The 55,754-nt window shown below is 40.2% G+C and overlaps 1 protein-coding gene across 5 annotated transcripts; it reads left to right on the top strand.

Moving 5' to 3' along the window:
* Positions 1-29,496: 29,496 nt before the first annotated feature.
* On the top strand, positions 29,497-51,676 carry IFNGR1 (interferon gamma receptor 1). Of its 5 annotated transcripts, none has more exons than XM_032160060.2 (7): positions 29,497-29,670; positions 41,888-42,002; positions 42,627-42,799; positions 44,738-44,910; positions 45,566-45,752; positions 48,239-48,366; positions 50,518-51,676. In XM_032160060.2, exons 1-7 carry the CDS (start codon positions 29,586-29,588, stop codon positions 51,124-51,126), a joined length of 1,470 nt encoding a protein of 489 aa, XP_032015951.1. In that variant the 5' UTR covers positions 29,497-29,585; the 3' UTR covers positions 51,127-51,676. The 5 variants fall into 5 exon arrangements, with proteins under 5 accessions (XP_032015951.1, XP_032015983.1, XP_032015975.1 ...); XM_032160092.2 differs by having other exon boundaries at positions 29,515-29,639; XM_032160084.2 differs by lacking the exon at positions 29,497-29,670 and adding an exon at positions 29,752-30,243.
* The last annotated feature ends 4,078 nt before the right edge of the window (positions 51,677-55,754 follow it).

Here is a 55,754-nt window from a genome sequence, read left to right as displayed (position 1 = left end):
AATTTAAACATAAGTTTAAAGATCACAGACAAAGTGGTTTTCCTTTTTTTTTTTTTTTTTTTTTTTTTTAGTTTCAGTGTTCTTGATTATAAAAAACATTGTATTTAAAAGCATAGTCAAGCAGTAATAATGACTAACAACTCCTGGGTGCTTGCTTTTTGTCAGGCAGGGTTCTGAGTGTCATACATGCACCCTTAGTCCTTTTGTCATGACTGAAACCTACAAGATAGGACTATTAGTACCTTTTTATAGATGAGGACACTGGAGCATAAAGAAATCAAATCACTAGGCAGTGGTGGAGCTGAGCTAATGTCCTTCATGCCTGTGGCCTTGAAGCTGCTTGTTCTAAGGGGTGGGATGCCTGCCCACAGCTCCATCTCTTCCATCTTCTCCTCAAGCAATGGGGCACCCTAAAAGAGGGCCTGTGGAACTCAAAGAACTATGTGGAACACAGTTTGAAGTCTACTGACTTAGAGGTCAAGAAGAACATAATAACATTCAGGAAAATATTGGAATTGAGTATTTCATTTGATACAGGGCTTCCCAGCAGCCAAGAAAAACTGGGAACTAGCATGGCTTAGATAAGGATTTCTTAACCTATGACTCATTGAAGGCCCTGAAGTCAAAGGTAAGCTCCTGTTCATGTGGTTACCTAAGTGTCCTAGACACCCTTGCCCATGGAACTGTTTCCCTTTAATGTCCAAGTCAGGAATAATCTGAGTCTCCAGCAGGGTTGGGTGACCAAAGTCCAGTCTTTATCCAGCTTCTGATAAATGGAATCTGGGAATTTCCAGGCAAGGCCATATGTGCCAAAGATCATCCTGATTGTAGCTTGCCATCCCAATCAGACTTCTGGCTCTACAATGTAGTTCCTCCCAATTTCTTACCATTTTATGTGAATAATTCTACACATATAGCATAATTACAATATAAAACATTGGTTAAGGCCACAAACTTAGAGATCTAACAGACCTCGGTTTGAATCTTGTGTCAAGCACTTATTAGGTGTGAGCAAGTTGTTTAACATAGCTTCGGTTTCTTCATATGTAAAGTAAGGATTATAATACACACCTAAAAGACTATAGTGAGAATTAAGTTCAGTAAAGCATGTGCCTGGGTTATCCGATGTATTCTCTGAATGGTAGCTCTTGCAGAATTATTAATTTTTGCAACAGAGTCTTCTAAAAAGATGCAGAAACCTTAATTCCATAGGACCATTTCTCATATCAGCATTCAAGAATGCCAAAGACATTCAAATAAGGCAGATTAACTTACATTAGTAAAGGCAACTTTACAAAGAGTTACGCTAAATAATTCTGGTGATCTAATTTGATAAATATGGTGATTTAATTTGAAACAAGCTAGAACCTGAAATCGTACTAGGGATGAATGGTTAATATTTTACTTAAACTGTCATCAATATCAGTTACCTTAATTGCACTTTTCTCATGAATTAAGTCAATTCAAAACTGAGCTTTCTGATAAGTTCATAGAATACAAATATTATTTGTTGTAAACTGAGACTAGATGCACAGTTTCCAGATGTGTAGATGGCAAACTTAACTTCTTATTTGGAAATTATGAAGTATGTTTTGCTTGCTAAATAAATGGGAATTTGTTCCAATCTTGTAAGGAGGGGGAAAACAAGGGCAGTGAAATTCGTCTCTCAGAGAGCACTTCTCCTTTTGCTTCCCAAAATATCACCAAGAAGGGCATGTAGATCTTCCTTAAAACAGGACGAGAGAGTTTTTGCCTCATAATCAAAACTTCTGCATTCAGTTTTACAAAGCTCACTCACAAACAATTAGTGGTGTTTGGGTCAAAATTGAGAAGTTAAAACATTTTTGAAATAACAAATCCCAAACAATAAGCAAATGTATTAAAGGATTTGTTCAAATCAACCTTTAGTAATCTGTTCTTCTCTTTAAGTAGCAATTAACTGCTGCAGCACTGAGAAATAATGCTGTCACAGTGGTGTGCAGCCTACTCCAGCTGCTCATCCAAAGTCGTATTTATTTAGCGGTCATTTACTTCACAGTTATTATGCATTAAATTATACTAACAAGTATAGCATATTATATATTTATATTTTTCTAACATAGTTTTTCCTCACAATGAAACAGACTTGTCCTTCATACTAAATTTTGTGAGGCAGTCCAGGTCAGTGTTCTAGGACAGGTGCCCCCATCCCCCAGGCCGTGGACCAGGGCCAGTCCACGGCTTGTTAGAAACCAGGCTGCACAACAGGAGATGAGCGGCAGTGAACATTACCACCTGAGCTCCACCTCCTGTTAGATCAGCAGGTGGCATTCAGTTCTCCTAGATGCACGAACCCTATTGTGAACTGCACATGTGAGGGATCTAGGTTGCATGCTCCTTATGAAAATCTGCACCCTGATGATCTGAGGTGGAACAGTTTCATTCCGAAGCCATCCCCTGCCCTCATCTGTGGAAAAACTGTCTTCCACAAAACTGGTCCCAGGTGCCAAAAAGGTAGGGGACTACTGTTCTAGGACATATCTTAAGCATCTTAAGGAAGGGAATATAAAGATGCATAAAAGATTCTAGTTCCTCACCAGATGGTGAACTAATGCTGAATACCATCATTCCTCCCCAAACTGAGCCCAGAAGTGTCATGGCGAAAAGAAAGTAGATGATGGATCAGGACATAAAGACTCTGAGAAACCCTAGACAAGATTAAAAAAAGCCTGTATCCCAGGGTTGGAGCCGAAGAGACCACAGGTGCAGCAGGCGGGGATGGGCTGTGGAGAGCTTTCTGGTGGTGGCCATTCTCCACCGCGTGTGCCCTGCTGGATCATCACCAGCCAGGATCTATGGCACTTGTCAGAGGCTGTGACATCACATCAGGACAATCCTGAAACCAGGTCACTGAGAAGAGTAACAGCAGGCAAGGAAGACCAACTGCTTCCTGATCATTCTTCCCCCAGTCCCACTCAGGCCACCCCTTGGGACCAGGAGATGACAGCCCAGGAGGCAGCTTTGGGGAAGACCTGTGCAAAGTGAGATTCAGAAAGGTCCCCAGAGAAACAGCATAAGGAGTGTTGAGGGCATAATAAATGAACCTCACCTCACATCAGAACTCTCCAAGCTGAGAAAGCACACGCACACTCACTCCTTAAGCATACTTGGAAAAGCAAAAGTTAGGACGTAAGCCTCTATTCGTTCTCCCAGGCATACACAACAGCCAACAGCAATGTGTTAGCTTCCTGGGAAAATAACAGGGTGTTTGATGAGCCATGCGCACTTCTCCTGAACTTATCAGTTGTTGTTTTATATAGCTTGATGCTAGATTGATTGGTGCATGAATGGGTAGGGAAAAATAAAACCCCAATATGTAGTTGAAACAGACCCCTATTACAAAACACAGATTAACAAACAGACATTTATTAACATGTATATTTCATATATATGTGGAAGACACCCAGAGAATGAGTAACTCTCAAAGAGGTGTTTGGAATTTCTGCTTCTACAGTGAAGAAGTGAAGGAAACATCATCCCCAAATAAAACAAATTGGTATATTTTGAGCTAAAAAGCATTGGAAAATTACAGTTTCAGAAACAGTCTAGTCACCCCGTCTTTTCCTGCATGTAGCAAGCCAAAAAGATTCTTTTGAGAGGGCTGCCTTCTCCTTACCTAGGTAAAAGAATATTCCTTATCACTGGAGACTGAGATTTGGTGCTGCAACAGGCCTAGGTAAATAAACTTCTGGAAGTAACCCTTATCTTCCACTAGTTTTACATACTCCAAATATCTCCTAGTGACTTCCCTAGAATTTACTATCCCTAGCCAGATCCCCTTTCCCCCCTGTCATTTCTTCACAAATTTATTGTTGTTTATCTAAAAGGTATAAAACCATCTTATTTTGGCTGCTTCTTGAGACTTCCCTCTCTTGTGAACATCCCCATGTGAATGTAAAATTCATAAAACTTGCATGCTTTTCTCTTTTTATTCTTCCTGTCTCAATCTGTTTGGGGGCAGGGAACGTATGTCAAGACTTTTGTATTGAGTGATGCATTTTGTAGAATGGAACAACCCAACCGAGGTAGGCCCACCAAGGGCTCAGACACTTCAGGAATGAAGGTTTGAAAACAATCAAGGGCCGGGCATGGTGGCTCATGCCTGTAATCCTAGCACTTTAGGAGGCCGAGCCAGGTGGATCACTTGAGGTCAGGAGTTCGAGACCAGCTTGGCCAACGTGGCAAAACCTCGTCTCTACTAAAAACACAAAAATTAGCAGGCGTGGTGGTGCACACCTGCAATGCCAGCTACTTGGGAGGCTGAGGCAAGAGAATCGCTTGAACCTGGGAGGCAGAGGTTGCCGTGAGCTGAGATCGTGCCAATGCCCTCCAGCCTGGGTGACAGAGCAAGACTTTGTCTCAAAAAAAAAAAAAAGAAAGAAAGAAAGAAAAATAAGAAAAACGATCAAGTAAAAAAAGCATTTAGTCATATAAAGAATCCCAAGTAGCTAAGGTGCTGGCTAAAGGTAAAGGGAACATGAATGTGTAGAAGGTGAAGGAAAGCATAAATATCAACTAGCTTTGAGATAATTTGCAACAAGAAGTACCAGATTGCCCCACAGGTATTGTTGTATGGCTGGGAAGGAGATTACTTGTCATCTTTGCGCATCGGTTACCTGGCCTATAGGATGCAAGCTGAGAATAATCATGTCTACTGTGCGAGGTTATTTTCAGGATTATAATCAAGACATAAATATTTGGCACTTAGTAGGTGTTCAGGACATGATGATCATCCTGTAGATAAGAAGTAGGATACAGTGTAGAGGGCTAAGAGCAGAGACTTCGGGGTTAGAGTAGACATTGGAATCTCATACGTTTACAGACCTGGTGCATGTTGTTTAAGTTCTCAAAGTCTTAAATTTTCACTTCTTCAAAATGGACTTACATATACTTATTTAATGGTGTTCTAAGTAACACACAATAAGTAGAATACAGCACTTGATAGTACTCAAAAATAGTAGCCATTATTTTTTAGTGAGGTAGAGTCCAAGTTTCTCAAATCAAGTAGGGAAACACACATAGGCAGATGTGTTCAATATAATGCCGTAAGTGGGGAGAAATCGATAGGTAACCAGGGTGCAATGGGAACAGGAAGAGTAGAGATAGTGGGAGCATCTAGCCCAACCTGGTGATGCTGTTAACAGAACTATATCCAGAAAGGTAAACATAAATGTGCTCATGGACCCAGACATAATCAAGGAGAGAGGTGGGACTGGGATCCAGAACTTCCAACCCTTGTATCAATTTATTTTTGTAACAAAATGTTATATTTGTATGAAATATAAGTACAGATTACTTATTTTTCCTACTCAGAATTCTTATGCAGAAGATAAGACATAACCACCATATAATTATAACTTTCAGGGGGTAATAGCTAAAATATAAGATTTTCTTGTTTGAAACTCCTATCTCTCATTCAAACCCATCTTTTAAACACAATACCATATGGTAGGACCCTTAATAGTTACAGGAGCTACAACGGAAGACAAAGACACTAATTAACTCATTGAACAAAGATTTCAGTGTCTTTTATATACCAAGTACTATTCTAGGTGCTAAGCATACATAAATTAATAAAAACACACAAAATTATAGGGAGAGATAGTAATAAATAAGTAAAATATATAGTACTGTCTCTGCTTTTATGGTATTAATGGTAAAATGGGCCAGTATAGTGATAGCATGTATTTCTCTATTTCCAAATCTTACTGCTTAAAACATAATTGCTTAAATATACATTTTAAAATTAGAGTTTGTCACAACTGTGTTTTCTGTAGATCCACCCTCTGAGAGAGGCAACTGTGAAGTGACTCTTTAGTATACATTAGGGAAATAATAAAGCTGGAGCTACGGTTGAACAAAGAGAAAGGATTTTCTAATTAGTTAAACTATATATATATATATTAGTTTTAACAGGGAAACTGTAAAGCCTTTCATAGGCGGATACAATTGTCTCTTTCACTTCCATGTGGAAGGAATAATAAAGAAATTCCAATTTTCAAATTTCAAAGGGAATGAAACCCTCTGGGAATTACCTTAGAACTAAGACTTGAGGAAGCCTTAGAAAAAGTGGCAAGAATTTTAATATTCAAGAATATGAAAGTAGCAAGAAAAATATTAGGAATTCTGCCCTCATGAATTGGGTAGAATCCTCAAAGCCCTGAATCTGTGCATAGGATGGGAGAATTTGGGGCAAGAAGTATTGAGATTTAGAGTAAAGCTAAACAAGTATTTTTCTAAGGGAGAAATGAAGAATGAATGGAGCACCAGTATCTGTGAAATAGGGATGAGATTTTTCTAAGGGAGAAATGAAGAATGAATGGAGCACCAGTATCTGTGAAATAGGGATGAGAATGGTAATTATATTTAAGTTTTTGTATTTCTTTGGTCCTTGTTCTAATTATATTTTTTAATCACAATCCCTATGCTTAAAGCTTTATGATTTCCTTAGAAGCACATGACAAAAAAAAATAAAAAGGCAGAGCTCTCATCTGAATCTTATCTCTAATATGGCCAGTGGTGACTCCTCATCTGGACTGTGAACCAAGGCAAAGTTGATTCTGGTATGTGCTCATTTCAACACACAAGTATTCCCAGCACAGAGCTGGTACGTTCCATTTTGCTTTAATCTTTTTTTTTTTTTTTTCTATTTTGCTCCCTTGTGGGATCCAATGAGCTGGTAAATTCTAGCAAACACAGAGCAATAGCAATTGTCACAGCCAGTCAGGATAATCTACAAGCAAAAAGAACTTCCAGGAAGCCAACATAATTCTCTATATAAACCCTCAAATATTTGACTAATGTACCATAGACACTGTACAAATAAGCATAGTCCCGCATTGCCATCTCTGGCTAGATACAGAACTCTTTCATTGCCAGTTAGCAATGAGCACTAAAAGTGAATATAACGCAATGTGTGTCCCACATCCTGATCAGCCATTTCTAATAGGCAGTACAGGAGTACTAAGAAAAAGACTAGGTTAACGAACATTCTTTTCTGGTTTTGAAAAATCATAACCAGAAAAGCAAATCATGTCCTAGGGATAATGAGTCAATAGTAAAGACTTTTTCAGTGGCAGATAGAACATTTATTCGGGGCATCTTTCCAAAATCTAAAGTTCATATCTTCTGGAATGTCAAAGTTAATGGAACTTGAATAAGAGCCTTTGTCGCCTCTCTTTCTTGATAACTATGGCTGATGTTTCTGAAAAGTTATCCCTAAATATATCCTTGTATAAAATAATAGAGAATAAAGCCATTATCCAGTTTTTGATAAAGAAACATCCAGTATAAGGATTAAAGGGTTCACTTTAGAGACAAAGTGAAGGAAATAAGTCATGTTGCATATTCTAGTCTCTGTAATAAGAAAAGGCTGCCAATCTGAAGCATTTCTATTCGAAACAAAAAGTACAGCTGAACAACAATTCAGAAACTTGCCAGTTTTTCTCAATACCCAGAAATTTGTGTTTTAAACCATACTTTATGTTATTCGAAAATGTTGTGTTGGCCCGGCGCGGTGGCTCACGCCTGTAGTCCCAGCATTTTGGGAGGCCAAGGCGAGCGGATCACCTGAGGTCAGGAGTTAAGAGACCAGCCTGGTCAACATGGTGAAACCCCACCTCTACTAAAAATACAAAAATTAGCTGGGCGTGGGGGAACATGCCTGTAATCCCAGCTATTTGGGAGGCTGAAGCAGGAGAATGGCTTGAACCTGGGAGGGGGAGGTTGCACTGAGCAGAGATCACACCATTGCACTCCAGCCTGGGTGGCGGAGTAAGACTCTGTCTCAAAAAAAAAATTTGTGCTCCAGCTGGGCTCAGTGACTCATCCCTGTAATCCCAACATTTTGGGAGGCTGAGGTGGGAGTATCATTTGAGGCTAGGGGTTCAAGACCAGCCTGGGCAACAAAGTGAGATCCACTCTCCACCAAAAAAATTTTTTTTTTTTTTTAATTAGCCAGGCATGGTGATGCATGCCTGTAGAAGCAGTTACTCAAGAGGCTGAGGCAGGAGGATTGCTAGCCAGGCATGGTGACGCACGCCTATAGTTACTCAAGAGGCTGAAGCAGGAGGACTGCTTGAGCCCAGAAATTTGAGCCTGCAGCAAGCTATGATTGCACCACTGCACTCCAGCCTGGGCAAGAGAAGGCGACTCTGTCTCAAAAAAGAAAAAAAAAGTGTTCCTTGGAACAACAGAGAAACTTTCTTGTAAGGTCAGCATAAAATAAAGTACATGGTGTAACTTCCCCTCAACCAAACCACAAACAATTACAGCATAAACATCCATGTCTTTATAAAGCAACAACTAAAAATGTTACATTCAAAGTTAGGACTATGGAAAAAGGGACAATTTTTTAAATGCAGCTTGATGTATTTTATGGTATGGAATATCTCTTCCTGTAAGTTATCAAAATATGGAATACCATTTATTTACGTGCAAGCTGCTATACTGCATTACATGGGTTAGCTCATTCATTCTTCCCAAAATCCTATGGAAAAATTATTATTATTATCCACCTTTTATAAGTGAGGAAAATAAGGCATAGAGAATCAGTTTCATGGCTGATAAATGAATAAGCTAAAATTCAAAACCATGGCTGTCTGACTCCAGAATTAAAGCTCTTTTTTTTTTTTTTTTTTAGCAAATTGTCTTTCCCTATAGCTATGGATATTTCCAAAAGAAGAGGCTTGAAGGCCTTTGCTCTTTTCTATATACATTCTTTTATTTATTTTACCTATTGCTTAAAAAAAAAAACACACACACAACAACACTTCCCCAAAATGAGTATGTTAGAATTAGAACATTGCCTACCTATAAGACTTTACAACTGGTGCTGTTTGACACATCCTACACTACTCCTCCATGTATGCAACATGTATCCTTAATTTCTTCCTCTCTCTTTTTTTTTTCTTTTGAGGTCTCGCTCTGTTGCCTAGGCTAGAGTGCAGTGGCGCGATCTCAGCTCACTGCTGCAGCCTCTGCCTCCTGAGCTCAAGTGATCCTCTCACCTCAGCCTTCCAAATAGCTGGAACTACATGCCCATGCCCAGCTATTTTTTGTAGAGATGGGGTTTCACCATGTTGCCCAGGCTGGTCTCGAACTCCTGAGCTCAAGTGATATGCCTGCCTTGGCCTCCTAAAGTGCTGTGATTACAGGCATGAGCCATATATCCTTAACTTCTGAGAATTTCTATTTTGAATACCGTGCTCTCAATTCATAACAGGTAGTATATAAGTTTACGCAGGCATTTAATTTATTTTGCTGGCAGATTTTTTAATCCTAGAAATAAGTACATTTAAATGCTCTCTGGTCTACCCTGTACAATTCCATGAGTCTACAAATAGGCCTAAATGCCATTACATTATCTATTATGCCCCAAACAGCTCCTTCCCAATGTCCCTGTTTATCAATGGATATTTAAGCAGGCTCCTGATGGAAACGAGGAAATGAATTGCACGCATATCTAGGTAAAACAATTCAAGTAGAGGAAACAGAATGTGAGGTTGGAGCCTGACTGGTATGTTCAAGAAACCTACAAAAGGCCTTACAAATGGAGCAGAGAAAGCAAAAGAAAAAGTGGCACAAGACGAGGTGTGAGCAGGGCTAGCTGTGCAGATGTGCAGTCACAGAAGGCCATGGGCGTAGAAGGGCACTGCACTTTGTTTAATGCTCTGTCATCAGCACCTTGAATTGCTTCATAATATTTTTAATAAGAAGCCCAGCATTTCATTTGGTACTAGGAAATGCAAATTATGTAGCCAGTCCTGGGTTACAGCAGTAGCAAGAAATCAATTGTTGTAGAATCCTTTAGCCATTGACTATTGTAAGGACTTTAACTCTGAATAAGATAAGAAACCATTGAAGGATTCTGAACAGCAGAATGACAAGCTTAGAGTGCTTTTTCTTTTAAATTACTCTGGCTCCTGCCATTAGGATGGATCTAAGAGGACAAGAGCAAAAACAGAGTTTCAGCAAGAATCCAGTTAGGAGGTAATGATTTTGGTCCACGACGGTGCAGTAGAATCAGAAAGAAATGGTCAGATTCCAGGCATATTTTGGAGGTGAAGCCAGAAACATACGCTGATGGAGATAATGTGGGGCATAAAAGAAAGAGGGACATCAAAGGTGATCTCAAGGTTTTGCACCTGAGCATTTGGAAGAAGAGAGGAAGACTGAAGGAAGCAGGCTTGGGGTTATGGAGATCGAGAGTTTGGTCGTGGATATGTTGAAGTTTGAGATGTTTATTAGACACTCAAGGGGAAGTGTTGAGTAGCTAGGTAGATATGCAAGTCTGGGGTCTGAGAAAAAGGTTTGGGCTAGAGATTTAAAGATTTTGAGGTGGGGAAGATGAGGAGGAACCAGCAAAGGAGAATGAGAAAGAGCAGCCAGTAAAACAAAGGAATCAACAGGAAGTATAACAGTATCCTAAGATTCAGAGAGGAAAGAAGGGACCTTCTTGCGCGTCAGTTAGCCTATGTCAAGATGCTGATAGGTCAAGTAAAATGCAGCTGGAGAAGTGCATGACCATTGGATTTAGCAAGACAGGGACTTGAAAAATGTTGTTTCACTGTGCTATTGGGATCCTTCTCCTTATTGTCTAAATGTGAAACTTCAAGCATGTCAACTCCTTATTTACCCTCATGTCAATAATATTCAGCTACTAATTTTGATAATCCTTTTATCATTTCCACCCTCTTTATACATTTTTTTATTTTATCACACCCAGCCTTTACCAATATTACAATCTAGTTCAGGCCCCTGTTATTTCAGGACTGGATTCCTGAGTACCGCCCCAGGCTGTCTCCTAGTTTAAGCTCACCAGCAACCCATCTTGCTTAGTCATCTGGGAACAAAGCTTTCTTGGGAATTTCCCAGGTTCTTCAGCTCTTAAAAGAAACATACCAATGAGAGACTTCCCTCACCCACTTCCCCACCCCAGTGCACAAACATACCCTCCTGATATACAGCACACTCCCAATACTTGTCAACCCCAAAGGTCTGCCTGAACTCCAAAGAACCCACAGTTAGAATTGCCACCCAGGAATTCCAAAAGGCCTCTTCTAATCATCAGAATTTGAGGGACTGATCCAGTCTCTGTTAATCTATAAGGAAGTGTGAGAGACTGAAATATATCAACACTGATTAAGTTGGGCAAAGGACAGACGCTTTCCAATAAAATATAAGCTCATATACCTATTAGAAAAAAGTAAAACTTTTAAAAACCTGAAAATATTTTACTGCAAGGGCACAGAGCAAGTGGAATTCTCATTTATTGCTGGCAGGAATTCAAAATGGTTCAGCTGCTTTGGAAAATAGTTTGGCAGTTTCTTATAAAGTTAAACAAATTCTTGGCACATGACCCAGCAGTCCCACCCCTAGGTATTTGGCCCAAATAAACTAAAATATATGTCCACATACAGAAAAGTCTAAAAGTGAATGTTTACAGCAGCTTTATTCATAATCACCAACAACTGGAAACAACCCAAATGACCACCAACTGGTGAACAGATCAATCTTTTAAAAATGTTGTACATCCATAAAATGGAAGCCTGCTCTAGAATAAAAAAGAACTAAGTGTTGATGCACGCAACAACACGGATGCATCTCAAAAGCAGTATCCCAAGGGAAGGGGACAGAGACAAAAGGCTAAGTCCTGAATGATTCCATTTCTATGGCATTCAGGAAAAGGCTAACCTGTACAGATGGAAAATAGATCAGAGTTTACTAGGGGCTGGTGGTGGGTGGAGGTAGGTGACTGCAAAAGGACCTAAGGGAACTTCTTGTGAATTAACTTGATTGTGGTTGTACTTAGATGACTGTATAGGTTGTCAATGTCATAAAATGTATGTTGAAAGTGATGCTTTTGACTGCATGCAAATATAAATAATACCTCAATAAATCTGATTTTAGAAAGAAGTGGCCGGGCGCAGTGGCTCACGCCTGTAATCCCAGCACTTTAGGAGGCTGAGGCAGGTGGATAACAAGAGCAGGAGATCAAGACCATCCTGGCTAATATGGTGAAACCCTGTCTCTACTAAAAATACAAAAAAAAATTAGCCGAGCGTGGTGGCGGGTGCCTGTAGTCCCAGCTACTCGGGAGGCTGAGGCAGAAGAATGGCATGAACCCAGGAGGCGGAGCTTGCAGTGAGCTGAGATCGTGCCACTGCACTCCAGCCTGGGTGACTGAGCGAGACTCCATCTCAAAAAAAAAAAAAAAAAAAAAAAAGAAGTAAGTTAGAATCATGAAAAGCAAATGAGGGCAAGTACTTTGGTTTACTCACTGCTTTCTCCCTAGTACCTATAACAGTAACTGGCACATGAAAAGTATTTACAGTAAGGAAGGAAGATAGAAAATAGAGAAAGAAAAAGAAAAAGTGAAGGAAGAAAGTGGGGGAGGGAAAGAGGGAAGCAAACAAAATATTTCTGTATTAAAATGTCAACCACTGCACTACTTGCTTGGCAACAATTTGGAAATCATCTAAATGTTCACCCTAAAGGGAATAGGTAAGTACATGATGGTTCATTTATAAAATGACAATATTCAGCCTTTTAAAATGTTTATGAAGTCTTTAATGAAAAATAAAATGCTGAGTTAAGTATGGTGGCTCATGTCTGTAATCCCAACTACTCAGGAGGCTGAGGCAGGAGGATCATTTGAGCCCAGGAGTTCAAGACTAGCCTGCACAAAATAGGGAGACTTCATCTCTAAAAAGATTTTTAAAATTCAACTGGACATGGGGGTATATGTCTGTAGTCCCAGGTACTTGGGAGGCTGAGGCAGAGGATTGGTTGAGCACAGGAGTTCAAGGCTGCAGTGAGCCGTGATTGCACCACTGCACTCCAGTCTGGGTGACAGAGGCAGATCTGTCACTAAAAATAGTAACAGTAGGAATAATTTTTTAAAAAATAAATGCTAAAATACAATATTAAGCCAAAATAAGACAGAATTCAAAGTTAAATACACAGCACACTTAGCTATGTAAAATTTTTAAACATTTCATATAAAAAGTATTCGAAAAAAATAGCCAAAAATTATAATAGTAGGTCTCTATAGGTGATGAGATTATGCTTACTGGTTTTCAGGTTTTTTCTCACACTTCCCTGTAGGTTCTAGGCTTTCCACATGAGAATAAATTGAAAACAGTATTAAAAAATACTTTAAAAAAATTGATGTTGGCCGAGCACGGTGGCTCACGCCAGTAATCCCAGCACTTTGGGAGGCCGAGGCAGGAGGATCACGAGGTCAGGAGATCGAGACCATCCTGGCTAACACGATGAAACCCCGTCTCTACTAAAAATACAAAAAATTAGCCGGGCGCGGTGGCGGGCACCTGTAGTCCCAGCTACTCGGGAGGCTGAGGCAGGAGAATGGCCTGAACCCAGGAGGCGGAGCTTGCAGTGAGCCGAGATGGCACCACTGCAGTCCCGCCTGGGTGAAAGAGCGAGACTCCGTCTCAAAAATAATAAATAAATAAATAAATAAATAAATAAATAAATAAATAAAATTGATGTTTAGCAAAAGAATCTAGACACCAGACTACATAAAGTAAGATTCCACTTATATAAGGTACAAAACAGGAAAAACTAAGCTCTGCTATTAGAAGTGAGGACAAAGGTTCCCTGTAGGCTAAAGAGAAAAGAATAGCAAGGAGTATAAGGAGGACTGGGGGCTGCTGGTTATTTAGATATACTCAGTTTTTGAAAATGAATAATTACATTCACGTATGTGCACTTTTCTGTATGTATATTATAATTCGCTCAAAGTGATTTTAAGAAAAAGTATTATATTTCTCATCCCAGAAAGAGGCAGAAGTGGATATTTTAAAGATCCTAGAAGTCTTCCTAAAACTATGCCCACAACTAACATTCCCCAATTAATTAATCTATTTTCTTGGTTGAGAACTTAATTCATACCAACAGAACAAGCAACCAAGTTTCTTTTAAAAAGTTCAGGACTTAATATACTAACCAGTCCTCCAGATTCTCACAGATCATACTAAATACCCATAAAAGCATTGAATGGTTGGCAAAGAAATGCCTACTAAACAGGTGTATGCATTAAAGAATTAGGCTACAGAGAGTGCACCACTGCACTCCAACGTGGGCGACAAAAAAAAAAAAAAAAAAAAGGCTATAAATATGACTCATCTACATGTTTCTACTGGTGAAAAAACTCACTGCCATTTCCTTCCTCTCAAGGAAGTAAGGACGCCTTTTATAGCCCTTTCTCGCAGGTGGATGGATGGCTGGAGGAGAAAGAGGATAGTCAAGCAGAAAAGGAAAAGAAGAGTGATGAACCTCAGTGGGGTTTGTCCAATTAAAGCCACATCCGAATATAAGAAAGAAAGGATTCCTGAAAAAAAATACACGTGTACCAGCTACTTATACAAAGGTAGTCAATTAAGGACATGGTATAGAAAGCAAACTGCAATGTTAAGAAATAAAAAGTAATTTTTAACCAATGGGTATTTTTAACAAAAATTTGTTAAAATGAGTAAGAGATATGGCAAATAGAAAATATAATAAGAAGAATGTGCATTCAAAGAGAGAAAGGAAAATAAATACTTGGGTGTGCTTTCTTCCCTTCCTCCACTTCCTTGTTTCTACCATCAATAAACACTGATCCTTCTCCTGAAAAGTCCCCAAGATATAAATCCTTGCTTCCTCAATCTTGAAGCAATGACTCATATTTTCAGCACAGCTCTCCCCTTTCCTTTTCCCACGATTCAAAGTATCTTCAATTGAAAGCAGACCGGATTATTTGGCAACATTAGAAGACAAGCTTTCTTTTCAGTAGTCGGAGCCAAAGGGATTTCCCTGAGGAAAATACTACCAGGAAATGTGCACCAGTAGAAGGAGACTCAGAGACCTGGCCGAGTCCTGCCTGCAGGACAGGCCAACTGAGTCACCTGGCTTGGGACTTTGGGAAGATCAGTTAGTTGATCTGCCTCTCTGTGACCACATCTACAAAATGATAATAAATAACACTGGTGTGCTGCCTACTGCTTACAGTTGTGGGAATCCAATAATGCATTGGTTGTTTAAAAGTTCTCCCTACATTGTACAGCACACAATGATGAGTTCCTGTTACTATTTTACATCAGAAGTCAGTATTGAGAGCTAGCCCATAGGCTCAGGTCAGCTGCAGTGTGAAAGATTAACCGAAAAATTAGATACAGTTCCTAGACCAGGGCTCCCCAGCTGGATGCCATTGATTTAAAATCAGGCTGTCTCCAAACCTTTTGCCCAGCATGGTGGCTCACGCCTGTAATCCCAGCACTTTGGGAGGCCAAGGCAGGCAGATGGCTTGATCTCAGGGTTTGAGACCAGCCCAGGCAATATGATGAAACCCCAGCTCTACAAAAAATAGAAAAATTAGCTGGGTGTGGTGGCGCATGCCTGTAGTTCCAGCTACTACGGAAGCAGTGGTGGAGGATCACTTGAAGCCAGGAGGTGGAGGTTGAAGTGAGCCGAGATTGCACCACTGCACGCCAGCCTGGGCAACAGAGTGAGATCACAAAATAAATAAAATAAAATAAAATAAAACAAAATAAAATAAAATAAAATCAGGCTGTGACAAGTGTCACTCTCTACATGTAGCAGAAACTGATTCATGGGTAAAAATCAGAAGCTGTACAGTGGCTTCTTTAATCACGGACATGGCAACAGAAAAACAACAAAACCATCGCTCCATAGCCCATGGTGCTCTAGTTCCTGCTTCCTTTCCCAAGGCCCAACCTTTGGAGTCCCTGATATAAATTGAAATGCGAATGAATTAAAAACAACATCAAAAATACTTTTAAAAAGCATGGATGTTTAGCAAAAGAATCTAGACACAAAAAAGTGCATACAGTAAGATTCCACTTATCTCTGCCCCCACATCCTTCCAACAAATTTCAATTTTGGACTAAAACAATTTACAATTTAAAAGCCTCATAGTGGTGCAAAGGAGGGCCAGACAGAGGACCTGGAACCTAGCACTTCCCGGTGCAGTCACTGTCAGTGTGAGGCACTGCAAAGACCTGCCAACTGAGGAAGACTTGGCCAAAAAGAACAGACAATGGAGCTGAGCTGAGAATGAACGAAGATCAGATGGCAGGCTGCTGCAGTGACCAAGCAGAAGAGCCCAAGGCCAACACAGTGACCACAGATATGAGGACAAAACGACAAACATGAAGGACATCATGTGCTAGTCCAGCAGATTTTAATGCAAATCACATATATATCATTTTACATTTTCTATTAGCCCCTTTAAATAAGTATAAAAGGTATAAGGAAATAGGTGAAAATTATTTTGGTCATATATTTTATTTAACTCAATATATTCAAATTATGATCATTCAATGTATAATCAATATTTTTTAAACATTAATGAAATATTTTACTTTCATCTTTTGTACATACATCTTCCAGAGCCAGTATGTATTTAACACTTACAGTTCAACACCGTGAGGGCTAGCCACATCTCAAGTGCTCAGAAGACACATGTAGCTAGTGGTCATCATCGTGGACAAGGAAAGCCTAGACTCTTAAAACACCTTTAGATGTTTTAGTCTATCTCATTTCATAACCTACAAACTGGACCAGATTTACTGATTTTTAAATAAAAATCTTTGACTCTTAAAAATGGATTGTATGTCCAGTCCATTTCATGTTCCGAAATCCTCCACTTAGAGAAGAGTCCACTCACATGAATTTGAACTAAAGGCAATGTTCACCGTGAGTGTTCTAGCTAAAAAAACCACAAAATCCCTAACTCGTCTTCACTGCTAAGACATTAACACACTTCTAACCACAGAGCTGAAAAAGCAAACCTTTTGAAGTGATAATGAGGCAATGACTAGAACTTAACACCTTCTAAAAAGGAAGCTCATTGCTACAGCTATCTAAACCGCTAAGTTCTAATTCAAAACGTCTCAATTTTATTTTTGACAGGGAAAATTGGATCAATTTCTACTATCTAAAAGAGTATTGTTTCTGTAATTTCATTCCCTTTTCCTAAAAGAAACATAAAAATAACTGAAATTTAATATAATCATCATCACAGTAACCATTTAATAACAAAACTACTCAGTAGCTGATAATTTTAAGGCAACAATGAAAGATAAAGAATCTGTTTCTCATGAGGTTGGGCATAGCTTCAGGAATGGGGGGGCTTTCTCTTTGCCCTCACCGAGTCAGAAACAGTGCTCATGTCCTGCAAGGCAAGTTCGGGGCTCAATTCACCTCCCTAACTTCTATCTCAGATGCCCTATCTTCCTAAGGCACCAAGCCTAGAGTGTATATGAAAACTATACTGGACACCATTTTTTTTCTTACTGCAGCAGATTCCAACTACTGTGCCTTTTTCTGGAAGTCTTGCCACTCAGAGGCAGTCGGGAGCAAGTTCAACCATGTGGCTAGGTAGTCAGACCTTCTTTTGTGCTACCAGGCCTGTCTCTTGGAACTTGGTACTATGAGAGTCCTTACCTCCTTCTCAGAGACAGGTGCCCCACTCAGAAGCAAGTGCCCTAAAACTGAAATACAACAGAAGAAATTCTGCCAGCAGACGGCCTTGAGACTCGAACTGCAACATCAGTTGCTCTCCGGTCTCTGCCTGGTGGCCCACTCTACAGCTTTTGGACTTACCAGCCTCCATAATCATGTAGGCCAGTTCCTTAAAATAAATCTTTCTCTCCGCAGATACACATCCTATTGGCTCTGTTTCTCTGGAGAATCCCGACTTATACCATCATGTGCAACGTTTCAAAAGTGTAGTTGGTGATTTAATGGACTATGCTGCTAGTGATTTCTGACCAAGCCTAGGAGAGTTTGAAGATTCCTCTTGAATATAGGGTTGTCTCTTAAAATATCCATTCCAGCCCTCCCCAACTGCATAGCAGTCATGGGGTTTGGGTGGAGCGGACCTCACCCCTCACTCCAGGGGGGACCACATTGGTGATCCAGACCTAAGCCATTACTGCCCCTAATTCCCTGCCCAAGGAAACTGGTCAGAGATAGTCTGTTTGAAATTTATAGCAAATGTCCTGTCTCCCTCTGAGTGAGAAGGAGGAGCATCTTGGCTCTGTGGCTTCTGCAATTTACCTTGTGACCATGGGGGAAGTCAGCCTTAAGATGAGGAAGGGACAAAACAAGCACAGAAAAGTGGAGCCGTGCGAATCAGGCCTAAAGCCATCCCTGCTTCTAGCATGTTTACCCATTTGAACCAGTCTTATACCTGACCCAATGGCAGTCTCATCTAATGGCTTTAAGCCCTGTTCCCGCTGGATGGGTGGCTCAGAATATAGACATGATGCCCTACGTGTGGTCTCTCCTTTGCCCCACTCTAGCATTGCTGTGTTTGCAGAGCCCCAGCCTCTCTGGAATTTCCATGGTAAGGGTCCCTGATCCTTAGAACTTTAGTCTGCTCAGCTTTATTAGCACTCTAATTTCTCACCAGAACTGGAGCACTGCCCAGCAAACCAGCCACCTGGCAGGGGTTCTGAAACCCTGCCTTATCTTTATCTCTCTCTCTCCCCCACACCCCATATATATATGACAGCCCCTGACTTCTTCTGAACGACTGTATCAAACAAGAGAGCAGAATCCCTCCACTCACCACCACCCCCAGCCCACGCCACAGCACTACCACCCACCTGATAGTATGTCAGATGAGGACCCTGGGATAGAGATGCTGCTTGGTCAGAGATTGTTTTCCCACCTTCTGGAAAATTTCCTACCTGCCTCAAAGGCCAACTTTAGAGCCCAGTTCTCCCCAGCCCCACCTCTAGTATTTCAACTTTCCCAGCTAAAAATCCAGCACATTCCATTAACACATCTTTTTAGTCTGTAAATTGTGAGAGCATGAGGAGTCTTGTGTGGCTGTCTCCCTTGAAAACAGGGTGAAAGTGGCCTAAATGGAGGAGGATGAATGCAATGTGGATGTGGCAATCTCAGCCACTACCCCCGTACCACCAGAATGCAGCTGCACAAACTCCCTTCCAACTGAAGTCTTGCCATGTGTGTTTGAAGAAATGTAGGCACTTGTCCATACCCAAGATATAAGGGGGGTCTGGGAAATATAGTGTTTGTTTAATTCTCCCTTGAGCAGGCAAAACTTAAGGAATCATCACAATGACTGGAAGTGTCAAAATGCATTGAAAGGTTTTAGACCACAAATAGGACATGTTATCTACACTTGTCCTTACTAAGTGCACAGACACTTAAGATGGGAAAAAAAGTACAATCGATGGAAAGCCAAGCTCAAGTTCACACTTTACCAGAACCACTGGCCCTCACTAATGCCTGGTGCTGCTGCCCAGAATGGGTCACCCTGCCACACTTCACTCCCACAGTGGCTTTCTTCCAGAGGCCAACTGTCCTCTCTGCCATCCTTCATATCTGTTTCTATGTCCCTGAGTCTCAATTGCAGGCAGGATTCAAGGTCATTTCAAGAGATTCCCAGTCCAGTTTAAATCAGGGGATATGGCTCAGCACCTGTGTAAGGCTCCTGTCCATTTCATGGCAGTTAGGAAGTCCCCCAATATTTTGTGACCATTATCAGATTTGCTTGTCCTATGCACTCTGAGGAGCTCTAGCTGGTGATTCTGCTGAACGCCAGCTGTCTGAGTCTCAGCTTTAGCCCCATGAAGGAACCAAAGTTAAAATCAGGAATGTCAAAGTGGAGTGGGCCTTTGTGTGAAATGTGCTGGGATTCAGTGCCAGACGAAACAGAATGAAAATGTGAGCAGACAATGCTGAGCAAAGAGGAATACGAGCCATGATTTACCCAGCACGTTCTCTGTCCCAGGCACTGAACAACTCATATGCCTTCACTGAACCCTCACATTTACCCTATTGAGGTGAGTATTACTGTGACTCCCAATTTACAGATGAGGAAAGTGAGGCAAACAGAGATATAATAACTTACCCAATGTTCTAAAGCTATTAAATGATGGGGCTGGGATTTGAACCCAGTGAGTCTGGTTTCCCGTACTTTTTTTTTTCTTTTTAGAGATAGGGTCTCACTCTGTTGCCAGGCTGGAGTGCAGTGGTGCTCTCATGGCTCACTGTAACCTTGAACTCCTGGCCTCAAAAAATCATCCCACCTCAGCCTCCAGAGTAGGTAGGACAGGTGCATGCCACCGTACCTGGCTAATTTTTTTATTTTTTGCAGAGACGTGGTCTCCCTATGTTGCTCAGGCTGGTCTTAAACTCCTAGCCTGAAGTGAGCCTCCTGCCTTGGCCTCCCAAAGTGCTGGGAGCCACTGCACCCAGCCAGGCTTCTCATACTCTTAATTAACCCCTGCATTCCCTGACAAAGGGACTAGACATGTGCATTATCAGGAAAAGATATCCTTTCTCTTGGATGCTGCTGGGAACATGGTAAACAATTTTGCTTCCCTGAACTCCACATTTTTACCATGTTTCCATCCTAACTATTCCTTTGTGGTGTAGTTTTCTAAAAAATATGCTTATGTCCTCAGATAGGTCCCAGTTAAATTGTTCCTCCCTGCTTCGGCCTAAGGAATACTGTTGCCCTCGTTCTATCTTGATCTTAATAAGTAAGCTCTTACAGTCTTCTGTCAGACTGCTGATATACTTAACCACAAATGACTACGGAATAGGATAGAGGTACAATAACTGTGGCTGGCCAGTGCAGGACCTAATAAAAGGCAAAGCCAGGAGAAGCACAAGCTGAACATGCTTAGATTTGTCACATGCAATTATTGGAATCTAAAACTGTAAACGCGTTTTTCAAAAATACAGTCATTGCTTATTAGTCCATAGGAAAATACACACTTTCTAAAAATGACTATTTTATTTTCTCTACCACTATTCAGTGGTTACTAGGAGCCCAAAGTGAGAGTAGAAAGTGGTTTCAAGATTCAGTTCAAAGGTCTCCTCCTACTCTAAAAAATTTCCTAACCACTCCCCACCACTTTGAGTAGAACTCACTGCTCCTTGTGGCATTCTTGCCACAGCTGGCCCAAACTCCCATTACAAGTCAAAGAAATCAAACTGTGATGCCCTTTTTTGTTTACAAATCTCTCCCTCTCCCTCTCTCATTTGCTATTAGAGAATAAGCTCTCTTTAAATCACAGAGGAGCAGGGAGGTGATGTAGCAAATAATAACACAGCTAACGTTCATCTAATAACACAGCTAATGTTCATCTAATAACACAGCTAACGTTCATCTAATAACACAGCTAATGGTACCTGTCAGGCAGAGGACTACAGATTTTTCATAATTATCTCATTTCACCTTCACGAAGATCCTATGCTGTGTACATTATTCTATCTCCACTTTACAAGTAAGGAAACTGAGGCACAGAGAAGACAAGTCCCTTGCCCTAGATCGCATGATGAAGCAGTGGTGGTGGGAGCCCTGAACGCAGGCAGTCCAGCCTCGGGGACTTCACGCTTGATCGCGGTGCTGCACAGTCTCACTCACAAAATGCCTGACTGACCGAAGACTGTCTTGCTCGCTCCTAACCAGCAACTAGGATTTCTGTGACAAAATGAACCCATTTCTCAGATGATACATTCCCATGCAGATACAATTATCCTCTATGTAATTTGGAGTAGTAAGAAATTACATTTTCTTTTTTGTTTGATTTCTTGTCCGAAAAGACATATTATAAATTTTTCATTCACACAAATGGAGTGTATTTCAATTCTCTTTTTAAAGGTCTAGATGTTAGCAAGTATACATTCTTTGACCAAAGTACTGGTTGTTATAACTTGATGATGTAGGGGACAAGAGATTCTTTTCTCACCCACTGTTAGGTTCATGGCCAAGGCACCTATAACGAAAGACAGATTAACAAGAGAAGTGCTTGCAAATGTATTTAATATAAGTGTTTTTTTAAATGCTGAGGTTTGATGAAGAGTGGGCAGCCATGCAGAAGTGTGCTTGGAGGACAAAAGGCTGTGATGCAATGGTCATAAACTGAGGGGAATTTAGCAAGCCTGTTTGTAAGCTACTTCTCTGTGTCCCTGTGTCATCAGAGATAAAAAAAACACAAAACATTCCTTTCTTCCTGATATAGAAAAGGCACTCTGTAATGTGGCCTTATGACCTCCTTCAGATAAAGACCCAAGAATTTTTTTTTTGAAATCAAGTCTTGCTCCCATCGCACAGGCTGGAGTGCAGTGGCGGGATCTTACCTCACTGCAACATCCACCTCCCGGGTTCAAGTGATTCTCCTTCCTCAGCCTCCCGAGTAGCTGGGATTACAGGTGTGTGCCACCACACCTGGCTAATTTTTGTATTTTTAGTAGAGACGGGGTTTCACCATGTTGGCCAGGCTAGTCTCGAACTCCTGACCTCAGGTGATCCACCCACCTCGGCCTTCCAAAGTGCTAGGATAACAGGCATGAGCCACCGCGCCCGGCCCCAATATTTCTTTTATAACCTGCTTCAGGGGAGAAGTGTGGGAAAAAGTCAGAGAGTCACCTTCTCACTTCTGCTGTTTCTCCAAATGCGCGAGTACCATATTTTCAGGTAGCCTGTTCTAAATCCCATCATTGACAAATGCCTACAAGTAAGAACCAAAAAGGTAACAAAAATCAAGCTGCAGAGTATAAGACAGTTGAGATGGTAGGCGTGTGGTTCAACTGTGGAATTGTGGGCCATAGAGACAATATTTTTACGTTTCTGAACAGTTAGGGTTTTCTGAGCCCATTTTACTGAATCTTGGAATCTGAGCTAAAAGGACAAGCCTGATGTTAACTTTGAAGTGATTAGTGAGAATGCCAGAGAAATTTACCTCCCCAAAGATACCTGCATTTTCATTTCAAGGAAGAATTAAACTCCCAGGACCATGGAGACATCTCCTGGGATATAAAGCCAGAGACACTCGTCTCATCTTTCCAGTGGGGAAATTTATTTACATCCAAAAGCTAAGCTCCCAGAATCTTTCCTTCTGTTCCCAAGGAGAATGTGCTTATACCAGGGAGCAAAGGATTTCTCGTCATTTCTCAGAGGGGGAGGGGAAAGTTGGCCCTTTCTCCTATATAAATGCCCAGATTCATTTTGGAGGGTGTCCTCACTTACAGTAGACACCATTACATATAGGATGACATGTGCAGCCTAATGTACATCTGGGTCTCATTGCATAGCCCCAGAGATAAGAACTGGGACAAAAGAGAGCTGACAAAATTATTTGCTGTAAGTTAAAAAAAAAAAGCGTTTTGCTCTAGAAATCTAGTATTGGCATTCAAGATAATCACATTAAATATAGATACTTAAAATGTAACAGGACTACATGCCCTGCCTAGAACCAATGAAAATGGAATTCTGTCTGCTGACTAAACAAAACATATCTGTTGGCTGAATTTAGGCTCTGAGCTGCTGGTTTGTGGTTATTATATAAGGTATGCCCTGCCTTTTGAAAAATGAGCCATCACACCATGATTTGAAAGGCACGCAAAATACTCTTTTGCCCAGGGCAAAGTATCTTATTGTATCCTTTCTTGTCAAGACCTCCAGCGTCACCATTGGACACATTGGTTCTGCTAGTTAAGAACTGTTCGAATGTCAAAATATCTAGGAGTGTCCACCCCAAAATGGTTATCAAATACTGATGTCAATAAATTAATTTGTTCAATTTGTTCATCTATCATTACCCAGAGCCATCTAAGAGCATCTGCTATGGAATACAGAACCATTGACCTAGATGTTGATGAAAGATAAGGATGGAGAGACGCCTTCAGCTGAAGCCTTTTGAGCTAGGGAAGTTTTTGTTATTCTCCAAGTAGGAGGACTCTGGGCTTCTGAGAAGCAGCAAGAAGCCACTGGGCTTTGGTGTGTGGTGAAGGAAGTAAGGAGACTGGAGGGGAAGACGCACTGAAAGAGGAAGTGTGAGGCTCTGAGGACAAACTGCATGCTTCTTTAGATTACTCAGTTCTTTTTAGCAAGTTTTTTCAGCCTGGTTAAACACCAGTGTGATATTGGGAAATGTTTTCTAAAAGAGTGGGGTAGCTGCCCTTTATGATGCTGAAATGGCTAAAAATTTCATGGCTAGAAATGAAATTCATTGTGCTTTTTTGTTTTCTTTTTCTTTTTTTTTTAAGATGGAGTCTTGCTCTGTCACCCAGGCTGGAGTGCAATGGCACAATCTCAGCTCACTGTAACCTCCGCCTCCCCAGTTCAAGCCACTCTTCTGCCTCAGCCTCCCAAGTAGCTGGGACCACAGGCGTACGCCACTACACCAGCTAATTTTTTAATTTTTGGTAGAGACGGGGTTTCACCATGTTGGCCAGGCTGGTCTCGAACTCCTGCCCTAGTGATCCACCCACCTCAGCCTCCCAAAGTGCTGGGATTACAGGCGTGAGCCACCGCACCTGGCCTGTTGTGCTCTTTTAGTTGCAAGGAACAGAGACATTTAGGTTACCTTTAGTGACAAGGGATGTTGGTGAAGATGTGTGGGAACGTCAGAAGAGGAAAGCCTCTCCAATGAGCTAGTGCCCAGGGAGCACAGTGAGGGAGCACCATTCGGGGCACATGGCAGTTCTGCTAAGCCTCTGGCTGCTGGGCCTCTTGTTCTCCCCTCAACAAGTGATCTTCTTTGCTTACTATTCTAGTCTTCTACATGCTCTACTTGAGTTTGTTGTTTCTTCTTTTCTCCTTTCTCCCTTCCACTCAGTCATCCTCTTCTCCATCATGGTTTACATTCCAACTCTCTGAAAGCGAATCTATTTAGGTTGGCCTGACATTGAGTGAAAAAAAAAAAAATCTGCACGATTAACAGAAAATCGAACTGATGGTGACTTAACTCAATAGGGGTTTATTTTTTTCTCCCATAAGCCAAAGGCAGGTGGTCATAGACATTAGTTCAGAAACTCAACGCTGACGATGATTCAGGCTTTCTATCTTCCTCTTCTTCCACTGGTAGCTGTTGACTTTTCATCTTCAATCTTGTTGCCTCATGGTTGCAAAATGCCAAGATCTGCTGCAGATCTAGGCATCACTGGATCTACATTCAAGGCAAGAAGACTGGAAAAGGGCCAAGGCCAGCAAACTCTCCCATTGCATCTGCCCCTTCTATGAGAAAGGAAAAGTTCTCGCAGAATGCTTTCCAATCCTCTCCCCCATTATACCCCTGACACCCGCCACACATATACGTACCTCACAGACTTCTGCTTGTGTTTTGCTGACCAAAACTACATCATATACCTACACTTAGCTGCCACAAAGGCTGGGAAAGTGAGTAATGAGCCTGTCTAGCCTCTGCAGTAGGGAGGCAGCAAGATAGAAGGGGACTGAGAAGAGCTGTTAGCAGTCAGCTAATGAGTAGTATCTGCCACAGTCACCACGCAGCATGTGACATCTACCCTAGGCAGTGCTCTAAGACAAGCCAACTACTAGAATACTTGACTGTCTATGGATAACCATCTTCAAGCCAGGGGTTGGTCTGATACAATCGGATGTCAGCATGAGAGCTAAGAAGAGGGTTGAGCACAAGGCAAGAGGATAGTGCTTTGTTGAGTACTAGTATGATATCCAAATATCTCTCTAAATTCTTATCAGTGACCCAATTATAGCTTAGCCAGCCATAAATTCAACTATACCTGCTTCAGTCCCACACCTCTTTACAAGCTTGTTTTCTTCATCATATATTTATTTAATAAGTGGCCACAGACATTGGTTCAGCTGCTCAATGCTGACACTGATGATTCAGGATTATAATCATAATCATACTATTGATGATTCAGGATCATCAATATTCCATAAATATTAATGGAGTAATAGGCACTTGGCTAGGTGCTCGGGATCTGACAGTGAAGAAAACAAATTTATTTTTTAGAGGAAGAGGGAGACTACTGAAACAAAATTTTCTATGTGTGTATATACATATTTTATGTATGCACACACACACACACACACGGATGCATTTCCTTAAATCTCAGATTAAGTCCCTGTTTATGCACCTATAATCGTGTTGCTCTCCTTGGTAACAATTACTATAATTTCAGTAATTATTTGCAAAATATATATATATATGCATATATTTAACACATACAATATATTCATATTTAATTCAAATTTAATAGATATATTAAATTTCCAGTAGAATCTCCAGATAGTAATAAGTACTAAGGAATAAACAAAGTTAAATAAGGGCCAGTGTAAAGGCATGGGTAGAGTGTGAGAGGGCAAGAGTATTGGCTATAATTTACAGACTCATCAGGGGAATTTAGAACTATATGCTTCAGCTACAAACCTTCACGCTGTCTCCTTTAAAGGGAAGCTGGCAGACATTTCTGCTTTGGAGAAAAGAGGAAGGAAATGCATTGTGTTCAGAGCCAAAATGCACAGTTTGTTCCGCACACACAGGCTGTTCTCATTGGATCATATTTCTAGCTTCTTAAATTGTTTTATTTGGCCTATTAACTTGAAACGCAGGTGAGTATGGTCTTCAAAATGTAGCCTGGCTCCTGAGCAGCAGCACTTCAGTATACACTTGGCTTTGGAATGATCTACGCTCCTCCCCAATTTGTTTTCTTCATTTTAAAAACTAATCTGAGGCTCTAGTGGGGACCAACGTATACTTGGATATTCCCCAGCCATTAGGCATTGGAAATTTATCAAGGAAAGCTGGCACCGCTCATTTGTTTCTGTGTTAGCTGTATGAGATTTTTATACGGGATTTAAAAATACAGTTTATTGTTCTTCTTCCTACCTCTCTTATTAGCCGGTGGCCACCCCCATCTTTTAACTTTATTCAGGCTAATTTTACCTTATCCTTCAGGTCACAACATAATGGTAACTTCCTTAAAACAGAATTTCCCTAAATCCAGACACAGTGGCTCACACCTGTAATCCCAGCATTTTGGGAGCCTGAGGCAGGAGAATCATTTGAGCCCAGGAGTTTGAGACCAGCCTGAGCAACACAGCAAGACCCCAGCTCTATAAAAAATTTAAAAACTAGCCGGGCATAAGGGCAGGCAAGGTGGCTCACTCCTGTAATCCCAGAACTTTGGGAGGCCAAGGTGGGCGGATTGCTTGAGCTCAGGAGTTTGAGATCAGCCTGGGCAACATGGTGAAACCCCATCTCTACAAAAGACACAAAAAAACGCCTGTGGTCCCAGCTACTTGGGAGGCTGAGGTGGAAGGATGGCTTGCGCCTGGGAGGTGGAGGTTGCAGTCAGCTGAGATTGTGCCACTGTACCCCAGCCTAGGTGATACAGCCAGACCCTGTCTCAAAAAAAAAAAAAAAAATTAGCCAGGCATGGTGGTGTACACCTGTAGTCTCAGCTATTTGGGAGGCTGGGGCAAGAGGATCATTTGAGCCCAGGAGTTTGAGGCTACAGTAAGCTATGATCATGCCTCTGCACTGCAGCCTAGGCGACAGAGTGAGACCCTGTCTCAAAAGAAAGAAAAAAGAAAAGAAAGACTTTCCTTAAAATGTAGACTAAGTTAAATTCCTGTTTATGCTCCTTTAATCTCTTCCCAATGCTCTCCTTGGGAATGATGATCACGATTTCAGTACTTGTGTAATTCCTTGTTTAACAGCTATCTCCCTCAGTAGACGGTAAGCTCTGTGAGGGCAGGGGCCATGTCTGTCTTGCTCAGGTCTTTATCTCAGTGCCTGGCCATATCAGTCACACGCAGTATCACTTGATAATATTCACCCAATTAATAAATATATTTAGTCTCCAAATGACTAACAAGCACAGTCTTCAGAAGGATGCGTAGGGTGACTGGTGCTGTGATTGTGAAACTTGCCCAGATCCCTCTCAGGAACAGAAGACTTCCTGATGCTAGGAGTGCTGCCAGTAGACACTCTCAACCGTCAGCCTTCCTCTGGGGAATGCCTCCATGAAAGAAATGGACAGCCCCAAAATCATAACAGTTGGTATTCAATGACTAATCAGTGCTGGGCTTTAAGCCCCAGCCCCTCATACCAACTCAAGACACCTTTCCAAGGCCATCCCAACTCCAGAGCACCCCTTGGGAGCCTTTACTGGGATGGCATCACAGATCAACTTCTTCCTCTGCTCTGCTTCCTCCGCCTCCCCTTCACAGACGTTTATTCCAAGAGCACTCCCTAATCAATGCCTTATACCTTAATCTTGACCTCAGAGTTTACTGCCAGGGTAACCCAGCCTGCGACGAGTGCCACAAAAATGTTTACAAACTGGATATCATATTTTGTCCTACTCCATAAACGCCTAAACAGTAAAGATCAGTTATTTATCCTGGCATCCTTACAACGACTAGAAGGTGTCTTTCATATAGTGGACATCAGAAACACATCAAAGGAAATATTCTCCCTAAACTTAGTCTAGATTGAGCTAAATTCTTCTGATTCAAAGTGTGGTCCTGTTGAAAGGCGCACTGGCATCCCCTGTGCATTTTGTCCGAAATACAAAATCTCAAGACCCAACCTGAATTAGAACTACCGAATCCAAATCTGCATTTTATCAAGATCCCCAGATGGTTCACATGTACGTTGAAGTTTGAGAAGTACTGAGCTAAGGGATTTATTAATACAAGTAAAATGATCTGGCTGATAATCCCTCTAGTTTATATAGTGTCTTTATAAGGATTTTCCCTCTTTAAAAATTTTCCTTAACACTAGTAATCATGCAGTCTTTCACTCAACAAATACTGAGTGCCAAGTAAAGATGTCAGCTCTACGGAGCTTACATTTTAGGAGAAGAAAACAAATATCAAGGTGTATATTATAGTGTGCAGCAAGGTGAAAAGTGCCATGAAAAAACAGTAGGGAGGGGTAAGGAGGAGGAGAAGGTGTGTTGCAATTTAAAATTTTTACAAAAGATCATGATACTCAGAGAATTGAAACAGGTGAGATCATTAGACATACGCATGTTTGAGCACAAGTGCTGAAGGACTTAGCAACCTGGCTGCACTGGAATGGGAAAGATGCAAAATAACAGACAAACCCAGAGAGGTAAGAGAGCAGACCTCTTCATGAGAGGCTTCCTAATAAACTGATTTGACACTGAATTGCTGAGAAGGTAATGCAAATAGTTTTTTTCTCCAAGAACAAAGTAGTTCTTGGTCAAGCCGATTTGATTTGGGCTGTGGGAATCTGCACAAACCATTTCACTAGCTAAGTCTTAGGTTCCTCGAATGAAAAAGCAGGGACTGGAAATGGCTTTTAAAGTCTCATTCTCTTCTAAAAACGTCAGGCTCCAAGACACCCAGGTGAAGTCTAAGAGTTGGTAAAATAAGGATTGTGGCTCGGCTGTGGCCTAATGCAAACTTTCACAACCCCAGGACACTGAAAAAAACTGGAAGAAGAATTGCGGAATGGGGTGCCAAGTTGAAAGACCTTAACCTTTGCACTCAAATTCCTCCCACACCCAGAAGTCCAGGTCCCGACCGTACGACGCCGTGCTCACCGCGGGGTGCTGCGCCTGAGTCCGTCTCCTGCGGCTTCCGGGACTTCGCCCCGCCCACGCCCTGGTCCCGCCTCCTGCCGCTGCCGGCACTGACCCCGGTGACGGAAGTGACGTAAGGCCGAGGCTGGAGGGCCGCGCTGGGCTGGGTCCGCAGTCGCTCGGGGTTGGAACCAGCGACCGTCGGTAGCAGCATGGCTCTCCTCTTTCTTCTACCCCTTGTCATGCAGGGTGTGACCAGGGCTGAGGTGGGCACCGCGGATCTGGGGCCGTCCTCAGGTACCGTCGCTCGCGGCAGGGCTGCGGCCGGGTCGGGACGAGAGGGAGGGCGGGATCCGCCCCAGCCGGGAAGCCCCTCCCCGCTTCTCCGCGGTAGCCCTCGCCCGGGACCCTTGCGTCGGGCCCTGAGCGGGCGACCGGGACGCGAGGTGGGGTCGCGAGACTGGGGCTCCGTGGTTTGCACTCGTCGGTTGCCTTTCTCCTGCCCCTTCCCTGGTTGCCGCCACAACAAATCACGCCGCTTGTTTTTCCGACTCTTGTAATCTACTTTTAAATACGATTATGCGCTGCAGAAAGACGTTGCCAGTCAATGTGGGACAGCGTGGTCTCATAAGATTATAATATCGTCTTCTTACTGTACCTTTTTTTATGGTTTGATATGCAGATACTCACTGGTATGCTGCGGTTACCTGCAGTGTTCAGCGCAGTGACAGGCTGTACAGGTTCATGACCTAAGAGCAGTAGGCTGTGTCATCTGGGTTTGTGTCAGTGCACTACTGCCCGAAGAAATTGCCTAAGGGGACATTTCTCCATTTCTCAGAACAGATCTCCATCGTTAAGTGACGCATGACTGTGGGTGTCCTGATCAGCATGTGACATCGTGGTCTCAGTTCGTGGCTTAAATACTTCTTTCGTAGCGATGGGGACTCAAAGTGCTTAGGGTAGGAAAGTGTGCATTCTGTCGCCAGCTGAGAAGTAAGTGGCAGTCCGTCTTAGGTCTCAGTCTGGAAGTGGTGGATTGCCGGCACTCACTAGCAGATTTGGCAGTAGGTCTCTTCATACGGGTTTGTTCTTCGGAGCATTTTATTTCCACCTGCTTATTGACATTTCCTAGGAAACAAATGTTGAGGGTGGCTTTTCTGAAGTGCAGAGTAATTGTGATTACGAGCTCCAGAGAAAACAGTAAACCTTTTCAATTCAGGTTTCTTTTTTATTATGATTTATGATTCATACGGACTTTGAAAGGTCCACGTTTTAGTTCTGTGTTCACAACAATCTTCTAGAGTAGGCGTTATTTGTCTCTCTCTTTATGGACGAGAAATTGAGTTACGGAGAGGCCTGCCCAACTGGCAGAGAGGTCATAGCCACTCAGTGGGGAGCTGCTCAGTTTGGCTCCAGAGTCCAAGTTCTTAACTGCTCTGCCAGGCTCAAGTCAGTCATCCATATGGGCAGTTGCAGTACTTTGCGGTAAGAGCTTGCACTTAGGCACAGACTAATGGAAAGCAAGGTGGGGTGCTTGTCTCTTTTAGGGAAGTCGGTGAAGACTTCACAAAGGTGACCCCAGTGTTGGAACCAGAGGTGCAGAGACTGAGGTGCAGAGGTGTGATAGCATGTTGAATTCGTGGAATATTAAGCGTTTTATTGTAAAGTGTGTGTGAGAGCCTACAAGGGGAGATAGGTTAGGTGGAGAAGTGGGAACCAAATAATGAATTGCCATATTATGTGTACCAGCAAGAAACTTAGCTTTATTAACTTAAGCAAAAAGAGGAATTTATTGTCTCAGAAAAACCAGAGTTAAACAGAAAATTAGAGATGCCAGCTAGGTCTCAAGAAGCTAGAACCAGGAACCCAAACTGCTAGGACTCTCCATTTCTTATTTCTGACTGTCTGGGTATTGACAGCTTTCCACACTTGGCAGGAATCATGGATGCTGACAGCTTCTGAGTTTTGACATCTTGCAGCCTCCTCCATTCTAACAAAATCCCAGGGAAAGGCTCTGATTTGCCCAGTTAGGTTCAGGTGCCAGCTTGCATGGGAAGGACATTCTCGTAGAGGGTGGGGTTGGGTTACCAGAAGAAGCAGAATGGCGTACCTGAAGTACAGGTGTTGAGCCAACAAAATAATACACCCACTATGCCTTGCTGAAGTCAGTCATTATTTACTAATGCTGACATCATTGAATTATCAATTACAAAGGGAAATGATTTTATGCAGGATCAGATATGCCATTTAGAAAGACCAGTCATCTTATAAAATAGTTTGAGGGTAAACACAAGGCCCATTAGGAGGCTGCTGCTTAAGTTGGAGTCGATAAGTAGTTTAAGTGGAGAAGAGGACAGTTAGCAGAACATTTAGAAGGAAGAGTTAGTAGGCCTCTGACTGGATGTCAGCAGAGAAAGAGGGTAACGCTAGCGCAGGCATAGCATTAAAGCAAGTGCCAGGCCCTTCCTTCTGAGTACAGGGCCCTATGAGTGCACCGTGTGGCCCCTATGAGTGCACAATTTGCACGTCCTTGTAGCTTGCTCTGGGAGGAGGATTGCCTGTCTGCCTCCCGTGGGAAGATCAACTGCAGCCTTCTATATTCTGCAGAAACTTTAGAATTTGTCTCTGTACCTCTGGTCCTAAAACTGGAGTCACTTTTGTGAAGCCTTTCCTGACTCCCCTAGAAGAGACAAGCACCCTGGCCTTGCTTTTCATTAGTTTCAGTTAGCCCTCTTTTTAAAGTGCATTTCTAACACATTTCTCTAGATTTTTCAGTGCATTTCTCTAGATTTTGTTCTGTTCCCTATTTTTTTTTAAAGTTAATTTAAAACACCAAATCTCCAAAGTAGGAAGAAACCCACAATGCTCTGGCTCCTGTTTAGCTTCCCAACCTTATTCTTACTGTTGCTGGGCTTGACTCTATAGTTGAAGTTCATCTTAGACGAGAGGACCTGGTAAGAACAGGGAAGCAGACAAGAGAATACAGTGATGTAGTCAGTCTCCAGGAAATCCAGGTGTTTAGGAATGTATTCTGTTACATTCATGGGCTTTCATTAAGACTTCTTAAGTGAAAATAAAATCTGTGTGTGCCACTTAATAATCAGTAGTATTTCGCTCTTCATGCACTTTTGCACATAAAAGTAGTATATATTTTTAAGTGAATCAGGGTGTGCCACTGGCTTTCTTCATCCAGATGGGTGTCCCACTCTGAGTAATAGCTGAAGAGCTAGGCTGGACTTCACACCAACTGGAAGCCTCTTCACTGACCTTGTACAGTTTATCAGCTCTGCTTCCTACTAATTATCTGACTTTAGGATAAAGCTCTGAGTACTGTTTAAATTTTTCACCTTTTCTTTGGATTCTATAGTTATTTCAGAGATTCAAAATACACAGGATAATACTTTTTAGTTACATTTATTGAATAGGGTATTAAATTTTCTTTTTCATTTTATTCTGATTCATGATTCACACAGACTTTGAAAGGACCACATTTTGGTTCTATCTAAAAGAAAACCTAGGCTGGGGGCAGTGGCTCATGCCTGTAATCCCAGCACATCGGCAGAAGGATCACTTGAGCCCAGAAGTTCAAGACCAGCCTGGGCAACATGGCAAAACCCCATCTCTACAAAAAAATACAAAAATTAACCCGGTGTGCTGGCATGTGCCTGTAGTCCTAGCTACTGGGGAGGCTGAGGTAGGAGGATCACTTGAGCCCAGGAGGTCAAGGCTGCAGTGAGCCATGATTGTACCACTGCACTCCAGCTTGGGCAACAGAGTAAGACTCTGTCTCTTGTGTTTGTGTGTGTGTGTGTTTGTGTATGAAAACCTAAAGAAAAGTAATAGTTTTAAACAGCTATCTTACAAAATTTGGCAGCATACCAATAGTGAAGTTGCTTTACAAACCAGATGAGTAATTAATGGTTCAATTTTGATTGAACAAAGAATCAGAATGAGGTTTGAACCAGAATGAAGTGAATTCCGTCTTTTGATTGAACAAAGAATCAGAATGAGGTTTGAACCTGAATGAAGTGAATTCCTAACAGAAAGGAGTTTACTTGTAATTTTCTTATTAAAGGGGTGCCTTTATTTTAGATTATCCTAATGCATAGTAATCAAAATACTAGGTATCTATTTAGGTCTTGTGCATTTTTAAGAAATTATTCATTTTAATGCATTGTTCAACTTTTGCAGTGGCCATAATATAATTGTGATAGTGTAATAAAATCAGGAAACATTACCTGAAGCAGATGCTTTTGAAGTCATCAGAAAATAGTCTTCTCCAATTCCAATTTAAATATGGAGGTAATTTACCCCTTATTTTATTAAGTGATCACAAAGATGTTGGAAGCATTTTTCTTAATGAAAACCAACAAAACTTTGCATATTGTCAAGTTGTTACATAACTTCTCTAAGGCTTTGTTTTCTCATGGGTAAAATATGTATGGTAACATTGTCTCCCTCACGGGATGGATGTGATGAGTATCTGAGGTAATGCATTAAAAAGGTAAGCACACTGTGTGTCTTGTAGTAAATACTTAATATGTTAGGGATTATTCAATAATGTGCATTATTATTTTAACAAATATATCTTTAAATATTAAATTCCCTTAGTCATATGTGAGAAATTGCGTTGGCTTTTAAAAAAACAAACTTAACCAGATCAGTATGAGAAACTTAAAATAGGCTCAGCAGCTAACTCATTCTTCCATCTGTTCCAACAGACAAAAAAGTTTGATTTTTTAGTAGACTGGAAAGGCCTGCATTGTTTTTTTCATGTCCTAAACTATTTTTCAATTCAGAATGAGTTAGTCCAAAAGAGAATTAGTGTTGAGAAATGACTTCTCTCAGGGACTAGATTGGTCTGGTCTAGTCAGAACTAATGCCAGACCAAACCCAACTAGATGAAATTGGATAAATAGGAGTAAGAATAAAGCCCTGGATTTCAAGTCAGAAAAGTGGCTGAGCAGATATTTATTGGATAAGCCCCAACTTGGTGGTGGTGCGAGGCAAAAATATAGGGGAGGTTAGTTACTTACAAGTTCACTGCAGGCCACTATGTGTTATGCCTGGCTCTTTAAAAAGAAAAATTTCAATTAGAAGATTTCAATGAACACTTGAAACATCACGTACAAGAATTATCAAAATGTCTGTACTCAGCTTAAACCTGGGAGATGCAGCTCCTTGCTACGGTGAAAGTTGGAAAGCATTAAGAAAAATAGTCATTTTATCACCACTGGAAGCCATTCGGGAGGTAGATTGTAATCAAATATATTCTGACAAAAATACAAAGGCCTTGATTTGGTGCTTTTCATTTATTCAGTGTGGATTTCTTATGCTGGTTCTGTTTGCTGTGCAGATGAAACCTTTGTGACAGTCCCCATTCCTGTCCCTGTATCTTTAACATGGGGAAGGTGTTAGATCTTCTCTCAGAGTTGTTCTTAAGGAAAAGATCCAGATGCTTTAATTTGAAACATTTGTTTTTGAGTTGTAGTGTCAGATGACTTAGAATCCAAAACAACAGTTTACTTCATCCTCACTTCCTTACGCTTCTCAGTGTGCTCTTCCCGTGCAGAGGCTGGGGAGCAGGTTGTCAGATGATTTCTGCAGAGTCTATAGCCCTGTTCCACGATAGGTGTACAAACCTTTTATACAGTCTTTTTACACTAGCGTGTTAAGATGGGTGATGAACTCCTCGGGCTGTCCTTTTTTAAAGAGACACAGATGCTTTTGGTGGTTACAGGATGGAGCACAGGTAGCAGCCCTGGTTCCTGTCACCCATCTATGCGGAGGAAATGGCCAGTGTCCTCAGACTATACTCTGCAGGTATCTGTAGTTTGCCATCCACCCTACATTCACCAACATTTATTGCAGAGCTATCGTGACTGCTATTTTTTGGTCCTTTGTGACATTGTTATGATCCCATCGGTAGCACTGCCCTATATCACCTGCTGATCTTCACTGGTCTTTTCTGTTATCTCTCTTTTTTCATATCCTGTCTCTTCGGGCTTATCGGCTTTCTGAGGAAACAGTTGGCTTTAACCAGGGTCCTCCTTTTTTCTGCATTGTAATTAAAGGTTAGGAAAAACAAATTCTTCTCTCCTGTGTTGGGTTTTCTTAAATTATCAGCTGTGAGTTGTAGGGGAGTTCTGGGAATTAGATCTTAAAATAGCTAAAGTTTACTCCGGATAGTATGCAGATGTAATACATTAAATAATTCTGAGTCCATTTCCAAAAGCAACATGAGTTACACAAAACTATCTATCTTGGCATTTTCAAGAGATGAGAAAATCTGTAAGATTATCTTATTTCATGAAATCACTCTGGTAAGATCTTTTCTTAAGCCCCAGAGATAATAATACTTTTTTGCTATTTCTACATGTATTTTTATTTACATAGTGTAAATGTGTTAGAAGTTAATTGTAAGCCTTAATTAATCTGAATATATAACAATTTAAACCTCACATTACAAAATTCTGAAGCTTAAGAAAACTGCTTATGTCTGTCATATTATTTTGGCAAATAATATTTGGCAAAAAATAATATTTGGCAAAACAAAGACAGATATCTAATAACCAGATAGTTTCTCTTCTGGTAGCATTAAAAACCACAGATTACATCTTTTGGTGTAAATTTATAAGTTTTTCTTTTAACCTAGTAATAATTTCTTTTTGCTATAAACCATTGAAATATTTTCCTCCTACCACCTGTCTGTCTTGCTTTGAAAGCTATGATTTAAGTCCTTGTCCTAGTCTAACCATATCAGGCTTTTACTTAAATTATAGGAAGCATACTTTGATTCACATTAAAAACTAATCTAATGCTGCACAAGCCTACTCGTGTTTGTAGTTTTCCATTGTGTGATTCAGTAGTCGCTTCCTAAGTACAAATGCACTTTGTTTGATATTCTAGTATGCAGATTGACTTCTATATGCCTTTTTCTCATAGGAATTTCAGGTTGAGCATATACCATTATAAAGCCATTCCTACTGGGGATAATTAAAAAGAGAGCCTTAGGCTGGGCCCGGTGGCTCATACCTGTAATCTCAGCACTTTGGGAGGCCCAGGTAGGCAGTTCACGAGGTTGGGAGTTTGAGACCAGCCTGACCAACATGGTGAAACCCCATCTCTACTAAAAATACAAAAATTAGCCGGGTCTGGTGGTGCAAACCTGTAATCTCAGCTACTCGGGAGGCTGAGGCAGGAGAATCGTTTGAACCCAGGAGGCAGAGGTTGCAGTGAGCAGAAATCATGCCATTGCACTCCAACCTGGGCAACAGAGCAACTCTGTCTCAAAAGGAGGAGGGTGGAGCTTAAAAGGAAGCAAAGGATTTCCAGTCTTGGAAAGCTAGAGGAAGGGGGATCCTTGCTATGTAGTGGCAGAAAGCTGAGTGGCACTGTAGCCTTCAGTGACACCAAAAGTAGAGAATGTCTGAGGAGCTGTGTGATCCAGCTCAGTAGGTTTCTAAGCAAAGTGCTGAAAGTGCCACCTGGTTTCTTCTTGCGTCTTAAAGTAACAGGTGATGAGACTTTGCTCAATCATGGGAAGAACTGTTAAAAAGAAACCAGGACCACCTGGTTTGAAAATTCTCAGCCTCTCAAGAGGCAAAAAATGCCAAAATGAAGAAATGGTCTCTGAAGGAAGGCTCAGATTTAGTATGAGTTTTCTTAGCATCAAGTACCTCTGTTTTCTGGTTGAAAAAGTATGTTTATATGTGTGATTGTTATTTGATATTAATGTTGATTGAACTCAGGTGAAGAGGAGTGACTTTTTTTTCTACCTAAAATATGGATTGTGAAGTATTTGAGTTGTTTCAGGAGGTTGAGATGCAAACATGTGATAGAAAAAAGACCCTCTTAAGGAAGCCTCAGTATCCCCTGCTATGAATGGCCATGGGAACTCTACAAAAAACAAAGAGCCAAGGCTACTCTGGCAAGAACAGTGCTTTTGGGATCACCTACAAGAAAGTTGCTTAGAGAACCAGAGATAGCAGGTACCAAGAGCCTTCAGCTGCACTTCTGGAAGCAGAAGGAGAAAAACTAGGTGTCTGGTCACTGGCCACAGAAAGGTCAAGTTAGTAGTATGAAGTATTTGAATCTTCAGATCTTCCCCAGCTTGATAATCTCAACCTTTTGGCCTAAATTATTACACCATTTTGGTAAATAATATAGAAGTTAGATATTTTGGCAATAACCAAATCTATTCATTTGTTTGAGGGGAGCCATGAAATATACCGGTTTACTGTAAAGCATTCTGTTTTTAAGTTAGTTTTTCCTCAACTTTTTTTTTTTAAAGAACACTTAAATTGTAAACATAAAGCAGGGTTTCTCAACCTTGGCACTGTTGGCATTTGGGGCTATATTATTTTTTGTTGTGGAGGCTGTCTGATGCATTGTAGGATATTTAGCAACACCCTTGGTTCTGCCCTCTAGATGCCAGCAGTACCTCCCCCACCCACTTCTTCTCCAGCTTGTGAGAGCCAAAAATGTCTACAGACATTGATTGCCTAATGTCTCCTGGCAACAAAATCACTTCCCACAGAGAACCACTGCAATAAAGGAAAAAATAACCAGAAAAAGAAAATAATAATGGTGATAGCATTTAATTGTCCATTAGTGCCTATTATTTACCTAAAAACCTCTTAATCCATGTTCTGCTTTGAAAATGTATGTGTTAAATAATTGTAAATTAAGGCAATATACCGGTTTGGTCTTGAATATTGGAATTTTTGTTTTGGGGAAAATATAGATTTTTCCCTTCAGCAGTAAGCAAATATCTTAGGGATATGAAAGTAACACCTCATTTGACAGATCAGGAAATCTGAAGTATTTAGCAGTGTGGCCAAGAAAGAACCCAAATTTATTAATGTTTGACCTAGGGAGTATTTTTCTTATTTAAGCAGTCTGCTTGATATAAATCATCATCATTATCATCCAAGGCACTTTGAAAAAATAGAAACTTCTGTCCCTCTCACAATTTTTGAGGATGATTATAAGTTATGTTTGGAAGCCACTGTTCCTGTCCACATGGACATTCATTTATTTGTTTTAATTATATAAGTAAATCATGTTTAATAGAGTGTTCCAGTTAGGTGAGATTGAATAACCATAAATTTGGGGTCACATCACTAACTGTGTACATTCATGTTTATCTGTAAAGAAGTGAAGGGAGAAAGGAGAAGTGTGTGTAAAGAAGTGAAGGGAGAACGGAGAAGTGTTTTCCAAGGGGTGTTGGATAACAACTTTTTACACCAAACAGTGGGGAAAAATGACTACTTTTTTTTTTTTCTAAAAGAACTGAATGCAGTGGCAAAGTCATAGCTCACTGCAGCCTTGACCTGCTGGGCTCAAGCAATCTTCCTCAGCCTCCCGAGTAGCTGAAACTACAGGCACAGGCCTCTTCGCCTGGCTAATTTTTTAATTATTTGCGGAGAAAGGGTCTCCAACTCCTGAGCTCAACAAATCCTCCCACCTCAGCCTCCCACAGTGCTGGGATTACAGGCGTGGGCCACCGCACCTGGCCCATGACTACTTTTAATAACTAGATTTTGGTAGTGTCTGATTAGATGTTAAAATGACTTCTGTCTGTTCTCTTACATGACTCTTTCAAGTCTTATCAACAGATGTTTTCTGAAAGGTTTAAAAGAGTGAAGGCAAGAAGAAATGTTGGGTATGTTTTGTAAAAAGCCCTGCACACCCCAGAGAGCAGAATGTTGATGAAACTGGAATGTGTGGCTCCATTGTTCAATCTTTAGGTATCTATTCCTGTACTATAGAAAAAGTGTGGAAGGCATAATAGTAGTATGTGTAGAGTTGAGAGGTTGGTGGTATTTTAGAGTGAAATTGGCCATCCTTAGTGTAGCCAGTTCCTCTGTAGACATTTGTATTAGTCTGTTTCATGCTACTGATAAAGACACCCAAGGCTGGGAAGAAAAAGATGTTTAATTGGACTTACAGTTCCACATGGGTGGGGAGGCCTCAGAATCACAGCAAGGGCAAAAGGCACTTCTTACATGGTGGCGGCAAGAGAAAAATGAGGAAGAAGTAAAAGCAGAAACCCCTGATAAACCCATCAGATCTCGTGAGACTTATTCACTATAACGAGACTAGCATGGGAAAGACCAGCCCCCGTGATTCAATTACTTCCCCCCGGGTCCCTCCCACAACACGTGGGAATTCCGAGAGATACAATTCAAGTTTAGATTTGGGTGGGGACACAGAACCAAACCATATTATGCTGCCCCTGGCCCCTCCAAATCTCATGTCCTCACATTTCAAAACCAATCATGCCTTCCAAACAGTCTCCCAAAGTCTTAACTCATTTCAGCATTAACCCAAAAGTCCACAGTCCAAAGTCCTATCTGAGACAAGGCAAGTCCCTTCTGCCTGTGAGCCTGTAAAATCAAAAGCAAGCTAGTTACTTCCTAGATACAGTGTGGGTACAGGTATTGGGTAAATACAGCCATCCCAAATGGGAGAAATTGGCCAAAACAAAGGAGTTACAGAGCCCATGCAAGTCCATAATCCAGTGGGGCAGTCAAATCTTAAAGCTCCAAAATGATCTCCTTTGACTCCAGGTCTCACATCCAGGTCATGCAGATGTAAGAGGTGGCTTCCCATGGTCTTGAGCAGCTCTGCCCCTATGGCTTTGCAGGGCACAGGCTCCCTCTCAGCTGCTTTCACAGGCTGCCATTGAATGTCTGCAGCTTTTCCAGAAGTTGTCAGCGGATCTACCATTCTGGAGTCTGGAGGATGGTGGGCCTCTTCTCACAGCTCTACCAGGCAGTGCCCCAGTAGGGACTTGTGTGGGGGCTCCAGCCTCACATTTCCCTTCCACACTGGCCTAGCAGAGGTTCTCCATGAGGGCCCCGCCCCTGCAGCAAACTTTTGCCTGGGCATCCAGGCATTTCCATACATCTTCTGAAATCTAAGCAGAGGTTCCCAAACCTCACTTCTTGAGACTTCTGCACACCCATAGGCTCAACACCATGTAGAAGCTGCCAAGGCTTGTGACTTCCACCCACTGAAGCCACAGTCCGAGCTATATGTTGGCCTCTTTCAGTCGTAGCTGGAGCAGCTGGGACGCAAGGCACCAAGTCCCTGGGCTGCACACAGCACAGGGACCCTGGGCCTGGCCATGAAACCACTTTTTCCTCCTAGGCCTCCAGGCCTGTGATGGGAGGCGCTGGCGTGAATGTCTCTGACATGGCCTGGAGACATTTTCTCGATGGCCTTGGGGATTAACATTAGGCTTCTTGCTACTTATGCACATTTCTGCAGCTGGCTTGAATTTCTCCCCAGAAAATGGGTTTTTCTTTTCTATCTCATAGTCAGGCTGCAAATTTTCCACTTTTATGTTCTGCTTCCCTTATAAAACGGAATGTCTTTAACAGCACCCAAGTCACCTCTTGAATGCTATGCTGCTTAGTAATTTCTTCCACCAGATACCCTAAATCATCTCTCTCAAGTTCAGAGTTCCACACATCTCTAGGGTGGGGCAAAATGCCACCAGTCTCTTTGCTAAAACATAGCAAGAGTCACCTTGCTCCAGTTCCCAGCAAGTTCCTCACCTCCATCTGAGACCACCTCAGCCTGGATTTCATTGTCCATGTTGCTATCAGCATTTTGGGCAAAGCCATTCAAGAAGTCTCTTAAGTAAAGTTCCAAACGTTTTCCTATTTCTTCTGAGCCCACCAAGCTGTTCCACTCTCTGCCTGTTACCCCGTTCCAAAGTTGCTTCCACATTTTCTTGTATCTTTTCAGCAATGCCCCACTCTGCTGGTACCAATTTACTGTATTAGTCCATTTTCATGCTGCTGATAAAGACATGCCCAAGACTGGGAAGAAAAAGATGTTTAATTGAACTTACAGTTCTACATGGTTGGAGAGGCCTCAGAATCATGGCGGGGGAGAAAGGCACTTCTTAATGGTGGCAGCAAGAGAAAATGAGAAAGAAGGAAAAGCAGAAACCCCAATAAACCCATCATATCTCATGAGACTTACTCACTATCATGAAAATAGCACAGGAAAGACCGGCCCCCATGATTCAATTACCTCTCCCTGGGATCAAGCCACAACACATGGGAATTCTGGGAGATACAATTCAAGTTGAGATTTGGGTGGGGACACAGCCAAACCCTATCAACGTTGAATACAATCTGTAGTATCAAATATTGAAAATTCTAGTGATGAAATGAGGATTATTCAATAATCAGTGCATTTGATTATAAAACTTCTGTCATATTAAGGGAATTTATTGCTTCATGCTGTATTTCTGTTTCCTTTATATTGCAATGATGTTTCCATAATTTAAAATGAATCAGAACTCTTCTATAGATTTTTCAATAAAATTAATTTCTAGATGTCTACTCTTCATTTAAATAATTTTGGTATCCTGGTGAATTCTACTTTTCTTCAAATATACATATCTGAGCAATGTGGCATCTTACAATAAGGTTTTCCAATGTTAATGTTAGTTTCTTACAATTGTCCCTTTTACTTTTTTATTTTCTTATAGTGCCTATACCAACTAATGTTACAATTGAATCCTATAACATGAACCCTATCGTATATTGGGAGTACCAGATCATGCCACAGGTCCCTGTTTTTACCGTAGAGGTAAAGAACTATGGGTGAGTGAGTGTCACTCTTTTATTTATCCTTTTTATTCCATTTTTGTTTAGGTCCTTGGAAATTCCACAACTGTGTTCTCCTTTCATCATCCTTCCTACGTGGCAAAACATTCTGAACTGCTTATAGATGTCCAAAAGTACTAAAGATGCAAATTCTTTGCCAAATATTTCTTGCCTCTTATTTCCTCTTCCTTATCAGTATTGAAATAGAGAAGTATCACTAAACTTCTGAGATTAGCATGACAAATAAAGCTAATAGTTACTATGTCATCTTCCTATAGTGTATTTTTAGTAGAACAATATAAATTTCAAAAAACTTTTTTGACAACTGTTATTTTTTTAATGTGCTTCTAGAATTAACATAGATAAATGGAATTTAGAGTTGTTTAAAAAAACAGATTTTTAAAAATCGAATGTGGAATATCCTCTTTACTGTAACAGAGTTTGTAGTTCTTCTAACTAAAGAGTAAGAGCTTCCTACTTTCTCTAGCGTCTCCATCCTATTCTTAACTCTGCTCTTTCTACTGCTTTGTGCCGTGAATAAAAAGCAAAGCACAGACAGAAATGGTTTGAGTTTATTTAATAACAATAAAAGTTATCTTCGCATTTTTTTGTTCTTTTTAGTGTTAAGAAGTCAGAATGGATTGATGCCTGCGTCAATATTTCTCATCATTATTGTAATATTTCTGATCACGTTGGTGATCCGTCAAATTCTCTTTGGGTCAGAGTTAAAGCCAGGGTTGGACAAAAAGAATCTGCCTATGCAAAGTCAGAAGAATTTGCTGTATGCCGAGATGGTGAGTAGAATGTGTACACATGTAAATTTTAAATTGGAAAATATTTATACGTGTCTTCTGTATGTTTGCTTTTATTAGCAGTTGCTGAAAATTATCCCAGTGCTTAAGAAACACTTGGAGGAATTTAGAGTCAGTACAGGTTGAGCATCCCAAGTCTAGAAACTCAGAATGCTCCAAAATCTGAAACTTTTTGAGTGCCAGCATGGCACTCAAAGGAAATACTCATTGGAGCATTTTGGATGTTCAGATTTGGAGTGTTCAACTGGTAAATATAATGCAAATATTCCAGAATCCAGAAAAAAAAACTCAGAAACCGAAAACACTACTGATCTCAAGCATTTCGGATGTGGGATACTCAACCTGTATCCTCCCCTTCTTTCAAGCCCCACAAAATAGGGCTAACAGGTGGCCATCACTTAGCTGCTTCTATGCCATGACATTTCCACTTCATACAATTATGGGTCTGTGCTGCCCAGCGGTCCCCTGCACCACCCTTGCCCTTCCCATCTTTTGTCATTCATTTGTAAGTTATATTCACTAAGGACTTTGGCAGCTAACTCTTATTCTTAATGCCTGGGGAATTTGAATACTACCTTAATACGTTAAAAAATTGCAGAGTTCCTTATTCTCTTCAGCCACCGTGATTTTCAGGTCTTCAGTCTTCCAGCATCCCACTCCCATAGTGTACCTGATGTTTGCTGTCACCTCAAACTCTTGAATCTTTAGTGCCTGTTCCTGTTTTCCAACTATGACATCCTGCCTTAGCTCTCAGACCCTCACTGCTGGGTAAAAGACACCTTTAATTAGTCACTTGACTCCTCCCTAGTCTTCTAGCCCTTGGGTCCCTTTCCCTCTAGCCTCACTTCCTTTCTCTGCTCCTGCCTTTTAGATTGTGCCTCCTTGGTCTCTTCTACAGGCTGTTTCTCTCCTTGCCCTTTAAATACTTTTCTTCCCCAGAGTCCACACTTTTGTCATCTGATTACCACACCATCTGCATGTTAGATTTTTTTCCATACAGATATATCAAGGGCCTACTACGTGCCGGAAAGTATCCTGGGCCCTGAGGATACATTGATGGGTTAAAAACAGACCTGCCCGGCACACAGTGGTACACAGTAATATGTGAAGACTAGATAAATGGTTCACCAACAAAGTTTCAAACATCAAAGACCTAATAAATATTTATGGAATAAGTTCTGATTTTTCACAGTAAAAAGAGTTTTGATGAGGGAAGAAAACTAATGCCATTTCTGAAACGTTTTTTAGAAACCAGGCTTCTTAATCCACAGAAGCAATGATAAAGGAAAAATTACTTAATAGAGTTTATATTATGTGAAGTCTTTTTTTAACCAAAGTTTATAACTATTTTTGTTTACAACTAAAAATGAAATTAAACTGCTAAAGAGGCATTTAGATTAAATGAGAGTACTTCTTGCCTGAGATTTATGAAACATTTGTTTATTAAGGACCCTGAGACTATCTTTTTTTTTTTTTTTTTTTTTGAGATGGAGTCTCGCTCTGTCGCCCAGGCTGGAGTGCAGTGGCGCAATCTCGGCTCACTGCAAGCTCCGCCTCCCGGGTTCACGCCATTCTCCTGCCTCAGCCTCCAAGTAGCTGGGACTACAGGCGCCCGCCACCACGCCCGGCTAATTTTTTTGTATTTTTAGTAGAGACGGGGTTTCACCGTGGTCTCGATCTCCTGACCTCGTGATCCGCCCGCCTCGGCCTCCCAAAGTGCTGGGATTACAAGCGTGAGCCACCGCGCCCGGCCCTTGAGACTATCTTCTAGATATTTGTGGAGTGGTGTAAATGTGGTGCTGCTTTAGAGCAACCAGAACAAAAAGAGTAGGTTGATTGATAGATTCTGGTAATTTTATGAAATGTACCATTTAGTTCCAAGGTCAGTACTTATGATACTTCCTCCTCCTCCTTCCCTAGGAAAAATTGGACCACCTAAACTGGATATCAGAAAGGAGGAGAAGCAAATCATGATTGACATATTTCACCCTTCAGTTTTTGTAAATGGAGATGAGCAGGAAGTCGATTATGATACCGAAACTACCTGTTACATTAAGGTGTACAATGTGTATGTGAGAATGAACGGAAGTGAGGTATGTGTTTCTATTTCACCGTTTTCATAATGGAAATTCTTGTGTAGCTAGCAAAAGTTGTTTCTTTCTGTAGTGTAATGAAAATAGGATGCTTATAAATATTCAAGCAAGACTCACAGATCATAGATTTGATAAGAAAAATACGTGAATGCTATTAAAGCAAAAATGATACGGAGTTAGTCACTAACACTGACTATGTGAATACATTTAGTTTTTATTTGCTTCATTTAGCAGAATGGCTCTAATCTAGGATTTTTCCCAGTACACCTCCATTGCTCCACTGGTAAAATGAGGATTTTCTTCCTCATTGGCGGTGACGTAAAGTAATATTAATACTTCTGTTTCCCACCAGCTAAGTTTCTGGACAAATGAATAGGACAAATGAACATTTGTTAGTTTAACAACTAACAATAAACATTCCTGCAATTTGAGTTTTTAAATTTACCGTTTTTATAAGGAATATAACAGATGCATAGTATCGTGCTGTGTTGAAGTAACAAATTGACTTATTGATAGTAAAGCTATTTTTAGACATGTTCAAGTCAGGCATATATGTTTTCTTCAGTTGTTTGGCCAGGACTAATATGGTGAATTTTTTTTTTTTTTTTCAGATTAAAAGAGCTGTGCATTTTTACTGTTTTCTTTTTCCATCTAGATCCAGTATAAAATACTCACGCAGAAGGAAGATGATTGTGACGAGATTCAGTGCCAGTTAGCGATTCCAGTATCCTCACTGAATTCTCAGTATTGTGTTTCAGCAGAAGGAGTCTTACATATATGGGGTGTTACAACTGAAAAGTCAAAAGAAGTTTGTATTACCATTTTCAATAGCAGCATAAAAGGTAAGTTCTTGCCATTTTTTTCCTAAATATAGAGGGAGCAGTAACTAAAATAGGATCATGTGAGGAAAGCAAACTCATTTGCAGTTTCAAAAGATCTGTTTTAACAATATTCAGTTGCATTAGTTCCATTCCTTAGAAAAGTTCAAAATTAAAAATAAAGCAGTTTCTCACACATTTAAAGATACAGAACAACTACTTTGGAAAGCCATGTGATGGCCCCTTGACCCAGGAAAGAAAAAATATATAATAAGTACGTAAAACTGCACAAATGTTTGCATTTCAGGATTATGAATTATAAGTCAATTTGTTACTTCACCATAGCAAGATGTTATGAATCCACTAAAATGTTCTTTATGGGGATTGTAATTTAAAGACTGAAGAGCAGGAACGATCACTGATTACAACTGTATGACGTGGACTGGACAAAGACTTGCGATTAATATCCAAAAAAGTTTATAGATGGGTTTGAATAATAGATAATGGGTCATTTTTATAACATTTTACAATAATTAGTTTTATTTCATCTTTTAATGTGGGGAGTGGGGAGGTAGAGATATATGCTAGGTAGATATATATGCTAGAACTTGAACTTTAGAACTGTTAACTCTCAGGTGTCAGGAACCTTAAAGAAGTTCGGACTTTTCTTTGCAGTTATGAAATGTAAGTGTTCATTATAGATAATTTATAAAATATGAAAAACCAGAAGAAAACAAAATGATCTGTAGTTCTACCATGCAAAAATACCCCGTTATTCACAGTTTGACATTTTCTTTAGTTTTTCTACGTAGACATGATCATATTGCATAGTATATATGATTTTGTGTATTGCTTTAAGCATATAACTCATGCTTTGATGATTATCTGGGTGTGTGTGTGTGTGTGTGTGTGTGTGTATATACATATTTTTTTCTTACGATTTTTTTAGAATAGATTTCATAGGTTTAAAATTTTATGATGCAAGTATATTTTCGAAGAATGGAAATATAGGCTGAAGAGTCAGAACAAACACCTAAAATTCAATACTAGTAACTTCAAGCCATTATATGAAGGTTTCAGATTGGTGACTTAAAGGAGTGCAATGCATTTTATGCTAATTTTCATTACGCTATTTGAAAAATAAAACTCTTCTTAATGCTCAAAGTTTGAAATAATGCAAATACCGCAGATTTGTTTTTAGCCTGAATTATAAACTGCACTGATAATATGGCCACACGGTGGCATTGCCGTGGCTCCTGAGCAGCAGCCCCTGCCTGCTTGCCTCAATGCCTTGCAGCCAGCACTTGCTCAGCCCGTGGGACTTCTAACAGCACTAATGTTGGTTTTGTAGTTATTTTGCTTTTTACTTTTGTAATGATTTAACTTTTTTCACATCCTGTAATAAGCGTAATAGAAGCGTTCATTAACTAGTAACTTCCATAGTTAGCAAATTCTGGGTAACAAAATGCCCTAAAGGATGCCGGACATTGTCACAATATGTTAGAGTGCTATTAATTTGGAAGAGAGAACTATGAAAAAAAAAATACTGAAGATTGTGCTGCAAAAATAAAAAGCAGCATTAGAGCAAAATACACAATGGTGATTCTAGATGTATGTGCTTGGAAACAAATCTTTCCTATTTTATATTATTTATGTCTGGTTTATAATTCAGGGGACTTTATTCCTGTGCAGCATTCCTGTGTGCATGTACATCTGTGAAGCTTTATAAGTATTTGCAGTCATGAAATAAATGTAACAGGAAATTCTGAGGAGTGGGGCTAAATCATCTTAAGAGCAATAAGCATTGCCAGAATTTTTCTTTTTTTGTTGTTGTTTTGTTTTGTTTTGAAATGGAGTCTCACTCTGTCACCAGGCTGGAGTCCAGTGGCACAATCTCAGCTCACTGCTACCTCCACCTCCCAGGTGCAAGCGATTCTCCTCCCTCAGCCTCCCGCATAGCTGGGACTACAGGCACATGCCACCACACCCAGCTAATTTTTGTATTTTTAGTAGAGATGGGGTTTCACCATGTTGGCCAAGATTGTCTCAATCTCTTGATCTCGTGATCCGCCCACCTCGACCTCCCAAAGTGCTGGGATTACAGGCGTGAGCCACTGCGCCCAGCTTCCAGAATTTATTTCTAAGGAGAAGTATTTTTAAAATTATTCTTTTGCATTTTTAACCAAAAGAAATGCATAACCCTGGAAACACACTGTATGTAGGGCTGTAAGGAAATTATTGTAGAAAAGCTATTTTAACCATATTGTGTCATAGCAGAATAGTCCCAGAAAGTTCTAGAATTGCAGAGCTGGGAAGAATCACATTGCTATCTAAGACAGATACCTAATTTTTTACTCAGATTTCCTAACTTCTGCTTCCTTCAGTGTTCTTTAAAACTCTGGCCATATTCACTAATGTGTAAATCTATTCAAGAATGGCACTAAGACTTTTTGATAGATAATAGCAGTACTCCATCTTAATTGTAACTTGTGATTTCTGCCTTTTTTAAGGTTCTCTTTGGATTCCAGTTGTTGCTGCTTTACTACTCTTTCTAGTACTTAGCCTGGTATTGATCTGTTTTTATATTAAGAAGATTAATCCATTGAAGGAAAAAAGCATAATATTACCCAAGTCCTTGGTAATGTATTTAATTTTTTTTATATACACTAAAAGGTTAACTTGAACCTTTGATAGTTTCTTAAATTATATTTTTAAAGTAGAATGATATTCAACAGGGTGTCACCTGCCCATCAATCAGTCAGTCTACCACACATGCAAAATCACATACTGTGTCTTTTGCTGTGCAGCAGGTATTTTGTTTTTTGTTTTTTTATTCTCAGGGAAAAACACAGTGAGACAACTCTCTCAAAGATCTTAAAGTCTAGGGGGAAGAAAAGATAAGTATACACTGGATATATAAAGTGTGATAGGTTCAAAGATTTGTACCTGAGCCCGTGAGGACTTTGGCCAGCTTTGGGGTGGGGTTAGTCGTGGCTTTTCCAGAGGCAATGCCTGAGCAGTCTTGAGGGACATACAGGAGTTTAGGCACTAGGGTCCAGAGCCAAGAAGGCATGACTTTGAAAGATCTGCAAATATAGAAACACTTCATTATGGTTGGAGTATAAAAGGAAAGTTGGCCAAAAATGAGACTAACATAGGAGTTTGACGATTTTAATGTCCAACATTTCAAAGCCTTTGATGTAAAGAACATTTAAAGGTAACAGTATAGTATCTATTTGAGTCAAATATGACAGGAATAATATCTGTGATGCTCAAAGGGCACATTAAACTTTGCTATAAAAAAACTACCTTTAAGTAAAGTGGACAAGAACTCTCAACAGTTAGTAGTCAACTCACAAATGAATTATAATATTTTACTCTTACTAGTAATTAAGCACAAAGCAACCTTGCAGTATGCCATTTACACGTGCTAGAGAAGAAAAAAGAAACCTGGATATCCAGTAGTACCAGCAGTAGCATAACGGGTAAATGCTGGTGAAAAGTAATGTAGCCCTGGTAAAAAGAAAAGCACACAGTGGGTATTCAGTGTAATAGTGCCGTAAACATGCCATTTCTTCGATATGGTCACTCCGCTCTTGAAAAATGTATTATAAGGAAATAATTTCATAAATAAAAAGATATGCAGGATATTTAACATGTTCCATAGCTAGTAAAAATTGGAAACATTTCCACATCTATTAAATTATTTATCAGTATAAATAAATAATGAGCCACTAAAAATTATAATGATGAAGGCAAGTAATGAGAATATTACTTAAGTAGATGTGCCCACTTTGCAAACATAATGTGCATACATGTGGAAGATAATCGTATTAGGATTCTCTAGAGGGACAGAACTAATGGAATGTATATATAAAGATATATATATAATACTAAATAAACTCCCCTTTATATAATGTATAATATATTATATATTATATATTATATATATTTAATATATAATATGTATTTTATATATTATATATTCTATATTATATGTTATAATATATATTCTATATTATATGTTATAATATATATTCTATATTATGTTATATATTCTATATTATATATGTTATAATATATTCTATATTATATGTTATATATTCTATATTATATATGTTATAATATATATTCTATATTATATATATATATAAAGGGGAGTTTATTTAGTATTATTTAGTATTAACTCACATGATCAAAGGTCCCACAACAGGCCATCTGCAGGCTGAGGAGCAAGGAGAGCCAGTCCAAGCTCCACACCTGAAGAACTCAAGAGTCCAATGTTCAAGGGCAAGAAGCATCCAGCATGGGAGAAAGATGTAGGCTGGGAGGCTAGGCCAGTCTCTCTTTTCACATTTTTCTGCCTGCTTATATTCTAGCCATGCTGGCAGCTGATTAGATTGTGCCCACTCTGGTTAAGGGCAGATCTTCCTTTCCCAGGCCACTGACTCAAATGTTAATCTCCTTTGGCAACACCCTCACAGACACACCCAGGAGCAATACTTTGTATCCTTCAGTCCAATCAAGTTGACACTCAGTATTAACCATCACAGTAACATACAAAAAGCAACATATATTAGTAAGATATCTGATGGTTTTTTAAAAATTCTAAAACTTTGTTTTTAATATTACTATGGGACCTTTCGTTAGAAAGAAAAGGCAACCATCTGATACACCCGTTATCCTAAATGTGCCATTTGGTGGTCCATTACTTTAGACCTTTGTTTTTTTGAGGGTAGGCACTTAAGCTTAACAATTTTTTATCTTTAATCAATTTTTCTCCCCATAGATCTCTGTGGTAAGAAGTGCTACTTTAGAGACAAAACCTGAATCAAAATATGTATCACTCATCACATCATACCAGCCATTTTCCTTAGAAAAGGAGGTGGTCTGTGAAGAGCCGTTGTCTCCAGCAACAGTTCCAGGCATGCATACCGAAGACAATCCAGGAAAAGTGGAACATACGGAAGAACTTTCTAGTATAACAGAAGTGGTGACTACTGAAGAAAATATTCCTGACATGGCCCCAGGCAGCCATTTGACTCCAATAGAGAGAGAGAGTTCTTCACCTTTAAGTAGTAACCAGTCTGAACCCTGCAGCATCGCTTTAAACTCGTATCACTCCAGAAATTGTTCTGATAGTGATCACTCCAGAAATGGTTTTGATACTGATTCCAGCTGTCTGGAATCACATAGCTCCTTATCTGACTCAGAATTTCCCCCAAATAATAAAGGTGAAATAAAAACAGAAGGACAAGAGCTCATAACAGTAATAAAAGCCCCCACCTCCTTTGGTTATGATAAACCACATGTGCTAGTGGATCTACTTGTGGATGATAGCGGTAAAGAGTCTTTGATTGGTTATAGACCAACAGAAGATTCCAAAGAATTTTCATGAGATCAGCTAAGATGCACCAACTTTGAAGTCTGATTTTCTTGGACAGTTTTCTGCTTCAATTTCATGAAAAGATTATGATCTCAGAAATTGTATCTTAGTTGGTATCAACCAAATGGAGTGACTTAGTTTACATAAAAGTGTAAAGAGGATGTGTGGCATTTTCACTTTTGGCTTGAAAACTACAAAGACTTTTTTTTTTTTAAACAAAAAAAGCATTGTAACTTACGAACCTTTACATCCAGATAGGTTACCAGTAACGGAGCAGTATCCAGTACTCCTCATTCCTAGGTGAGCAGGTGATGCCCCAGGGACCTTTGTAGCCACTTCACTTTTTTTCTTTTCTCTGCCTCGGTATAGCATATGTTTTTGTAAGTTTTATGCATACAGTAATTTTAAGTGGTAATTTCAGAAGAAATTCTGCAAGCTTTTCAAAATTGGACTTAAAATCTAATTCAAACTAATAGAATTAATGGAATATGTAAATAGAAACGTGTGTATTTTTTATGAAACATTACAGTTAGAGATTTTTAAATAAAGAATTTTAAAACTCGTTTTTGTATTCATTTATTTAAGCACTTAGGCAGTCTTTCATAGTTAAGCAGAATATTTTTATATCCACTGCCTGTTTCCATGCATTAATGCTATAGGATTATTTGCTAATTGTTCATATTTAATATTTAAAACAACCCTAAAAATAATATTTTTAAGTGGTCCTTACAGGTCTATATTTCAATGCTTAACACCCAGTGTGCAGAACACTGTTCTAAGTGGTTTGAGAAGAAAAGATTTAGCTGTAGAGCATGTGGATTGAGGAATCTAGCATAAAGGTGGTGGGCAGAGCCATGGAAATGGATGAAGGAACCTTGAGAATGACATGGTGTGGAAAGAATCCCCAGTGAGAGGCAAACCAAGAGTTAATATATATGTTACCCAAGGATTTCTTGGAATTACTAAGAGGATAGAAATATTCAGAAATTAATATGAATCTGAATTAATGGACCAAAAAAATGAAATACAATTTACTTGAGTAACAAATCATATTTCTTTGGTTTCTGGAAAGATATTTCTCTTCACTTAAAAATGCAAGTTACAAATGAGATACTATCAGTGAAAAAAGTGGTGTGGTTTGCAGTGGAACTGGTACAGTCACTGATTTTGGGGTAATGTCTTGTAAATTGCTCTTCAAACTGATATCCCCATACATACCACATTCCACAAAAGTAAATATCCTTCAACAGACTTTGATCTCTCTTGTGGGAAAATTACAAAAAAAAAAAAAAAAAAACTTTACATGAACAATGCACACATTAGAATGGGAAAAGCAAAAATATGAAAATAATTGAAATAGCCAAGGAAGAGGTAATACTTACTGCCCTCCAAAATGATTATACCAATGTGTACTCCCATCATGTGAATGAAGTACCTGTTTTTACACCCTAGCTAATTGACTGAAATAAGTCTTTAATCCCGGTAAAACACTTTGCGCATTAAATGCATTTGCATTTCTTTAGTAAATTTGAGCATGTTTTTATATCTTATATTTTCATGCCAACTCATCTTGTTCTTTGTCCATTTTTTTATGGTCTGTTTATATCTGTCTTACTACCCTTTATCTGCCCTGAGTTACAGATTTATTTTATAATTTCCTGCCTTTTGACTTACCACACAGATGTTTAAGATGTTTATAAAGTCAAATTTATTTATTTCCTTCTATTTTTAAAAAGCCCTTCCCCTTTCCCCAAAAGATACAAGTTTTCACTCATGTTTTCTTGTGGTCTTTGGTGGTGATTGTTTTACATTTAATTCTTCTGTCCATCTAGATTTTTTTTTTTTTCATACGAGGACAGAGATAGAGATCCAGCTTTATTTTTTTTTGTTTCAGTTTCCTGTGGCTGCCGTAATAAATTACCACAAACTTGGGTGGCTTAAAACAACAGAAATTTGTTATCTCACAGTTCAGAGGCTAGAGGTCTGAAATCAAGGTTTCAATAGGGCCAGATTCTATCTGAAAGCTCTAGGGGAGGAGGGCCCCTTTCTGGTGATTGTTGTCAATCCTTGATATTCTCTGACTTATGGCTGCATTATTCCACTTTCTGCCTCTTGTCACCTGGCATTCTTCCCTGTGTGTCTCTGTGTCCAGATCTTTATAAGGACACCAGTCAATTGGATTGATTAGTCCCACTCTAATCCAGTATGACCTCCTCTTAACTTGATTACATCTGTAAAGACACTGTTTCCAGTTAAGATCACATTCATAGGTACCAGGGGTTAGGACTTCAACACACCTTTTTGAGGATACAACTCAACTCATATATTTCCCTTACATTAGTTATCCCAAATACTATTCATTAAATTATCTAACTTTTCTATGCTGATTTCAAATGTCACATCACATGCCAAATTCTCAGCACTCCTGGAACAGTTTTGTTGTTCGGTCTTTTCCCGTCTATGTATCACACTTTTAATACACATTATACTGGGATATATTTTATGTTTTTTTGAGACAGAGTCTAGCTTTGTCACCCAGGCTGGAGTGCAGTGGCACAAACATGGCTCACTGCAGCCTCAACCTCTTGTGCTCAAGCAACACTCCTGCCTCAGCCCCCCAAGTAGCTAGTACTACAGACGCCCATGACCATAGCTGGCTAATGTTCTGTATTTTTTTGTAGAGACAGGGTTTTGCCATGTTGCTCAGGCTGCCTTCAAATGCCTGTGCTCAAGCAATCTGCCTACCTCAACCTCCCAAAGTGCTGCAATTACAGGCTGTTTTGACTTCTGAGGCTTTCTGAATACTTTCAGCCAATGTTCATTGCTCATATTTCTTAGCAATAATTATTTATTTATTTACTTACTGTATTTTTAGTAGAGACGGGGTTTCACCGTGTTAGCCAGGATGGTCTCGATCTCCTGACCTCATGATCTGCCTGCCTCGGCCTCCCAAAGTGCTGGGATTACAGGCTTGAGCCACCCCGCCCGGCCAGCAATAATTATTTTTCAGGTGAAATAATAACCTAAATTTTTTGGCCAAGTTTTCCCTCAAATTTTAAACTCCTTTGGGATTTATGTTGGCATTGTGTTGACTTTATAAAATGTTTAGAAATAACTAATATTTTCAAGGGTTGAATGTTCTGCAAGAATAGAGACTATTTCTGTCTTCAAATCTTACATCCCTCATTAGAGGTTTACTTCATACAGGTGTAGAGCATTTCTTACTAAGTGTATTCCTTGGTATTTTATGTTTTGTGTTACCCATGGGAATGTCATCTTGCATTGTGGCTCCTGAATGGCTGTCTATATGTACACACACACAAACTATTGTTACAAGTTGTTTTTGTATCTAGCCAACATCTAAAGTGTTTTTTCTTCATGGTTTTTAGTTGATTGGTTTTCCCACTTTACAAACGTATTGTCTATAAAGAAGAGTAATCCTGCCTTCTCATCGCCAATATTATGTTTTGTCTTTTATTCCCTTGTCCTCAAACTTTGATGAATTGGTATAGCCTATTTTCCAAGAGTGATTGGCCAAAGCTGGTGGCTGTGGGCAAATTGCTTAGCCTCATGAGAGGGTTGGATTACATTCTCTCTACCTTTTGGCTCTTAAGAGTGATTGCTTCCATTTGTGTTAATTAGTAAGCGCATTGGCTGGGCGCAGTGGCTCACGCCTTTAATCCCAGCACTTTGGGAGGCCGAGGCAGGCGGATCACAAGGTCAAGAGATTGAGACCATCCTGGCCAACATGGTGAAACCCCGTCTCTACTAAAAACACAAAAATTAGCCAGGTGTGATGGCGCATGCCTGTAGTCCCAGCTACTCAAGAGGCTGAGGCAGGAGAATCGCTTGAATCCAGGAGGCAGAGGTTGCAGTGAGCCGAGATCATGCCACTGCACTCCAGCCTGGTGACAGAGCAAGACTTTGTCTCAAAAAAAAAAAAAAAAAAAATTAGTAAGAGCATCATCTTTCCAACACAGTTTTGTGTCTAAACTTAATTTTTGTCCCCTACATTATTTCTGGTTACCAGAAATTCATGTTATTGAACCATTATTCATGCCAAGTTAAATTGTCTTAAGATTACTGCCTGGGTCCAATTTAAGTTACCACTTCTTATGCCTGATAAGGATATAAGCGGATGACTTAGATAATAAGTGCCAGCTTTGTATAGTCATTAGTTAGCTTCATTTATGAGATGCAATACTTACTCTACCTTCCGCCTCCCTGCAAATAATAACTGGTCTCTCCATTGGTACTGTTACAGGGCTTTAAGGCTTAATCACGTACCCCAAGCTCTCTTTGCTCCAGTAGCTCCTCTGCCCGGGAGATAAGTGTCAGATATTTAATTGAGAGGAAAGAGTGGCAGAGGTATGTTCTGACTAGCACATTCCCAGAGTATCCTTTCTAGAGCTAATTATAAAATGCTAAAACACCCACAATGTATCTCCAAAATTAAATACTGAGCAGATATCTACCAATAAAAGGTGAGTAGTAGAGAGCACTCACACATTGGCTTCTCAGACAGCCTTTTTAAGGAAAATTCATGGAGCTGAACAACACAGGTATGTAGTCAGACTCGATGTCAGACCCCAGCCCTTGGGCTATGGGACATTTTTGCTACATAACCACAGATGTGCCAG

Source organism: Hylobates moloch, unplaced genomic scaffold (assembly GCF_009828535.3).
Source record: "Hylobates moloch isolate HMO894 unplaced genomic scaffold, HMol_V3 SCAFFOLD_2, whole genome shotgun sequence".
NCBI lineage: Eukaryota > Metazoa > Chordata > Mammalia > Primates > Hylobatidae > Hylobates > Hylobates moloch.
The sequence above is the reverse complement of the archived record's forward strand: the minus strand, read 5'-3'. Positions and strand labels throughout refer to the sequence as shown.

Bases quoted from the DNA above. Each gene is read 5' to 3' on its own strand.
- IFNGR1 (XM_032160060.2), top strand. From the start codon at position 29,586: ATGGCTCTCCTCTTTCTTCTACCCCTTGTCATGCAGGGTGTGACCAGG. The intron at 42,800-44,737 runs GTGAGTAGAATG...CTCCTTCCCTAG, and splicing joins ATTTGCTGTATGCCGAGATG to GAAAAATTGGACCACCTAAA. The intron at 44,911-45,565 runs GTATGTGTTTCT...TTTTCCATCTAG, and splicing joins TGAGAATGAACGGAAGTGAG to ATCCAGTATAAAATACTCAC.